This window comes from Cervus elaphus, chromosome 11, assembly GCF_910594005.1.
Source record: "Cervus elaphus chromosome 11, mCerEla1.1, whole genome shotgun sequence".
Classification (NCBI taxonomy): Eukaryota; Metazoa; Chordata; class Mammalia; order Artiodactyla; family Cervidae; genus Cervus; species Cervus elaphus.
Window position 1 is genome coordinate 37,072,400 of NC_057825.1, and position 55,079 is coordinate 37,127,478.

The 55,079-nt window shown below is 44.7% G+C and overlaps 1 protein-coding gene across 1 annotated transcript; it reads right to left on the bottom strand.

The window, feature by feature from the left end:
- Nucleotides 1-1,115: 1,115 nt before the first annotated feature.
- CAPN14 (calpain 14) lies at nucleotides 1,116-39,278 on the bottom strand. The gene is made up of 22 exons (XM_043916321.1): nucleotides 39,258-39,278; nucleotides 29,997-30,268; nucleotides 28,724-28,793; nucleotides 27,745-27,863; nucleotides 27,494-27,630; nucleotides 26,904-27,078; nucleotides 26,230-26,295; nucleotides 24,222-24,307; nucleotides 20,620-20,694; nucleotides 19,252-19,415; nucleotides 17,783-17,946; nucleotides 17,269-17,277; nucleotides 14,826-15,031; nucleotides 13,390-13,426; nucleotides 12,613-12,669; nucleotides 11,221-11,278; nucleotides 8,530-8,594; nucleotides 6,928-6,996; nucleotides 5,681-5,759; nucleotides 4,759-4,875; nucleotides 4,351-4,406; nucleotides 1,116-2,480 (listed from the first exon to the last, which is right to left on the bottom strand). Exons 2-22 carry the CDS (start codon nucleotides 30,219-30,221, stop codon nucleotides 2,454-2,456), a joined length of 2,061 nt encoding a protein of 686 aa, XP_043772256.1. The 5' UTR covers nucleotides 30,222-30,268; nucleotides 39,258-39,278; the 3' UTR covers nucleotides 1,116-2,453.
- Nucleotides 39,279-55,079: the final 15,801 nt, after the last annotated feature.

Sequence of the window (55,079 nt, forward strand, 5' to 3'; positions counted from 1 at the left end):
CTTATATTTCATTGGGAAAACATCAGCTTGGAAATCCTAGAGGCTAAAATCATTTCTCTAATCCAGAGAAACAACAGTAGGAAAGTAGTGCTCTGTACAGTTGGCAACTGACTGCCCTGCCCTGGGCCTTAACTGGAATCTGGAAGTTTCTCTGTGGTGACTGAACTTTTTTTTAATTTTTTATTAGAGGATAATTGCTTTATAATATTATGCTGATTTCTGCCATGCGTCAACATGAATCAGCCACAGTATACATATATCTCCTCCCTCTTGGACCTCCCTCCCATCTCCCACCCATCCCATCCCTCTAGGTTGTCACAGAGCATTGGGTTGAGCTCCCAGTCAGCGGCTGAACTTTTATACAAACCATGAGAGAAAGGAGAAAAGAAAAACCAGAATAAAGAAATAAACAGGGCAGGTACTTTAGTCCCTTTTCTTTTATCAGTAAGAATCCTTTTTTTTCCTCCTGAGATGTGAAAGCTTAGGACAGGCTCCCTTGGCATGCTCTGCCTACTTGGGCTGGTCTTCTGGACAACCCAACCCTTTGGACGCCTGCCCTCACCTAACACCTGAGGGCTGGCTCCTTGCTCCTTCGTTGCTGGACTTCTGGATTGCACACTTTGCACCTGTCATGACAAGCTTGGGCTTATGACTTCTGGAAGTCACTGACGTCCAGCACTCAGGCCTTCAGCGTGACTTCATCCTGACCTTCAACAGTCTATCCTGCTCTAGAGCTTTACTTGCTCCCATGCCCTGGGTGACAGCAGATGGGAAGGGGTTATATGGGTAGGGACGTGGCTTTGCCCCTCATTTCCAGTCCTCAGCTTTGGGGGGCATAGAGGGAATCATCGGGGGTGGAGGTCAGCAGGGCCCAGGGCATCTATGAGTCACCACACCACACAGTGATACATAACTTCAGGGGAGTGGAGGTTATACATGAGTGACAGGAGGCCATCTCAGATCATCACCAAGAAGCTGAAAGAGGGACTCTATCAGAATTCATTTCAGTGTTGATTCCATCTGCACCAGCAAAACCATCACTCTGCAAATCCACATGTCATGAAAGGAATAATGGTACCACCTTCCCCAAAAATCTGCAAAATTGCCTTCATGGTGCAAAGCAATAAAAATTTAATTAAACCAAATATTTACAATGGCAGAATCTAAAGATAGAAATATTGATAAATAAATAGACATAAAACTCTTTAAAAGAATATAAATACAGGATTACTATTTATAAAATCAGTAATACCTCATGTAGTAGTATAGATGGCACTTTATGACAAACTGTGATATTTTTCATCATTTGGAATAAATAAAGGTTTTTCTAAATAAGATGCTTTTCTACTCCCTGCGCCATGCTTTGAAAGCGCTCCCTCCTCCTCCTGTGCTGCCCGTCTACCAGGCTGTCAGATTTCCTTTAGTTCTGCCAAAAGACACCCTTTGATCCCCCCCTTTTCAGCCTCCTCCTTTAGTCTGCTATGGGCCTGGAAACCAGGCAGTCACGTTGGTTAGAACAGTTTGTAAGTGAATAATAAATAGAATTTTAACGAATGGCTCTAGGTTGCTAACTTATAAATAGAATGTATGGCCTTGGAAAATAGCCAATGCTCTGGTTTTCCATCTGGGTTCTGGGTTGGTAGGGATCCCATGAAAATGAGGTGTGAACGTAGTTTAAAAAAAAAAAAAACACAGATATACTGACTGTTTACTGATTAACTCTATGATGTAGCATGGATTTGCTGTTTTTCTTTGAAGTAGACCTGATAGCCCCTAGGTCAGGTAAGCAGACTGACACCCATCACATGCAGGAAGCCCTTTAAGAAGCTGGGTGTTTCAAATCTACCCGTACATACCAAATCCAACTATCTGGAGATACTGTTAGCAGAAGATCACTCAGTGACCTCAAAGGCCAGAGCCAGCCCATCCCCACCCCCAAACCTTGCCAGTTCTATTATTTTCTGTACTCTTGAAAGTGCAATATAGGTCTACTCCACCCCCAGACAGTTAAAACTTAGCCTATGCTGCTACCAGCTTATAGATGCCAATTTACATATGTCTATAAACATATCATTCCCTCTTCAGATCTTGAAACCTAGATAGACTCTTACCCCAAATATGATGACACAGCATGTCTAAGGTCATTTAAGTTGGACACCCATAGAGGCAGTATCATACAAAGGTAAGCACACCAACCCAGAGTCAATCAAGCCATGTCTCTGCTTATGGTTGTGGTCACTGGGGAAAAGAGCTGCTCTTGACAACCCCAAGGCAATCTTTACTTCCTCACTTCTCTTTTTGTATGCTGCCCATTCTCCCAGATGAGAACGTGATGACTGGAGACACGGTCCTGAAGAATTGTAGGTGGGTTGAATGTGGGTTGGTCTCAGCTAAAGGCCACTCTTGGTCCATATGCAGAGTCCTCAGTGAGGATCAGTGAGCTTCCAGCCTTCTCAGCAGTACAGAGCCATCATTAGCCACTGGAATAACGGGGAAGCAAGTTACAGTCCATTCAGACCCATCTCTGACATTCAGTTAAGGATGCTTCATCTCTCAGTCACCTGGTGACTGGACTTGGGGCCTCCTCCCCCTCATTCCTGGGAAGCCATGGAGACAGGACATTAATGGATGGCTTAGCCAGAGGGACCACACCATCTGGTGGTAAGTATAAATCAACCTGAAATATAATCAACCTTGACTTCTCCTGGTGCCTGTGAATGATGATAGCCAGAGATGCAGGTTGATTCTATATTCAATTCACAATGCAATTTTCCCCCACGAATTCAATTTGGCATGCTCTTGATAGCAGTGCGCAGGTGTGTGGACCAACTGGGCAGCAGAGATCCATTAGAGCATATTCTACATGTTTACATTTATGAACCCATTTGTCTGACAGCTTTATATGCGTGTGATGAATGGTCACTCTAACTCACACAGTGGGGATCTCTGGGAGGCCACACCCCGGGCCAATTACATAAAAAGGGTGATGCTGATGCTGGTGATGATGAAGGTGATAATGGTGACGTTACCAAAGGGACTAGAGAAAACCCCAGAGTGAAATCCCAACAAGTTGGCTGCTACTCCCTTCAGACCACCTTGAATGACCTTCAGATCTCCTTAGGGAACCAGAGATGGTCAGGGCTGCAGACACTCTTAGAGACCACCTCACTCAGCCAGCTCATCTCACATATTGGGAAGCTGAGGCCCAGAGTTGTAACATGATTTGCCCACAGATGGTTACAAGGGGTACTGTGGCTTGTAACTGTCTATTCTGTTGTTGATAGCACATTGTTTTTTAGAAGCCTCCTCAAGCTGTGGGCTATCCTGTGTCGATTGCCACACTGACATTGTCCTGCTCTCTCAGTGCTGAGTCTGCTATGGAAGGACTGCTTGAGATCAGGAGGTGGTCTTGGGGACCTTTGCTTGGGGATGGGCTCAGAAGTTCTAAAACCATTGCCTCTCTAGCTGCATCCCACCTTCACACTCAAACATGGGAGTGATTGAGGGTAGACACACACTGTGGGTCCCTATATCTTAGAAAGTGAAAGTCAATCATGTTCAGCTCTTTGCGACCCCATGGACTATACAGTCCATGGAATTCTCCAGGCCAGAACACTAGAGTGGGTAGCCTTTCCCTTCTCCAGGGGATCTTCCCAACCCAGGAATCCAACCCAGGTCTCCCACCTTGCAGGCAGATTCTTCACCAGCTGAGCCACAAGGGAAGCCCACCAGGGAACCTTCTATATCTTAGAAGGTTATTCCATAAAATGGACATCTTGGATCAAGAGAGAAACCCCAGCTTTTATCAATCCCTTCCTAAGCAGCTCAAACAGAGAATGTGTTTTATTTTTTGGCCACCCTGCATGTGGTATCTTAGTTCTCTGACCGGGGATCGAACCTGCACCCCCTGTAGTAGAAGCACAGAGTCTTATCCACTGGCTTTCTAGGGAAGTCCCAGAGAATGTTTGAGACAGAAAGGGCAAATGATTCAACTCCAGACACCAACGTCTATGCAGCAAATACCATCTAACACCACATCTGGCCCATAGAAGGTGCTCAGTAAATCCATACAACCTGAGTCATCGGGGAAGATAATCAGTGTCAGACACAGTGTTGTTTTCCCCTCAGCATATCACTTCAATCATTCAACAAACACTTGTACCTTCCCGTGTGCCTGGCACACAGCGGGTGCCCCATCAGAACAATGCCTGAATGAATGAATGCAGTGCTGCCTCCTGAACTCAGCAGAACGAAGGGTCCCCAGCACCCTTCTCCTTCACAAGACCCTGGACCCACACTGACCACCACTCTTTAAAATGACGAGACTCAATCCCGTGGAGAAGGTCTTACCTCTGGCTTCTGGAGGTATATCCCTTTGCCATCTTGGGTCAAGTTTTGGAAGACATCTGTGAAAATGTAGCAGAAAGGAACACAGTTAATGTGTGTGTGTGTGTGTGTGTTTGTGTGTTGGAAACATAAGGGACCATGCATCCCCTCACCCGGGAACCCAATTTTGGCCTTAGTGCAACCACACACGCCACACTTGTTCTAAGCAAGCCACCCCACACCTCTGCCCTGGAACAGACAAGGCATCCGTGAGTTTGGGGAGATGCAGCCAGGTTTCACAGAAACAGAGCCAGCATCCCCAGAGTTCCCTGAACTGGCAGCCGTCCTCTTTTTGCTTGAGCTGGGGACAGGTGGGCAATCCACGGGGAGAGCAGAGGAAGCCCGGGTCCACCCTCCTTCCTACCAGCTCACCCTCCATGTTCTCCACACGCAGCATCAAGTGGACAAAGTTGACGAAGTCCATCTGGAGGTCGGGGCGGCCGTAGCGGATAAGCATCAGTTGGCAGACATCATCACTGAGCACGATTCCTGTAGGGAACATAGGCTCCAGCCGTGGGTGCTGGGACCACACACCTAGCTCCCCTCCCACCTGATGCCCCTAAATTGTCCCTCCATCTCCAGGACCTGATTCCTAATAGCCCGGGGTCTTCTTTGACAGGGTTCATTGTGAATTAATTACTTATCTTACTAATCTTATTTTCTCTCCTTTCTCTGTCCCTGTCCCCTAGGCAACCAGGAGGATCTCTTGATCACCCGGGTTACTGGCCTTCCAGGCAGGAGACAGTCTGCTTAGTGGTCAAGAGAATCTGTTTTGGAGTCTGGGAGTCCTGGAGGTAAGCCCCAGGTAACTTAACTTATCTGAGCTGCTATTTCTTCCTCTGCCAAGTGGGGATTATGTCTAGGTGCTGGCAAAGACTAAAGTGTGGGTGTGCCAGACCTCAGCAAATGTTAGCTGTGAGCATACTGGTAATAACCCATGTTTTAGTTAATCACAGATACTCATCTTTGGGCCTCTGAACTCAGGGAGTAACCCTGCTCTTTAGAATGACTGCAGGCTTCCCTAGTGGTTCAGTCAGTAAAGAATCTGCCTGCAATGCAGGTAGACCCAGGTTTGATTCTTGGGTCAGGAAGATCCTCTGGGGAAGGAAACAGCAACCTACTCCAGTATGCTTGTCTGGAAAATCCCATGGACAGAGGAGCTTGGCAGGCTGCAGTCCACAGGGTCACAAGAGTCGGACACAACTTTGTGACTAAACCACCACCAGGACGTCACGCACCCCTGCCCCACCCCTGTCCCACCCTCAGCCCCACTCCCCGCCTGCTGTGTGCCTACCTGCCTCCCTCATGGCAGCCCTCAGTTGGGCCCAATTCAGGGATCCTGACCGGTTAGTGTCTTGCTTGTGGAAAACCTCCTGGGAAGAACACAAAGCAAAGGCTGAGGAAGCCAGCCATCTCCAAGCACCCCCTGAGAGCCCCTTGCACCCCAGTATCAAGCCTGCAGGACTGCTAGTAAGCATGAGGCTCCATCTTCACCAGCTGCCCAGACAAGAACAGGCTGGGGTCTCCTGGCCGGGATCCCACCCCCTGTCCCAGTTGTCCTTTAGGCTGTAAGAGGGGGCAGTCTTTTGTCATGAAGGATGGAGAGACAGGATACAAATAAACATGCTTAATCTAAGCGAATTATCCAAATTTTGAAGGGCTTCCAACCTGATGACTCAGGAGACAGGAGGAGAGTTGTGAGCACTGACTGGAAAAGTAGGCAGGAGCCAATTTATGAAGGACTCTAAAGGCCATGCTAAGGGGTGTGAACTTGATCTGAAGGCCACAGAGAGTCTCTTCCTTTTAGTTAGGTAAGGAAGGAGGCAACGTGATCAGATGTCACTTTCAAAATTCAGAAGATGATTGCAGCAGGCTCTCTGGGTTTGGGAGGGAGAGGAAGAAACACTCAAAGGACACTTGGGAAGACTGGGTGAGTGGTTGGGTGGTGTCAGGCGAGTGTATTCTCGGTTCTGTCTCATCTCAACAAAAATTTGAAGTGACGGACATTAGAGCCCTCGGCATATCATAGCTCTCAGACAGACCGTGCTATATAGCTCTCAGGTCTTGGACAGACCATGTTATAGCTCTCAGGTCTCGAACAGACCCTGTTATAGCTCTCAGACAGATCAGTGTTACAGCTCAATTTTATTTAGAAAATAGCAAGAAAATACACCCTAGAGGTGTGAGGGCATGCCGACCCAAAGATGCAAAGAGAAGAGAAGGGGAGACCCAGCCCTTTGGCTCCTCTTTTTATATGTTTTTTTCCTCCCCCCCTGGGCCTGCCCTATGTAAATTGGGCTAGCCAGGAGTGCTGTTTGTTCTACCTGAGGTCCTCACTCCAGTCCTTGGACCTTTCTTTGTTCTATTTTTGCGGACTTTTCCCTTCCTTGTCTTTTAGCCATCACCATTCTGGACTCTTGTTTCCTATTCTAACTACCTAACAGTAGAAAGGGCTGAAAGGGAGAGGAGTCTTTTACAAGTTTTGCAGAATTGCCATTTATGCACCATCCTGCGGGAGGCAGGCTAAACACTTGTTCTCACCTGATAGAACATCAGCTGCTTCCACAGGTCCCTGAATTCCTGGATACTCACAGTGCCGGATGCGTTAAGCTGATAGCAGGGTTAAGGTCAAAGCCCCCACGGAAGTTTCATGCCCACTTCTGGAGGCAGTGATGGGCCCTCCACAGAGCCGCGGGCAATTTGGGACGCCACAGTCAATGTTGGACAACCCTAGCTGGCCTCCCCTGGCTGGTCTGTCCAGCCCAGGGCTCCCTGGCCCTTGCTAGGAAAGGACAGAAAGAGCTGGAACACGGCAATGCTGGGAGGAGAGGTGGGGATGATGGTGGTGACAACAGCTTCCATTTAGTGAAACAGGGTGTTCTGATGTGGCCGATTTGATACAGTTTAAATAAAACATGTAAATATTTTATCACTGTTGTTAAAACTAACTTATGGATGGATTCAGGCACAAGGGTGGATGAGGAGGCCTTTTATATCTAGACATTTTGTGACAAGTTAACAGCTGAATGGTTGGCTCTGCAGACCATGTCCAAGTCCCCCCACATCAGAGAGACTGGGTTAAAAATCCCACCACACACCAGCTCTATTGAAGCCCTGACTAGCACTAGGTGGGCCTAGCGCTGAGCTACACACTTGACCAATGGAACTTCATTTTCACCTAGCAGTTGGGGTAAGTACTAACTGCCCCCTGCTATGGATGATGAAATGCGAGCTCAGCGACTATGATCTGGTCCAAGTCCATACATCTGGTGACAAGGCTGGGACCTGCCCCAAAGCCTGCACACCTGACCACCATCCCCCATCGCCCCTGGCCTCTGCAAAGTTGCTAACAAGATTCTTTGTATTTGCAACCCTCTTCACACTATCCATTCTACATGCCTCTCTATAGTGTGGGTAATTAAACTCCAGTTAACTTGTCCACTTAGAAAAGCAGAAGGTTTGCTAGAAAGATCACAGGGTTGAGAATAAGGAAAACTGAGTTCTCGGCAGGTCACTGAACTCCAAGCTCTGGTTTCCTGATCTATAAATGGGGGCAGCTGCTGCCCCATCAGCAAAAGGAAAACTCAGAACCCTGAGGCTCCTTTAAAAGCTTCTTGTCATCCAGAGAAGTGTTACTATCCACCACCCTGCAGCTGCCTCATCCTCACTCTTAGGAAATAAACTTACTGTTATTAATAACAATGCATGCATGCTAAGTCATTTCAGTCATGTCCGACTCTGTGAGACGCTATGGCCTATAGCCTGCCAGGCTCCTCTGTCCATGGGATTCTCCAGGAAAGAATCCTAGATTGCATTGCCATGCCCTCTCCCGGGGATCTTCCTGACCCAGGGATCGAACCTGGGTGTCTTGCATTACAGGCAGATTCTTTATGTCTGAGCCACTAGGATATTGATCATTTATTCAATGACTCAGTGACAGTTCTGTCCTTAGCACTTTATCTTATTTGCATACCAATCCTACAGAATAGGCTTTAACACCACCCCCAGGCTACACATGAGGACTTTGTCACTCATCAGAGCCCTAGTTTAGTGCTAGGGCTGGGTATCAACCCCAGGCAGTCTGGCTCCAGGGCAAAGCTCTCCAACAGCAGAATGCATCTACCCACAAACCTGGAAGGATACATCCAGCAGAGCCAGTATACCCTGACAGGCCTCAAGGCTGAAGAAAGGCTGTTTGCTTCCTAGACCTGTGAAGGAACAGAAAGAGTCTGCATGGGAGTGGCCCTGGGACTGCGTGGCCCTTTTTCCAAACAGGAAGAGGCAGTGCTGTCTAGACCCTCCATGGGTTCCAAGGAGCATCATTTATGTTGGGGGTGGGGAGAATAAGAGCAGTGGAGACAGAGAGAGAAGGCTTGGTGGGTGGGGGTGCAGGGGGTGATTCCTACCCCCAAGGAAAGCAGTAAAACCCTGCAGAGAACATTCTGGCTTACACAGTGGGACAGATGAACATGGCCCTTTGTACCTGGTGGAGTGGCAGAGGGGTGACATTTTGTAACTGGGGGAGTGGCAGAGGCAGGTAGCCAGCTAGTCACAGACTACCCAGCCTGAAAGGGCAACTTGTTCAAGCTCCCACCCAAACTGGGAGACAGCCTCAGACATCTTGACAGTGCTCCTATCAGCGATGGGACCTCTCTTTTTCACTTGAACCCATAGCTCCAAGTCAGGAGAAATTTCTCATTTAACTCCAAAGGAACCTCTTTTCTCATTCATTCACTAGTCCTAGTTCTACCTCCAGAAAAGCATAAATAACTATCTGTCCTCTCCTCGACATCTCCCCTCCATTCTAAATATCTAAACATTTCTCCAACGCTTCCCCAGATGACATGGTTTCTAAACCCTCACCTCCCTCTTCCATGAGCTATGCTTTGCCAGCTTCTTCCTAAAATGTGATACCAAGACTGGAACACACTCCTGCAGCTGCAATTGGATTAAGCAGAGTACAGTGGGTCTATCACTTCCAAAATTTTCAGTCTGCATTTCCCAAATTAGGTTCCAAGGAAGATGTTTTGCAGAGAAAGGGTTTTGAGTTCAAATACATTTGAAATATTTTGTATCTACAAGCCTTTTCTCCATTATCATGTACCTTAGCACGTGACTGGTATAGAGGAGTCAACACTGAAATTTTGTTTAATGCAGAATTACCTAAGCTCAATTGACCATAGAACGTAACCCCTTATATTTCATGGAACACTCACTAAAGCCTAATTTCCTAAGCACAGTTGACCATAGAACCTAACCCTTTTTATTTCATGGAACACTCACTAAAACCTTTTGGTTTCTAACATTTCTTGGAACATGATTTCAAAAACACACATCTAAAGCTTCCATTAAATACCGCCTGAATTTGGATTAGCTTATTTAGCAGCAACTTAAAACTATTAGCACATGTTAAGCCCAAGGTCAACTAAATTAACCAGATATCTTTCAAATAAACTGCCACAAAGATGAGGTCTCTTCTGTTATGAACTTGTGCAACCAATTTTTTAAAAATTACAAAATGGCAGTTTTTAATTATCACCCTGACTGCATTTCATCTTTTTGGCTTGGGCACAGCTTGTGGTGAACACTCTGAATTTCAATTCTGTTGTCTGTTAATGATTCCTCCCAGCTCTGTGCCATCTGCAGATCTGATAAGCCTTCTTGTCCTGTCTTATTCCAAGCCATTGATAAAAGCTGAGGATGTGTAGGGGGACCAAGGGCAGAATACAGCGCTTCATCTAAGTATCTAAACATGTAGACTCTGATCCATAACATAGAATTATCCCTCTGGTTTCATATTTATATAACTCTTGGGATTGATGCTAAAATTTTGAATCATATTGCTACTTTCCAACCCCCACTTCATCACTTGTTATGGTAGACTTTACCAACTATTTTGCCAAAATCTATAGTAGCTCTTTGATCTGTCCACCAGAAACACTCTCATAGGAATAAATGAAAGCAATGTGTCCATCCATTCTTTTAAAAATTTAAATGTGCTGAAGCCATCTCTTTTAGATAATTTCCATAGAATTTTTTTTTTTTTTTTTTTGATGAGGAGTAGGGAGGGGGTGCATCTCATATTCTATCATTTCTAGAGCCTCGCCTTCTGGCTCTTTTATGATATTTGAGTGTGGTTTTGAGAAACCATCTGGAAATTATACAATTTCAGAGTTTGTTTGGGTTTGAAGTCTTGGCTTCATACAAAAGAGAAGCAATCAAATACCCTTCAACTGTTTGGTTTACTTTTTTCATTTTAAGGTTCATTCTCTTGCCTGGAGAAAGTATGTTCTTCTCATTCAAAATCTACATATAAAATACTTTTAGATGGGCTTTAAGCTTTCCTGATGATTTATGCCAGGCTTCACACAAAGGCATCCACATGGAATTTCTCCTGTGTGATGTGCTCCCTTCTATCAGATTTTTCTAGGTTAATCAATTTAAATATGAGCTCATCAGAGATCTCCCTGGTAAGCTACCAATACTTATTTATTCGCTGAGTTGAAGAAATGAGTGCTATTCTTCCACATGGACTTTCTAAGCCAAGAAAGGAATACTCAGCTATTCTTCTCAAACTAGCAAACTAGCAGAAATCTTTATTTTCTCTACCATGTATCTCTACACACCCAACTAAGAAAAAAAAAAAAAGAACTATTTCCCCAAGCTGCATAAATTCCTCTACCTCTGTCTGAACACACGACCCACCTGGTGTAGGACACAGCTGCTGGGGAGACCAGTGGGCATTCACATGGCCCACCAGGAGAAAGAGAAGCAGACCCAGAATTCAGAAAAGTTGTGTCCCCTGAGTCCAACAGGAATGACTGAAATACTCACCTGACCAGGGCATATGGTTCAGGATATTCTGCAGTTGGATCGCATTTATTTCTGGATACTGAAGTGGAAGCAGAGGGTCGGGAGAAAATCATCATTCCTGAAGGCTCATTAGATGAACCCACAGATAAACAAGGCTGGGAAAAGCCTCTCCCACATCTGCTTAGCACAGCACATATGCCATTTCTGGGCAGAATAAGTGACACTGTTTTCTTATACATAAGGACGTGACTAGACATATAATTAAATCCAAAATTTCATAAGAACTTCAACAACAGTTTAACTGAGTGTCAAATTCAGAGTGCCCCAGCAGGGCAGGACTCTTAAGAGGTAGACAAATAGAAGTGTTTCTCAAACTGGGTTCTATAGAGATGCTGCAAAAGTTTAGCAATTGAGTTTCAATTTTATTCTTATTTAACTATCCTTAGCCAAGAATCCAGATTTCCATTCTAGACTTCATCAGAAGCCACTCTTTACATGGACATTTGACTTTAAAATATGTTAATGAAATGTAAGTACCATAAATTTGAACTTATAAAATGGTTATGATACCTGTTTATATTTATCTGTTTTATATATCTTAGGATTCTCTATGAGATTCCCTTTGATAAAAGGACTGCAGCAGAAAATGTTTGGAAACCCCTGGCATGGAGGAAAATTCTTAAAAACATTACACAGATTTTGATGTAGCCTCTATGACTACACTAAGCAAATGCCAGTGTGAAAATGAGAAAAGATAGGAAGGCAGGCAACTTGTGAATTAAATCAGGAGTGTTACTGATGCAGGAAGTTCATGTTCTTCCAGTTTTAAATGACATCTCTCAGATGTCAGACCCAGATTTCTTGCCCTGTTCCTAACTGGGTTTACTGTCCTACAAGTTAAGAATGGGGTGGCTTTCTGCTGGTGCTCAGACCTGGGTCAGCCCAAGGAAAGAACTTGAAAGGCTACCAGGTGGGTAGCATTCCTCTTCCCCAGTCCTCTTACCAGTCCCATCCTCTACAGGGGACCACCCACGGGGTCTTTCTCCCTGGGTTTCCCTCCTCCAGACACCCCAGGGTTCGTCATGGCCACACCCCACCCTCCCCTCCCAACACTGCGTCTCACCCCTGCCATGTTCCATTTTTTCAGGGTTTAAAAATTGAAGTTGTTTCTCCCACAGCAAATCAAGGTAGCTTCCAAGAGCAGATATGCATTTTATCAGAGGCTTCTGAAAACAATGGCTCTATTCATTTGTCTAAAAACTTGAGGGCTTTCCTGGAAAGTGGCAATTTGGGGACTAGGAAGCCTTAAATCACAACTTAAACACAGGATCAAACAGAGACAAACCCATTCTTCATGAAATTAGAAGCTCCACAGTGTCCCCTGCTCCTCGTTACCTCCCCTGGTCAACTTACCTTTTCAAAGAGTTTGGTGAAGAATTCATCCTTCCCTTCACTTTGGTCTACAATTTCCTATAGAAACAGACATACAGAAGGACAAGGTCATTCCCTGAACAAATGGACTCTCATGCATACACTAATGGGTCATGGCCCCCAGGCCTCTGAAATCTATAAACTTGACCTTGAGCACTGCTTTAAATTTTCTACCATAGCCTTCACACACATCCCTTGTTTCTCTAACCCTCAGTGGCTTGGGAGAAGTAGCAAACCATGAAAGGGGCAGAAGAAACACCAGGTAGAGAGAAATAAGAGCATGGATGTGTAACTCATGCACAAGGGCTCTGGGCCTTCAAGACCAAGGACCTGATCAGAAGGGCAGTTCTCCTGGTACAAAAACAGCAGAATCTGAGGACTTTCAGGGCATGATAGATAACACAATATATGTGCCATAGAGGGCTTCCCCAGTGGCTCAGCAGTAAAGAATCTGCCTGCAACGCAGGAGACAAGGAGATTCCAGTTCGATCCCTGGGTTGGGAAGATCCCCTGGAGGAGGAAATGGCAACCCACTACAGTATTCCTGCCTGGAGAATTCCATGGACAGAGGCTGCAGTCCATAGGGTCGCAAAGAGTCAGACACAACTGAAGCGACTGAGCATGCACATGTGTGCCACAGAGTAGGGCCTGCAGGATCTGTGGACCTCTTCCCTCTAAACCCTAAACGTGAGGGGAGAAACCTGCCCCCCCAGCTTTGTGAACAGATCCAGTCATGTGGAAATCCACCTGAAAACTCACCTTAGAGAAGATGACACTGGAATTGCTGCCAATTTCACTGAGAGGGGAGAAAAGACAGACTTACTTCTTGGGGATAGCCTTGGGAATCTTTTGGCCAATACCCTCCCTCATCTTCCCAGTTCCTTAGCTAATGCGCCACGCGGGCCTTGCCCGGCTCCACCTCATGCCCCACTTGCCCTTGAAGTGTGCAGTCTGGCACACAGCTCAGCACTTGGCTGTACTTCTCCACCTGCCCTGCATTCTCAACCCCTGCATTTGCTCAAGATGAGCCCCCCACCCCGACCCCATGTGCCCTTTCCTCCCCCCTGCCCCCGCACCCTCATCTAACTACACCCAGTCACACATTAAGGCTCAGAGGTCTCATAAGGCAGTGAGACCCAGGACCAAGTTAAACTACCTACACCCAAAACATGAAGGAAAAAGAACTGGGTCCTAAGTACTAAAAGGCAGTCATGTCAAAACAATCCTTGGCAAAATACAGGCCTACCTCCTTTCACTGTGCTTCGCTTTATTGTATTTTTCACAGATTAAAGGTTGGCGGCAACCCGGTGTTGAGCAAGTCTATGGGCGCCATTTTTCCAACAGTATTCACTCACTGTGTGTCTCTGTCACATTTTGGTAATTCTCACAATACTTCAAACTTTTCATTATTGTTTTATTTGTTATGGTGATCTGTGATCAGTTTTGTTATTATTGCAAAAGATTCTAACTCCTTGAATGCTCAGACAATAGTTGCCATTTTTTAGCAATCAAGTATTTTTTACTTAAGGTATGCACATTGGATTTTTTTTTTTTTGGACACAATGCTATTGCACAATACTACAATACAGTATAAACATAACTTTTATATGCACTGGAAAACCAAAAACCCCTGTGACTCTCCTTAATGAAGTATTTGCTTTATTGCAGTGGTCTGGAACTAAACCTAAGGTAGGCCTGTTATAAGTTTGGCTGGGGTGTAAGTATATTGAATTGTCTGAGCCCAATAGTTGATGACAGCCTCCCTCATCTGAACAATCCCAGTGCCTCCTGTAGGAATCACCACCTCCATGAAGCAACCCCTGCTTCCCCCAGTACCATGGAAAGTTAGCTCAGATGCTCCTCCTTGATGTTCTCCTAACACCCTGGGCAAATAAACACTTGCCCCAGACAAAGTGCCACATAAATAACTGCTCACATATCTATGTCCTTTCCAGACTTTGAGCTCCTGGAGGGCAGGGCCCAGGCCTTTCTAGCTTTTTCTCTAGCAGACTGTTCATTTGTTAGGAGAGCAGGGAGGAAAAAGTGAAGGTGTCTCCATGCAGAGAGCTGCCCTGCTCTCGGGCTCACCCTGTCTCTCTTCTGAGTGGTCACAGAGACCCCTCCACCATTTTCCACTTACTTGCCCTCCCTTGGCCCAAGTGGACCCCAATGTCCGGGAGAGGATTGGCCCTTACTGAAAGATGTGCTTCCTGGAGAAGACTCTGAGGACGAACTCAGACTCCTGCCGGGCCTCAGATGTGCAGGGCACGATCACGTACATCCCTGGCTCCAGCCACAGTTCCTGGCTCACTTCCTTCTCTGTGAGAAACGTCACAGGGAGACTCAGGGAAGCATTTTTCCAGAAGAACTCAGAGGGCAGTTTCTTCTGGGCATCAAAGCTCTGTAAATGGAGGACAGAGGGCAATAGATGAGGTGATCACCCAGGGCTTGTGGTCAGGCCTGGGCACCTTGTCCAAGAGCCAGGACTAAAGTGACCTCTGATTTGCCAAATGCTACCTGCCCCAGTGGAGGGGTGAGGAGTGGAGAGAAAACACCAGAACATGTCCTGAGTGGGCACCTCTGCTGGAAACTTACATGAGGCTGAATACACTGGCCGTTTGATTTGACTTTGTGTTAAAACAACATCATGCATAGAATGAGGTGAGGAATGTCACTGCGTCTACACATACACGTTACATTTGAGGCTCAGATAAGGTAGGTTGTCTGCACAGAGTTACCCAGCAGGTAAGAGTCTCTGCCAGTACTGGAATTCAGGGCAGCTAAGCCCCAGTGCCCATGTTCTAGATCCTTCCTGATGCTGCCTCCAGGTATGCACTACAGTTTCAAGGTTGATTATGACATGATTGTGGTCACAGGTACACACATACTGAAAGGTCGGGCATGTTGAGGCATGCCCCAGAAAAAGTGCCACAGACGAGTTCCGGAGGCTGGCTAAACTTCCGGGGACCAACCCCCTGCAGCCTGGTCCAATCAGGTACCGACCTGGAGCCCTTGGACACCAACTGCCGCTGTAGCCCGCGCTTTCTTCCTTATGTGAAAAGACCTGGCTTGGACGCCGGCCCTGGCTATAAAACCTCTCCCCACCCCTCATACCTCGCAGACTCCTTTTGTCTCCTCGCTCACCCGCCCCCTGGAGTTCTGCCCGAGAGCGACCGCCCAATAAAGGCCTTCATCAACGGTCCTTAGAGGTGGCTCTTTCTTCCCGCGCGTTTTCTAACATCTGTGTGGCTCTTTCTCCCCGCGGCATTTTCTAACACATACCACCAGCCATCTCCCTCCATACAGATCACCTGGACATTCCACACCATCTCAGGGAATATAGCCTCATTAAAGGGAAAGAGGACTGGCCAAAATCCAGAAGACCCAATCAGAGGTCTGGTTTGTGTTTTGTTTTTACATCATATTTTTATTCTCTCTTCCTCTCTCCCTCCCTCTTTTATTTCCCCCTCTGGCCCTATTTCTCTCTCTCACTTCCTCTTCCCTTGGCTCTCGTGCAGGCTATGGTGGTCCATAGGGGGATGCACACCTTTGCTGATAAAGACACTACACCACATAAAGACATTTCCCCCATTCCACTCAGGGCTGGGGAAACAAAATGTATGTCCTAGTCCTGCTTGCTTCCTTATTGAGAAAATGAGAACTAGAGAATCAGTCCATTGCTGTCTTTGCCCTGGTTTCCAGGAATCTCAGAATTCACTTATACAATCAGCTGTAGCAGCTGTCCTATGTGTAATGTTCCTGGTAGAATCAATTGCTTCCTTCTCCGTTGTCCATTTATAACTTTTTTCTCTCCAGTTGAATTCTATAACTGGTTCATGGTTTTGCTCTGTTTACACTTTTTATTGTAGGTTGACCTAAATTCTATTTAGGAATAGGCTTGATATAAATAACTTTTTCTTTTTAAATTAATAGGTAACTTTGGAAGCACTCAGTATTCCCTCAGGAGAGAAGGAAAAAAAAAAAAGCCCAAACCGAACTAAGACACCCAATGCAAAATGGTTTCTTTATAAAAATCCTTTTACTCTAATCAGTCTAATCTGAGAAAATTAAGTTTTTTACTCCTGTTTTCTTTGGGAAACAAAATAATAGCTACCACCCTTCAGAGGCCGGGATAGCTCAGGCCTTCTTAACTGATCCCTCTAGGCTGCCACTGCAGCTGAAACAGCTATCCTTGTCCCCTGCCTGTGTTTTCTGTTTTGTTTTCCCAAGCCTTTGTCCCTGTTTCCTAGGCGGTGGGCTGTATGGTCTCCTGTTGTCCCCTCTGTTATAGATCTATTTTATTATGGGCTTCATAACTCAGGCAAGATTGTAATTTATCATTCTTCCTCTGCTGTGACAGTCTGCAATATTTGCCCTAGGTATTTATGTAGAGATTTAATAAATTCTAAAATTTATTGGTTCTGCATCAGGCTCAGACGTCTCTACAGAGGCACAGGGACATTCAGGGGTCCTTGGATAAAAAAGAACAGCTGATGTTCTTTGCTTGCACACACAGGCAGTTGGCATTATTGCCAGCCCTTTCCAGAGCTCCTTACATAAGGCTCCTGCAGTCGCAGTGACACCAGCCACAGGGGACATCACTCCCAACCAGGGCCAGAGGGCAAATGTGAGACTCACCTGGTTCACCTGAAAAACAAACCAAAAAAAGAGGCCTCATTAGGCGGTGATCCAGCTCTTTCACAAGCACAGATTCTAACAGAGGCTGATTTACAAGAAGACTCTACCCAGAGGCCACCGCCCCTCCCAGAAGACTTGTTGTTCTAGTCAGTGACATTTTAACCCATCATTAGAAATTCTGGAAAGGGGTGAGGCAAGGTAAGGTTGGCTTGGGGGGAGGGGCAAAGGGAACCAGAATTAACTGTACTAACTGTGTGCCAGGTACAATGATAATCACTATCCACAGGATCTTCTTCTGCTCCACCCTTTGCATAATTATCACTGTCCCCATTTTACAGATGGAGAAACTGATGTTCAAATGCAAGGAGGAGGCTTGTTTTAGATCATGTATTCCCAAGGGACAGAGACAGGATTTGCACCCATGGTGGACAAAGGAGGTGGGCAGACAGAGACAGGTGGTAAAGAGGACAGGGAATGGGAAGAAAGGATAAGACCCCACGAGAGGCCTACTGACCCTGAAGAGGTAGAAGCCAATGGCGAGGTGAGGCTTCCGGTTGCGGTGCCGGTGTCTGGGCTTCTGGAGCAGGGACACCAGCACGCTGCAGAGCATCTGGGACCTCCTGCCCTCCTGGGGCCTCCAGACCGACAGCAGGAACTGCGGGTTCTTCCAAAATGTGTCTAGGGCAAAACACAGCAAGGTGAGACAGGTTTCCCTAGCATCCTGCTCGCCAAACCACAGGGAGGGGCACAGATCCAGGGTGCCTGCCTGGGATTCCCACTCCAGGGCCACCTGGACAGAGCTGGCGCCTCTTCCACCATAGCTCTGTCCCTCTCCCACCCACCTCCTCCACCTCGGGTTCTTTTGTGGACACACAGGCCAAAGGTTACTCTCCCTGTATTAATAGTTTTGGCCCAGCACACTGCCTGGCACAGACTTTGTGTCCTGTATATTCATTGCCTGGGTTGGTGACTGTGTTAACTAACTGGAGAGTAGATGCCCCTGGTGCCAGGGCAGCTCCATGTTAATGGAGACCAAGCCTTAGCTTATGGGCAGCTTCAGCCTTTGCGGGGGACATTGCTGCTACTGCTAAGTCACTTCAGTCATGTCCGACTCTGTGCGACCCCATAGATGGCAGCCCACCAGGCTCCTCTGTCCCTGGATTCTCCAGGCAAGAACACTGGAGTGGGTTACCATGTCCTTCTCCAATGCATGCATGCATGCTAAGACGCTTCAGTCGTGTCCGACTCTGTGCGACCCCATGGACAGCAGCCCACCAGTTTCCTCTGTCCATAGATTTCTTTAGGCAAGAATACTGGAGTGGGTTGCCATTTCATTCTCCGGGGGGGACATTGAGGGGGAGAGAAAGTCAGAACTAAGACCACTGTGACCTTGCTGAGATCCTACCCCTCTAATCTTTCCTACCATGGAGATGGCTCAGTACCTCCACTGTGGAGAAAGGGATGCAGTCCCCAAACCATTGCACTTGGAGAATGTATATGTGTTCATCTCTTGTACTTGATGACCTGGGAATCCTTGACTTTGTTTTCCTATCAAACTCTAAGTAAAGAGGGCCTGATACATACAATATAAATACTAATCTCAATCCTGCCTGTTACCCCGTTGTTACTTCAGCATATCAAAGGCCTTGTCCGAAAACCGCAGAAAGATGTAACTTTTCTATTATGCACATGCACCTGTGGACTCCTGGTGCTGGTTGGGAAAGAGAACCCACCCTCTACAAAGTTGCAACCCCAACAGATGGGCAGCTTGACAGCATTCTATGCCTCTTTGCAAATTAGGGCAAAGGTGTCCCATCTTCCCGCTTGACACAGCCCAGGGCCAGCACACACAGTTCGGCCAGCAAAGCCCCCTACCTCCTCAGCCAGGTGCCCTGGGCAATGGCTCTGCCCACAGTCCCACCTTTGCCTGGAGAAGCTGCCACATTAGACACGAAAGCCTCTGGCTTCCATATACAGACTCACCTCGGGGCGACTTCATCCGGCCCCCAGCAGTGCTCCCATTCTTCCATCTCCCCTCCAGCAGGGTGTATGACCACTTTTGGCCCACCTCCTGAGTCAGCAGGCCTGGGCTCAGTTTACAGATGACCAGAAGCATGAAATGTGCTTTAAAGTCCCGCAGTGACATCCTGTGTAGAGGATGAAAGAAAGAAAAGAAAGTGTAGTCGCTCAGTCGTGTCCGACTCTTTGCGACCCTGTGGACTGTAGCCCACCTGGCTCCTCTGTCCATGGGATTCTCCAAGCAAGAATACTGGAGTGGGTTGCCATTTCCTTCTCCAAGGGATCTTCCCGACCCAGGGATCGAACCTGGGTCTCCCATATCACAGGCAGATGCTTTACCCTCTGAGCCACCAGGGAAGCCCATGGAGATGACATTCAGTCATCAGGACCAGAGGGAAGCTGTAACTAAGGACTGGGCACCTAGCCCTCTCTAGACCCAGAGCCCCATCCTCCATGCCCTCAAGCAGACCCAGGAGAGTGCGGCTGGCTGGAGCAACATGAGGGTCCATCACCAGCAAGTGGTGCTATGGAGAACTCTCTGTGGCTGAAAGCAGCCTCCAACAATGGCTGCCTGAGGGCAATGATCCTGTGCCACTGACGGTGGTGATAAAGCAGAATTGGGGTATTCATAGCTGTCCATTGATTTATACATGTTCAATGAGAATCACAAAGATCTGTTCCTAGTCATCTATTGATAAAAAAATCTTTGCCCCTGCAGGCTAACGTTATGGCCCAAGGCATGCCACCTGAAGCAGCAGATACTCCATTTACTCTCTGTAACAGGAAAGTAATAGTATTTTCAGGGCTCTTGAGTTCAATGACCTCTTTAAGAATAAGTCTGAAAAGGATTGGTAAGGGGAAAAGAGGGCCCCATGGGACAGGTTGGAAGTTAATAGTAAGGGTGAAATGCGGAGGAAACCAGGAACAGGTGGGTCTCATGTCAGACACCCAGAAGCAGCATCAGCTCAGGGCGTCTGGTGGTCTTTCATAAAAAGAGGTGAGAGGCTTTGGGGTGGGTGGGATAGTACTGCTTTGCTCTGGAGGGCACAGGTGCAGTAGCTTATAGTTTGGCAAGAAACAGCAGTCAGAGAGGAGGTGGTGGCCACCCCCACGCTCTGCTCTGAGCACCCACTGAGCTCCATGTCACAGGTCTCTGCTCTGATCACAGAGACTGTGGATGTTGGATTGCCCTGCTAGGCTGTGAGCCCCTCAAGGGCCTTCTTGGTCTCCTAAAAGAAATGCCTGGCATATATGAGGCACCCCATAAATGTCTGCTGAATGGATGTCCTAATGTAAGCCAGGGCGTGTGTTCTGAGTCCCTGCATCAAATACCAGAATTCTCCGTCATCATCTTTTCTCAGCAGGATAATCTTCTCCTTGGGGCTCAGTAGATCCCACATACTCGAGCTGAAAACAGAAAAGAAATGTTTTCATGGGGGAGGAATGGATTACAAAGGATATGCAAGAAATTCTTCTTGCATTATAGAGCAGAAATTATTTTGCTCTATAACGGGCTTAGTCGCTCAGTCTAGGCACATCACTTACTCTGAGCCAAGCTCTGGACTAGGCTCTTGACATGTTTTATTTTATTTTTTTGACATGTTTTATTTTATTTAAGGATAACAACAACTTTACAAACTGGGGGTTTTTATTGTCATTTTTGTGTGCATGCGTGCTAAGTTGCTTCAGTTGTGACTGACTCTTTTGTGTCTCTGTGAACCATGCCCCTCGAGGCTCCTCTGTCCATGGGATTCTCCAGGCAAGAATACTGGAATGGGTTGCCATGCCCTCCTCCAGGGCATTTTCCCAACCCAGAATCAAACCCGTGTTTCTTATGTCTCCTGCACTGGCCAATGGGTTCTTTACCACTAGCGCAACCTGAGAAGCCCCACTGTCATTTTTAGAGATAAGGAAATTGAGGTTAAAAGAGATCAGGTCACTTGCTTGAAGCCACAAAGTTATTAAATGTCAGAACTACCACTGGAATCTATATTGCTATTTCTTTTTTTCACAACCCGTCATTTTGGACTTTATTTCTGGCCATAGAAGAGTAAGGCTTTCATGTATCACTTCCCCACTATAAACAGCTAAAAATGGGACAAAATACAGGAAATAATTGTTTTTGGACACAGACAGCAGGCAGCACAGAACTGTGACCCCAAGAGGAGGGAGACAAATGAAGTGAGCCCTAACACTGACTAGACTCCTGCCTGAAACTAATTCCCCAGACACTGATGCAGGGACAGGGACCCCAAAAGAGCCTGGCAGTCTTGCTAAGTGTAGGAGACAGTCTGAAGTTCAGGGAGGACAAGGAAGCTAGAATTTGCTGGAAACAGTGCCCAAGAGAAGAGGGCTACTTAAGGAAGGAGCTCCAGAGAACTTCATAGGGGGTCCCTTGAGTCTTTGACTAAAATAAAATCTGTGCATACATGAAATGAAACCCCACAAGACTGAATTATACTGAGAACAATTCCCAGAGTTGACACTAGGTTGGAAATCATTTGAATTCCCACCAGCCAGGGTTAAAAGACCTTATAGAATACGTGGGGTCTTTTATAAAGAACCCAAAGATTCTACACCTTAGTAGTGAGGTCAAATTATCCCCTCAATAAAGTTTTTCCTAGATCTGTCCTAAAAGAAAACTTCAGAGTATCATTTTAATCCCTAAGCAACTAAATTTACAATGTCCAGCATCTAATAAAAAATTACTAGGTGTATGGAGAAGCAGAAAATGTGATCCATGACCAGGAATAAAAACTGACCTAGAAATAAGAGAAATATGATTGAACTAGTCGATAAGGACATTAAAACACCTATTATAAATATGCTCCATGTTCCCAAAGATGTAAAGGGAACTATGGACATAATGAAAAGAGAAGTGAAAGATATTCTCAAATGGTATCTCTAGATTTAAAAAATATTTATTTAAAATGAAAACTACTTTGGATGAGACTAACTGCAGATTAGACACTATGGAATAAAGTCCATCATTTTATTTAATCCTTATCACACTTCTGGCTCAAAGAAGGTTGCTTAAGATCACACAGCTAACAAAGTCAATTTAACTCATTTTTTCCTCAAAACAAGCACTTGTTTTCCTAAACAAACTACTAGCAACAGCATTATGATGCTATATTTCTGTAACACTTTAAAATTTATGTATATCTTTGGATGCCATTTTTCCACATAGACCCAGTCCCTCTGACAATTCTCTTTATTAAAACATAATAAATAGAGTGCAGTGCAACCTATCAGGAGTAAAATTCCACTTATTTTTCTGAGCCTTCAATTTTTCATCCATAAAAATGATTCAGTGATGATGCACTTGTGAAAATGTTTCTGTACTCTTAAGTGATATGTGAAAGTGAAAGTCACTCAGTTGTGTCTGACTCTTTACTATCCCATGGACTATACAGTCCATGGAATTCTCCAGGCCAGAATACTGGAGTGGGTAGCCTTTCCCTTCTCCAGGGGATCTTCCCAACCCAGGGATCCAACCCAAGTCTCCTGCATTGCAGGCAGATTCTTAACCAGCTGAGCCACGATGAAAGCCCAAGAATACTGGAGTAGATAGCCTATTCCTTCTCAAGCAGATCTTCCCAACCCAGGAATTGAACCAGGGTCTCCTGAAGGCAGATTCTTTACCAACTGAGCTATCAAGAAAGCCCCCAAGTGATATGTAGAGTTAAGTATTACAAATCTTCATTGCCAGAGGGGAAAGGGCTATAACACTTGGTCTGCCTTTCTGCCTGTGCCCTATGCCAGCCTGTAGCCTGTAAAGCCCACATTCCTTTAGGGTTGATTTTAGGCAGAAACAATCCAAAAGTAGGTATCTAATCAGAATGTCCAGAGGTCATTAAATGTAATTAGAGTGTAGGGGCCAATCCTGATCTGTCTGACCCTGACTCAACAAGCCCAAGTGTACACTGATTAGAAAGAGCAGTGGACTAGATGCCAAAGCTTGCTTGAGTCATGCTGCGAGACCTTAAAGAGTTCACTTAATCCAACCAGTCCATCCTAAAGGAGATCAGTCCTGAATATTCACTGGAAGGACTGATGCTGAAGCTGCAGCTCCAACACTTTGGCCACCTGATGCAAAGAACTGATTCATTGGAAAAGACCCTGATGCTGGGAAAGATTGAAGGCAAGAGGAGAGGGGACGACAGAGGATGAGATGGTTGGATGGCATCACCGACTCGATGGACGTGAGTTTGAGCAAGCTCCAGGAGTTGGTGATGGACAGGGAAGCCTGGCTGCTGCAGTCCACGGGGTCGCAAAGAGTCAGACACGACTGAGCAACTGAACTGAACTGAAGCATCAGTTTCTTCATAAGTAAATGGGGATGAAATCACCTACCTTATAATAGTGTTGTTTGGAGGACTCAGTGAAATGATAAAAATTCAAAAGGTTTAGCACAATGCTGGCAAGCTCTCAATAAATATTAACTTTAATTATTATAATGAATGAAGTGAAAGTGAAAGTGTTAGTCGTTAAGTTGTGTCTGACTCTTTGCAACCCTATGGACTGTAGCCCGCCAGGCTCCTTTGTCCATGGGATTCTCCAGGCAAGAATACTGGAGCGGGTAGCCATGTCCTTCTCCAGAGGATCTTCTCCACCCAGAGATCAAACCTGGGTCTCCTGCATTTACAAGCAGATTGGTCTGCATATTTAAGCATTGTATATGCATGTGTGTGTGTCTGTGTAAATCACTTTGCTGGACACCTGAAACTAACACAACATTGTAAATCAACTATTATTCAAATTTAAAATAATAATAATTATAAACATGAGGGATTGAACCACACAGTCTAAAAGCTTTCCTGATTCAACCTGAGACCAAAAGCATGCACTGGAATTCGTGTGCCAACAACAAACTTCTTTGCCGCCTTCACCTACCCGGTCCTCACCCCTCCCAGCCAGTCTCAGACGTTCACCTGTCACTCCAGTCTCCTCTCCACTCTATCTTCCCCCAGGGGTTCCGCAGCTTCACGAGATACTCAGGTCCATGTCTGGTGGTCACCTGCACAAAATGAGAACCAGTTCAGGTGGCTGGGCTAGAGGGCCAACAGCAAATGCTGCAGATATCTGGGTGAGATTCATGCCTGCAGCTGAGACCTTGAAATGAACCATCAGAGGCCCTGGGAGTTGGCAGAGGAGAAAATGGCTCTGCTGTTTTGCTTGCTGTGAGACCTAAGGCAAGTTACTTAACCTCTTTGTGTCTGTTTCCTCATCTGTGAGAAGAAGTTAATGGTCACATCTATTGCATGAGTTGAACATTCAAAGATATGTCTACTGAGAATCTGTCAATGTGATCTAATTTGTAAAAAGGGTCTTTTCAGGTATAATTAAGTTAAGGATTTTGAGATGAAATCACCCTGGATTAGTGTGGGTCCTAAATTCAATGACAAATGTCATTACAGGAAAGGGAAAGACAGAGGAGAAGGGCATGTGAAGATGGAGGCAAAGACGGGAGCTATGTGTCTGAAGTTAGGGAAAGCTTGAGCCACCCTGAGTGGGAGGAGGTACAGAAGGATTCTCCCCAAGCCATCAGAGGGAAGATGGGACTAAGGACACCTGAATTTCAGACATCTGGCTTTGGAAAACACTGTGAAAAACACATTTCTCTTGCTTTACATCTCCCAATTTCTTACTAATGTACCTACTCATAGGACTGTCGTGAGCATTGAGTTAACACTGGTAAAGCAGTTAAGACAGTATCACACACTAAGTGCCACATTTTGTTAAATAAATATAAAATCATAAAAATAAATATTTTAAAGTATAAATTTTGTTATCTAAATGTGAAAAATTTCTTGACACACCAAATATGATTGATGGAGATCTAGGAGATAGAAGTCAGGTATGAATGGAGTTGAAAAAAATCTGAACCAGAGTTAAAGGGAATTGGAGGACTTTGGGGAAGACGCATCCTCTATAGAGTAGCAGAAATTCTCGAAGATTCAACCTGCTGATTCCTTATCTCCATGCTCTGCTCCTGCTGCTCCCTCCATTAGGAAGGCCCTTCTCCCCTGACACAAATCTACCCATCTTTTAGGGCCAACTCAAGGCCACCTACCCTATAAAGCCTTTTCTGACTTCCCTCCAGCCCAACCAGATAAATGTTTTCTCTCCTACCTCTAAACCCCAGAAGATTTTCTTCATTGCTTCCTTCTTTCAGCTTCTACTTTGCTTCCCTATAGATTTCAAATATGATTTGTCTCCATACTTGATGGTAAACTCTTTGTAGGCAGGGTCCCTATCTGGTTCATCTTCCTCTCAATGTTTAGTAAAGTTCAAAAGGTAGAGAGCAATGGAAGGAAACTGGAAGATGGTTGAAAAGGAGCATGTGAGAAAGAAGCATGAATTTGAAGGGAAACCCCATTCCCATTTAGCATATCATTTAGCAGCCCAGGGCAAAGCAAAGCTCAAGAAATGGTTATGAGACACAAGAGGGCTGTGAGTATGCTTGGTCACTCACTCATATCCAACTCTTTGCAATCCCATGGACTGTAGCCCATGAGGCTCCTCTGTCCATGGGATTTTCCAGACAAGAATACTGGAGTGGGTTGCCATTTCCTTCTCCAGGGGATCTTCCCAACACAGGGATTGAACCCACAGCTCCTATGTCTTCTGCATTGCAGGCAGATTCTTTTACCCACTGAGCCATCAGGGCTAGACGGCCGATTGGCCAGGGCCACCCCATGGCAAGAGAGGCTGGGATGATACTTGGAGGCAGCAAAGCCTGAACCCACCATTTCACCCGAGAAGAGTGGCACAGAGGTCTGGGGAGCCCACCACCTGCTTCAGCAGGCCCACCAGAGAATTCACCCCTAGACAGGGCACAGATAGTTAACAGTCACCAAGACGAGGTAAGGCATTGGGAAAAAGCCCTGGAGAGAAGGGAGAGGTGGAAGGGAGACAGAGGGGCGCGGTTCAACTCACCTTCCAGATGCCTGTGAGTGTATAGGCGTGGCCGTCCACCAGCCCATTCTCCAGCACCCGCTGCTTCTGCAGAGACGGAGAACTCCTGTCAGTGCTGTGTGGGGCACAGCTAACCTGCAAGTCGGGGGACCTGCTGGCTGGAGCAAGGGTTTATGGGGAGGGTTGGGAGAGACCTATGCGGTGTTTCCCTACAGTTTTCAAAGCCCTTCAGCACCCACAGTCTCATTTGAGCCTTTGAAGAAGTCAAGGGGCCATTCTGCAGTGATTATCACCCTGCTTTCCGGAGGGCAACTCAACTCAGAGCTGCTAGGCCATGTGAGGTGACACGATGGTCATTAGCGGAGGCAGGGCTAAACTGAGGACTGCCTACTCCAGTTCCGGGTTCTTGTTTGTTATGAAACTAGACAGTGATAGCTAGCAGAGCCGGTAAACTGCCTTGCATGGAGTTGACACTCCAGAAATGTTAGCTCCCTTCTCGGCACACCATCTGTCTTCTACGGGGTTCTTGCCTGCCCCGGGGGCTCAGCTCTGCTCATTTAGTTTGAACATCAGGACTCTGGGTGCGGGAGTTGGGGGAGTCCGGGGCATACACTGAGGCAAGAGAAGCAGCTGGTGGGTGGAGGGAAGGGGAGCAGGGGAGGAGGCTGTCCTGCCTGGGCACGGCCCAGTCTCACCCCACAGTGGGTCTGGCAGCCAATCAGGGTTCTGCTGCAGGCGGCTCGGGTTAGGACATCCCAGAGGTTGTCAGGGGCTTCTGCCAGGTTGATGGTCATTGTCACCCCTCCGGTGAAGTCCACAAGGGCTTCAGACACCTGTCCACGCTGCAGGTCTTCATAGGAGCCAGAGAGCCTGCCCAGGGAAGGAACAGATGTGAGGGAAGGAAGGGTGTTTCTACTGTACACAGCACAATCCAAACAAGACTAAAGAACCCCCTGCTTGGTTATTCCCAGGGCGTGTGTCTGCTATCCCTTCCTCCCATCCCAGGGGCAAAAAAGAAATACATACTCAGTTTCTATCCCTACTACACAAGTCCATCCATCAGGGAAAGGTAAGACTCCAGAAATGTTGTTCCAATGGGGTGACCCTTACATAAGAGACCCTGGATGTGTCACTTCTATATTTGCTGAGCTATGCCTCAGTGTCTCACTTGATAAACTTCCTCTGCCTCTTCTTGCCTCCCTCAATGTTGATGAGAGAGAGACAGAGACAGAGGAGGAGGGAAGGGCCAGGAAGGAAAGGGGAAAGGTTTGTGCAGTTGTCTTACTTAGCATAGGCCTTTTCCAGAAGAGCTCCCCAGAACAAGTTCTTGTAGGTGGAAGAGACAAAAACCAGCTGGCCAGCTTCATTCACAGGTAGTCGGTCATCCACCACGACCGGAACCCACTTTCCAAAGTGCCAGAACTGGAAGGAGAGAAGGTCATGGAGGATGGTTAGCCCAGGGAGCAGAGACATGACTCTTGCAGAACCCTCTTTCCTATGGCCTCCTCCAGGCTGGGGCACCCAGGGGACACTCACCCAGAATTGGAAGATGCCAGCATACTGCTCCGTGAAACTCTGATTCAGGGGAACAACGCGACTCAGGATGTCCTGGTGCAAACTCAGAGCTTGCAAAGCCGCCAAGAACCAGCAGTCACCTAAACCAGAGAACACAAGGTATCCACATGAATCTGCCGGACACACATGCGAAGACCGCAAGTGTCTGCACGGATGTACTGTACAGGCCTGCACAAGCTACCAGTGTCCACGTGAATCTACTGAGGACTAACTGCAGGCAAGAAGTGCCTAGTCCCAGTTGCTATCCTCTCTGGACTTGTGGACTAGTTTAAGAGGAAGGAATTCTGTATCAGAGAGAAAGATGGTGAGTGAGCAGAGCAGGGGGCAGGGAACATTGTCTGGAAATCAGACTTGACACCAAGAACTGAACCATATTCCTAGACTAGTTTTTAGCTTCCCATATGCCCCGACATCAGGAACTGGGACCCAAATCCAACCAAACTTTTCTAAATCCTGCTTCTGTAACTGATTTATGCACTTCTGAGAAAACGTCAACCCTTCTGGACTCCATTTCTCTGTCTGTGAAATGTGTATGACTACACATGTGCCTTCCCTCATGGCCAAGGGTTTTTCCTCTTCCCTCTAAAAAGAAGTTGGGTTGAGGATAGATCTGCTCAGATCCTAAAGCATCTAGTAACTGGTATGCCAAGAAGGACTCATTACAGGAACTATGGTAGGGTGAGTCCATTTTCCCAAGATGAAACCCAGACCTGGAAACTGGTTAGGGAGGAGGATCGTTAGGCAAGGTGTGGCGTTCCCATGCATCCTCAGAGGACCAGTTGTGATCGTTCTCCCAGAAAATGACAGCATGTCAAGATGGAGCTCAGGGTGGCCATTTCCTCTCTTGGGATCTCTCAAGCCCCCTCCTCCCCACCCCACTCTGCCTTGGCTGGGCTGGGCTGGCAGGTGCCAGGTGTGTCTCGGGGCTGTGCAGACTTACCTACCAATCCCTGGCACAGATCCAGCCGTTTGGCCTTGGCAGAATAGAAAAGAGGGTTGCTGTGCAGCTCCTGCAGGAACAGACAGAAAAGTCCTTCTGATGGAGAGCAAAGAAGCCCCTGGAGCTACAGTGACCATAGTTTCTCACATCCCTGAACTAGACTTCTGGGCACATGGACACAGAACATATGTGAAATCAGGGCTATTTCGGGATTCTGCCCACTGTATTTCTCATTCCTTCTTGCTGCTCGTGTTAAGTCAGAGTGCTAGAAAACCCTGGGTAGATAGTGAGAAGTAGCACTTGTCCCTAACATGCCTTTTCTTGGAGTATCTGTGACAAACGGAAGCATCTGTTTTCCGGGGTGTTCTCATTTTTCCTAGAGATCTTCTCATCCCCACTATTCTCCCTGCTACTCCTCCTTCCCACCCGCAACCCCCGGTCTAACGGGTCTCTTTGGCTTCCATGCTGAGATGCAGGTGGGGGTGGCGTCAAGGGGAGAGTGTGGGCTGGTCTCTGCTCCACGGCACACCCTAAATCCCTCCATCTTTGCCTGGGCTCCCTTCCACAGGTCTCGCAGCAAACGGGAGAGCTGGGCACCACACCACAAGGTCAGGTTCGTGACAGACTTGCTACCTCAGCAGTTCCCCAGATTCTCTGGGAGAAGGAGAGTCTTGGCTGTCATCTAGTATAGGAGGCTTACTGGGGAATTTACACAGAGGGACTTGGTAAGTCTGGGGTTGCAGGTTCTGATGGGGTTGGCTGATAGAGGACAGAAAAGGGGAGGATTTGTAGCCCGGAGTGACTTCATTCTGTTCACCAGCCATCTTCAACTTGTAAACCAAATTTGGGGGAGCTGGGTTGCCTTTCAACACATTAAGAAGTTGCCTGTGAAAGGAATTGTTGGTGCAATTCACAAAGAGAAGAAGACTTTTGTAAAGTGATTAGTAGCTTCTTCACCTAGGTGTTTCATGAGCCAGATTTGGGGAGGGGAGTATTAAACTTCCTCTCTGATAGATGGTATTGGTCAGTCACATGGAGCCAAGCGGTACATTGAGATATATTTCTGGCTGCAACTGTTCCGTGTACTTCAGGGCAGGGGGTAAAGGAGTGCTTAGACCCCTTTCAGGATCACCCTGGATTTTCTCTGGAAAATGGGAATGTGGGGACTTCCCTGGAGCCCTTCACGTGGGGATCAACAACAGTGAGTAAGCCCTGAGCCCTGGGCAGACGGTCTGGTGCCACACTGCCCGCGTGGGGTCTGGAGGCCCCTTACCGGAGGCCGCTTCCACTGCAGGCGGCTCGGCAGCTTCCGCAGCAGAGGACCGCTGCCGATGGAGCGCAGGGAGGCCGGGAAGCTCTTGTCCTCAAAGAGACTGCCATCGCTCAGGCACCTTTCCTTCAGGGCCTCGTAGTCCTGTCTGGGGAGCTGCGAAAAATGCCCCATTGAGTCCTCGCGCCTCAGCTTCCAGTTTCTGCAGACAGGAAACCACATGGCCATGGCTGGGACCACACAGACCACAGGGCCCTGTGGACGGTCTCCGGCGCCTGAAACAGACAGCAGAGGGTGCCCAGTGTCCTCACGTTCTGTTGAGGCTTTGCCAGGCCTCCGGGGAGGAAGAGGAAGATGGAGGGATGGGCTGGTGGTGCAGGCGAGGTGGGGGTAGGGGGAGAGGCCATGAGAACAGGACTGAAGCACCTGGTTTATTCTCATTCCAGATAGTGGGGGACCTGGAGCACTGTTTGTTTAAGTGTTGGGGTTTCTGGTGGGAGGTCCAGGCTCCCACAGGGAGTCCTGTGGGAAAGGAGGGTCTCCCCAGTCTCAGGGCTGAGTCCTGGGCCCCTGACTGTGCCAGGGCCACAGGGCTACTCCTGCTTAGTGGGGACACAGGGAAGGGAGGAGTAGGAGTGAAAGCTCTGTTCATGGACTTGGGGGTCCATGTGCTACACCTGGAAGCGGCGGTGGCTGCCCCTTCTCTGCCCCTCCAGGGAGTCGGAGAGCTCTCACTCAGCCCTCCGCCTGGTCCCATGGCCTCCTTCATCTTCCCTGAAAAACCATGTCTCTTGCTTTCCCCCTTTTATATGTTCTTCAAAACAACTTCCTTGAAGACATTTTTGGCAATGTGAAAAAAAAGTCACACATGTAGTGGCAAAGGCCAAGAGTTGCCTGAACCTCGCCTTTCACTCTTTTTTCTTATTGGTAGAATTCCAGTTTTGGCTGTCCAGCTGCCAGACTTGATTTCCCTGGGCTTCTTGGCAGACAAGACGGCCACCATAGCACCTGGTTCACAAGGTGGCAGTGGACATCTATTAGGTGGGGCTTTTGGAAAAGCTATAACTTCACCAATAAAAAAGATAGTCTCGGGACTTCCCTGGTGGTTCAGTGGTTAAGAGTCTGCCTTCCAACACGGGCTTTGATCCCTGGTCCTGAAACTAGGATTCCATATGCTACAACTGAGCCTACGCACTGCAACTACTTACTGAGCCCAGGCCCTCTGGAGCCCACGGGTAATGAGGAGCCCATGCACCACAACGAAAGATCCCACATGCTGCAACTAAGACCCAGTGCAGCCAAAAATAAATAAATATTTTTTTTAAAAAGGCTCAATGGTCACTATTTTTTATTTCCTCCCTCTCCCTTTTCTGGAAAGTGGATGTGATGCCTAGAGACGGAGCAGCTGTCTTGCAACCATTAGGGAACAGCTGCACGCTAGAAGGAGTCTGGATCTCAGGGACTGCTTTGAACAAAGGCACCAGCTTTGGGTGGTTTGCCTCTAAATGTCTTCTTACATGAGAAGGATAAAACTTTGGCTTACTTAAGCCATGGTAGTATCCGGACTCTGTAAGGTTCTTTATGTCAGCCACTATCCAGATGCCTGCTTCATGCATTTGGTTGAATGCTATGCTTCAACCAAAGCATTCTCAACTGGTACTCAATGGCATATTAAATTTTACATGTATTTTTTAGGGGGTCAGTGGGTCCCTTCTTTGAAGCTAATCAATGAGTTTCATATTAAGAGGTGTGCAAGCCATAGGCCCTACCAATCTAAATATTCTAGCACATCCAAAAAAATAAATAAATATTCTAGCACATCCTTGAATCTCCTGCATTTTTGTGCAGTTGTGATTGGTTAAGTCATTGATTTTGAGGCCTCTATTATTTGCATTCTTATCCACTTAGAGAAAGAAAATGTCAGAACCAGAATATGCCTTGAAAAACATGTTGTCTAGTATTTCCCCAAATTACTTTAGCAGTGGGGTTCTTTCTTCATATGAAAGAAACCCCACAGAAACTCAAGGGTGGAGACTTGAGGTTGCAGCTTGGACCCCAGTGCATATTTGCAAAGTTTCTCATTGTATGGTTTGAAAATCACCAGCCTTTTCTAGTCTGCCTCATTTTTCAGGTGTTCACCTGAAACCTGTTCACCCATTCACTCATCAAAAATTTTGTTGGAAACTTGTCATCTGCCAGGCTTGAGCCAGGCACCATTCTCCAGAGATGGTCCCCATCTTCATGACTCTGACAGTCTAGTGGGGGTTTAAATGACCTTTCCAGTTGCATGAGGAAATTGAATCAAAGCCCAACCCAGAACTCAGGACCCAGGACTCTGGTTCCCATTACAGTGCTCAGCCCTCGATGCTAGGAACTCACATTTGTGTGAAGTAAAGCCCTTGGGACAGAATGTATTTGCACTAAAAGTCACCTACACACAGTCAAATGAAGTTTGAGTATTCCCTCACAGCTATAGAAGCAACCTAAGGGCCCTCTTCACTTGTCAAGATCTTACCCATCCTCCAAAATCCAACTTGATGCCTTCTCCAGGAAGCCTTCTTTGAATGTGTAGCCATCACTGAGCTTCCCTCATCCTGACTACCTTCCGGCCCCCTACTGTAGAGGAATCCCTACTGCCCTCTACTTGGTGCTTCTCAAATTATCATTCATGAAAGACCTGTATTCTTTTCTTTCAAATTTGTCACAGAAATCTAATTAAAATAAATTAATAGAAACAGAAAATTTTAAAGGATAATACAAAATGCAAGCCCTCCTTTTAAAAAGAAAATTCAGATTCAACAGAAATAATTTTTTTGGGGGGGAGTGTCAATTGCTATGAAAATTTCTAAACACTGACCTTTGTTTTACACTTAGCTCGTCATGCGTTGATAGTGACCTGTTTGCAGAATGACCTTGTCCTTGGACCCCACTGTGGGCTCTGCAGTGAGTGATTCATGCACTGAAACTTCTCCTGCCTGATACCAGTCTTTTATCCCTCAAGGGGTTAATGCTGGTGCAATTCTGTTAACCTCACACCCTCACCTCTCTCTGAGGTTAGGACACTGATTCCTGAAAATTCTTATTTGTCACAGTTGCTGGCACACCTTCTGGGGGAAGACTCAATCCTCTCCTGAACCTGGGTTAGAGGGATCCAAAAGCGGTTAGTCTGGTCTTGTGTTTCCCCACGCTTTTTCCTTCCTGGTATGGACTATCAGGCAAAGCTTCCTCCAGCCCACCTCCTTCCCAACAAGTTTCTTCCAACATTTACATTTGTAAACATCAGGCACCTAAAGGCAAGCTCTTACTTTTTTGTCCTTCACTGCTTGTGACATGACAAACGGGGTCCCTTGGCTTCAGAACCCAGCCCAGGGTCATGACCTCCTGACCAAGTGCTGACTCACACTCAGTTTCCAGTCTGGGCCTGAAAACATGGCATCTCAACACAAGCATCGGTGTCTTGTGGGGCTCAGAGAACAACATGCCCTTCACAAGATACTCCTGCTCTAAATTTTAGGATGAGGCAACATACAAACATATCTTTAAAGAAGTATTCCTAAGTCACCTTCAGGAAAGTCTAGACCCACATGCGGCTTGCTGGAAATTCTTGCGTGTCTTCCATGTATAACAAGCTGTTCAAGAAATTGGCTTATTCCCAAATCGCCACAGCTCTCCACAAAGGGCCAAATGGGTCTCGGTCATATTTGGAAATGCACTTTGACCATTGTGAGTGAGCAGTGTTGGAGCAGGCCAGTAAAACAAGATAATGCAAATGAACAGAGGCTTGCTAATCAGGGCACAGATATTAGCCAGCGAAGCCTAAAGACATGCTGTCTGACCTGAGTGCTTCCTTGGCTCCCCAGAGGCAGTTGGACTTCTCCATCACATTCTGCAGGTCAGGATCCATTTGAACTCAGCAAATCAATAGTCAGAACCTCAATCTTCACCTTGCCCTATTGGCTATACCTGCCTTCTCTGTAGATGTTGGGGGTAAGAGACAGCTTTATGATGGGGAGGGGGATCCCTGGTGCCAATGATCCCAAAGAGGCCTTAGAACATTAACTGGAAGAGCAGCACCAGGTGAGACTCTGATCTCTTCCATGCCTCGGGTCCCTGCCCTGATGTTCATTCAGATGTTCACTGAGGACCTACTGTGTGCAGGCACAGCACCGTGTCACATACAACATGTGGTTGTTGACCCACCAGTAAGGGTAGAGTCACGGCTCTGAAAAGGAAATGAAATCAGTACATCCCTGCTCACAGGTACTGTGGACCTGTAGAATCCTCCTACAGGATGACTGATTCCCGGAGAGCTCTGGCATCTCGCCACAGCCCACTGAGTTGTCTGAGTAAAACTGGAATAGAAACCTAGGCTCCTTGCACAATGGCTCTGTCTACATGATAAAAAGCATCGGATTGAAAAAATCATCAATTCCATTCTCTTGACAGTTGGAACAAAAGAACAAGACTAAGAATCAGCCTTGCCTGATTTATCTTGGGCAAAGCTATCTTTCTTTTGCGTAACGGGCATTGTACAGTGTTCATGGTATGTCAGATTTGGAATTAGAAAACCCAGAGGTGGCTGGGTTTGCTACCTCTTACCGTGTGGCCATGGGCAGACACTTTACCATTTCCCAGCTATCTGGATTACCTGTAAAATGGAGATGGCATATCCTGTGCCCACTCTCAGGACTCAAAGAGACAACGATGTGAAGTGACTTGAAGAAACTCTAAAGCAGGGGATGGCATTCTGTGATCCATGGGTCAAACCTGGCCCACCATTGGTTTTTGTAAACAAAGCTTTATTGAAACACAGCCATGCTTACCCATTTATGTATTCATGACTGCTTTTGCAACATACAACAGTGCAGTTGAATAGTTGGAACAGAGATCATATGACCCGTAAGTAAAAATATTTAAGGCCTAGCCCTTTCCCTCATAGCTCAGTCGGTAAATAATCTGCCTGCAATGCAGGAGACCTGGGTTTGATTCCTAGGTCAGGAAGATCCCCTGGAGAGGGAAATGGCAACCCAACTCCAGTATTCTTGCCTGGAGAATTCCATGGACAGAGGAGCCTGCCAGGCTACAGTCCATGGGGTCACAAGAGTCGGACACAACTTAGCGACTAAACCACCACAGTCCTTTACAGAGAAGTCTGCTTTAAAGCACTATCTAACCCAGATGTATTGTTGCTACATGGCAGTAGGCACAGGGGTAAGCTCCAAGGAGGAATCCACAGAGTAAAATGTGGTTAATTTAATTCATCACTGAGAATTTATCTTAATGCAACAGAATTTTATCTCTAATTGATTCATTGTTATTTTTTTTAACAGACTCTTAACATTTTGAGTTTCATTTGTGCCTCAAAAAGACTTAAAGATATGGCTTGCCATTTCTCTCTGCTAAAGTCAGGTCTCTAATGCATTTTTTACAGGTGTTGACATCAGGCATTCCTGAGAAGATTTCAGGTGGCTTTGTGGGTACTGATGACGAATAGGAAAACCCATATCTCCATGTACAGATCATGACTGGTTCATGAAAGGGGAAATGATTTTACAAAATTAATGGTTGGAAAGGATCTTGAAAGTTTTTACCATTTAGACATCTGTCTGCATTTAGATTGCATTTTTAATAGAAAATCCCAAGACTTTGTCTTTCAGGAAACAATAAAGAACACAGTCCAACTATGAACTATTTTGAAGGCAAGAATAAGATTTGTTTCCTGGATTTGCAGAAGCCAGTCATGAATAAAGAAATGGTTGATATGTGTTTGCTGACTAGCTGACTGAATGAATGAATTGATGTTTCATTTGTAAAATGTAAAGAATCATAAAACCTGCCCTCCCCACCCCTCCTAATATGAAGCTGAAGGAGAAAAGGACAGGAAAACTTTTTGTGAGATATCGACCATGTGACTGCTCTTCTGTTTTTCTGATCACATCCCTGGGACTGGTTTAGGCTGAGACTTGGTTTCAGTGGCCTCCCTAACAGCACCGCTTCTCACAGGCTGGCTGTAGGGGGTGGTATGCAGGATCTAAAGCAAAGTGCCCTGAGGCACAACGTAAAATCAAGGGCGGCTTCAAAAAGCAAAGGAGTCTCCATAGCAACCAGGTACCTAGAGAGGATGCTGGGTTTGGGGTTGGTGGGGAGAAATGGCAGGAAGCTCCCTGCCTTCACTGGTAATGCTGGGGTGATTACATGACTATGTGAAGATATAAGAACTTGGCTGATGGAGTTCCCTGCCCACTCTCAGCTGCCTCATCTTCCACCTGACTCTGTGAGACACTACACAGCCACAGATCTTTGTAGAAGTGCAGACACCCCCAGAACAGGAGTGTACACCCTAAGTTGCCATGTAACTTTCCATGGGCTTAAGAACCTTCACTGGGCCCCTGCAGAAGGCAGACCCTGATATCAGTCACTCTTTGCAGCTGAACTGAACATCAGGCTAGAAGGAATTTGGTGTCCTGCCTTTCAGTGCTCCTGAGCAGCAGTTCCAGCAGATCTAGCTGCCCAGACACACTAGGGTGAGCCCTGGGGCATCTTTTTCGCACATCTTCTTTTTTTACTTTCTTACAGGCTCTTCGACTGGAACCTCAGTGGGGTCACGCTCTTGCCCTCTCGCCTGCTTCTGCTCTTAGAGTTCCCACCCCAGGAGACAGCAGCACCCTGGTCTTAGAGCCATTCCCTACTCTGATTTCTCTACCACCTCCCACACTTTTGAAGAACCAACCTTTTTGATCTTTCTCCCTTCTGGACATTTCAAAACACATCTCAATAGGAAGGAGTTTTAAAACAGATGTAAATGAGTTCTTTTTTTTTTTTTTTTCAGAAGTATTTGCATCTTAAGAGAGTCACAGGCTTTGAACTGCATTATTTGATTAAATAAAAATAGATTTCCTTCCCCTCCTCCAAACAGAGGGTGGCCTCAAACCCACATGGTCAGGTTCTCAGGGTTTGGGCCTCTTTCTGGGTAAACAACACACAGCACACACCCTCTGCTCTATCCCAACACACCTTTCAGTCGCACACAAACACAAGATGTGTCTTGCCCTCTCTGGTTCAAATTGCATCTATTCTTCAAAGCTCAGCTCATTTCCCCTTATCCACAAAAGCCTTCTCTGGCCCTCTGGCACATTTTTGTTTCTCCTCACAGCTGAGTTACTTGACAGATGCACAGATTTGATACACCTCAGGAAAGGTATTCTCAGGACATCTGAGCTTGTGTGACTGTATGAGAAGGAGACTGTTGTAAAAGGAGCAGCAATGAAAAAACAACCCTGAATCTGCTATGACCTGGGAGGGGAGGACGATGCTGGGTAACAGCACTTCCTGCCCCAAAAAAACCTTGGTCCTGAACTCGAGAAATGGATGGCCTCCCATCTCAGGCTATGATTAGCACTACTCCAGAAAACCAAGCTATGCAATTAGACACCCAGGCAACACTTTGGAAAAAGGAAGACAATCAAAAACATCTTTGGGGGGACTCCCCTGGCTGTCCAGTGGTTAAGAACCTGCACAGGGGCACGGGTTTAATCCCCAGTTAGGGAACTAAGATCCCACATGCTGCACGGTGTAGCCAAAAATAAACAAATAAAAATAAATTTTAAAAAAAATCTTTTTGGGAAAACTATCTGGTAGTCAGTACTAAAGGTAAACATACATACATCCTCTGACACAGCAATCCCTGGGTATTACCTAACAGAAATGCTTGGACTTGTATACCATGAAACATGTACAAGGAAATTCATAACAGCATTATTCAAGATAGCCCTGAACTGAGAACTCCCCACAAGGCCATAAACATGGATAAATAATACTGGGGAACATTCACACAATCGAATGCTACAGAGCATGAGAGTGAACAGCCATGAACTACACCCAACCCTACAGGTGAAAGTTACAAACTCAGTACAGAGCAAAAACATCCAGACACGGAAATCCAATGATTCCGTTTACATAACTTCCCAAAAAAGGCAAAACCAGTCTATGTGTTAGAAATCAGCTTAGTGGTTACCCTCAAGGTGGAGAGATTTGTCCCCAAAACAGTTGTGCAGCTAAGAGTTATATCAATTCTATCCCTTCCTACTGATTGTTGCGATGGTCAGTAGAGAGATTTACAGTGGAAATTAAAAAGCGATAGATTCAACTTGTTAACCAAGTCTTTATTAGACTCCTCTCCATGGGCCTTTGATGGCAGGGGTGCAGGATGAATCAGAATTTCCGCCCTCAACTACGTCACAGGCCTAGAGAGAGGGCTATCTTCTCTTCCCTGTGATGCTCACTCTGTGTAATGTTCAGTATCCAGCCCACCCAAGAATCCTCACTCTCCAAAGTTAGAGGTACCCTCCCACCCTGCCAGGTCCAGAAGATCACCTCAGACTGAGACACTTAGGTCCACTCCACTAGCTCAAAGTTAGAATCACAGTTCTAGCCCCGAGCTCCTATAGATTGGACCTGACAAGTCTGGAACAAAACTGTTTAACCAGTATCCAGTCTGTGTCTCACTCATGCAGGCAGTATCTCCCTCTGCCTTCACGGCACAGACTTACACGCTGAGCCGAGAGCTAACCACCTCCCTCCACAGCCATCGCCAGCCTCCGATGCCCAGAGGCCAGCAAAATGCTTCAGCATTGTGATTTCCAGATTTCTCGTATAAGCCAAGGCCCCCCTTTAGCACCACACTGATACCTATCACGTGAGGGACCATTTCACTCTCGCAGAAGGTGAGCATTGTCATCAGTGTTTCTTCGCATCTGATTTCACAGAGGACATCAAACCAACCTCACTTTATATTAGCACCCAGAGAGCAGCCTGCCTCCCGGAACATCAGACCCCACGGGGTCCCAGGCCCCTTCCAGCTCCCTCCTCAAATAGAGCAGGCTCAGAAGATCCCTGGAAGGGCCTGAGCCCTGGGAAATGACAGCAACTCGCAGCATTGCTAACTCTACCAAATCACCATGGATGGAAATCAGAGCTGGAGGGACCCCAGGAATCACCCAGGTCCAAAGACCCCCTGATCTGAATGAGGAGACAGAGCTCAAAGGGCTGAAGTCTACTGTTCTCGGTTACACAGGTGAGCAGACGCAAAGCTGAGAACACAATTCAGATCTCCAGATGCCAAGGCTCTGCCTATATAGACACTCAGACCTGCAAAGTTCATATCTGGAAAAGCCACTACCTCTCCTTTTCCGAACCCAGACCTCACAGAGGACCCGAGGGGCTCTAGGCTAAATTGGACCCACCTTTGAAGCCACAGAAATTTACCTGCACAGGAGATCTTGCTTCTTTAAGAAACTGGACAGGCTCTAATCCCAATGCAGATAGAACCCAGCTGCCAGAGATAGCTCCTTATATAAGGTCCTTTCTAGGCACAGGTGTTGGGCTGAGTCTGAGTTCCCGCCTCCCGGAGCCTTGGCTCCTCCCCACCCTGCTCCTTCCCCCTCCCCCCCCAACTTCTCTGAAAGGGCGGGGAATGCCTGGGGCTTTGTGATGTTATCATACAAATCCAATTATTTTCTTGAGCTAACAGAAGAACAGAACATGTTCCAGTAACACCAAGAGAAGGGTTAGTCATCTTCTCACTTCCAGTCTCAGGAGGTTGTGTGACGATATGGCTTAGAGCATTATTTCATTGCAGGAAATAACACAATTCTTATTTTCTTTTTCGGTCTTCAGAGTTTGATGCCGCAACAAGGGATATTCCCCGCTGAGCAGGAACTTTGTGACTCCTTTTTGCTATTGAAAGAGCCCCCTTCCCTTCCCAAATCTACTCCCAAGTCCCACTAGTCTGCCAATTTGGTCTTCATGGTTTTGACTACTCAACGCTAGAAACAGTGACCCCTATCGACTGTTTCCTTCCGTTTCACACTGGCTATTCCTCCAAACAATTCCTGTCACTCATGTGGCTGCTCTTTTATGAAGACATCTCCTGGGTTCCCATCATGACTTGCACAGATTTTCATCAGAGTGTTTAAGTCAGTTCTAGCTTGTCTGACTCCATGTTTGCACATCTTGGATCCCAAGGCCCCAGAGCAATGGCTGGCACCCAGTGGGTGCTCAATACATGGCAATGGAATTAGAGTCCCTTACCTCTAGAACTGCTCCCTCCTCTCCCTTCCTACCTGCTTCTCTGCAATGGCCTTTTGCCCTGACTCTAATCTCTCACACCTTGCTCCTTCTGTACAACTACCACCGTACTCACTTTAGTAATGTATGTTGTTGTTTTTAGCCCCTCAGCTGTGTCCAACTCTTTCATGACCCCATGGACTGGAGCCTGCCAGGTTCCTTCTGTCCATGGGATTTCCCAGGCATGAATACTGGAGTGGGTTGCAATCTTCCTGATTCAGGGATTGAACTCATATCTTCTGCATTGGCAAGTGGGTTCTTTACCACTGAGCCACCAGGGAAGACCCATTTCAGTAATACTGATAAAGAAAAGAATACTGATGATATTAGCTGTTGTGGGCTTGACATTTGTATCTTCCTGAAAATTCACATGTGTGCATGTGAAGCCACTTCAGTCATGTCTGACTGTTTGCAATCCTATGGACTGTAGCCCTACAGGCTCCTCTGTCTGTGGGACTCTCCAGGCTAGAATACTGGAGTATTTGGAATAAGGAAAGAAATGAGTCTGTAGTGATGTGGCCCTAATTTGATAGGATTAGTGTCCCTATAAGAAGAGACACGAGAGGGCCCACACTCACTCACTCACATGCTCTCTCTCTCTCTCTCTCTGTGCCCTGAGGAGAGGCCATCTGAGGATTCACTGAGAAAGCAGCCATCTATGAGCCAAGAAGAGTGTTCTCATCAGAAGCTGACCCTGCCAGACTTCATCTGGGATCTCTATCTTCCAGAACCACAAGAAAACATATTTCTGTTGTTTAAGTTACCAAATCTAGAGCATATTAGTATGGCCGCCTGAGCACGCTGAAATAATAACCAGCATTTACTGGCACATCTGACATCCCAGGTACAACGCCAGGCACACTGCATATAGAATCTCTGAATCTTCACAACTTTTATCATCTCCCTTTTACAAAGGCGAAACTGAGGCCCGGAGCAGTAACTTGATCAAGATATCCATAACTAGTAAATAGCAGAGAGGTGACAAAGTCCCAGGGATGTCATATTCCACTAACTTTTCATCATGTTGATCAAGAAAGTGTGTCTCCATTACTCCCAAGTCAAATCCAAAGCTTCGAACCTTTGGCCAGAACTCATGTTTACAGAGCCATCTCCTCCTCATGCTATTTGGTCTGAAAGTGGTGTGGGGTTAACAGGAGCAATGGTTTGGGGGAGTCAAAAGACTAGGGAGTAAAATTCTGCTGGTTTAGCTAAGGAAAGTTCAATTTTCTTTTCTGAAAAATCAGTTCATCGCCAATTTAAGACTCCCATTAAGGCATGAATTCAAACATGTTTTATAAAATATACAGAGTTCATTATTAGAGAAATGCAAATCAAAATTACAATGAGATACCACCTCACACTGTTCAAAATGGCCACTGTCAAAAAATCTACGAACAATAAATTCTGGAGAGAGTGGGGAGAAAAGGGAACCCTCTTGCACTGTTGGTGAGAATGTAAATTGTGTACTGCCAGTATGGAGATAGATTCCTTAAAAAACTAAGACTAAAACTACCATATGATCCAAGAGTTCCATTACTGGGCATGTACTCTGAGAAAACCATAATTCAAAAAAACACATGTGCCCCAGCGTTCAAGGCATCACCAGGACATGGAAGCAACCTCGATGACAATTGACAGATAAACAGATTAAGAAGTTGTGGTAAGTATTTACAATGGAATATTACTCAGTCATAAAAAGGAGTGGGTTTGAGTTAGTTCTAGTGAGGTAGATGAACCTAGAGCCTGTTATACAGAGTGAAGTAAGTCAGAAAGAGAAAAACAAATATCATATTACTGCATATATATGGACTCAAGAAAAATGCTACTGATGAACCTATTCACAGGAATCTAACCATTCTCTGCATTGATTCCTTTTTTGTGGTTGTAAGAGTAAAACAAGAAAATCAGGAACTGTTATACTAAGTGTTACTTCTGGCAGCACTATAGATAGGGATTTAAAGTCCTGGTGTTTATGGCAACACCAAAGCTTCATAAAATAAATTGACAAGTGCTCCAATGTTTCTTGCTGCTTGATCTTTATTCAGTTGGTTGTAGGTCTTTAAAACTAGGATCCAACAAAGGAAAGAGAAGGGATTTGATTTGTGAGTAGAAGAAAGGAAAAGGAAAAATTGGTGGTTCCATATATAACTTTTAAGCATTAGAAATTTTTCCAAAAACCAAGATAATAAAAAGAGGCTTTGTGGGCTAGCTCATAAATTAAAAGTCATCTCCAAGGTTCCAAAGTAAATTCTAAGACCTAAGTTATTAATTTCTTCACACTGAAAATATATTCAGAATGTCATATGAAAATATTCTTGAAAAAACTCACCGGGAAGTTTGGAAATAAAAACAGACAAGGTATTTTTTCAGCAGGAGGGTGTTTCCTTACATTGTCAGAGACTTAGTTAGAATTTGAAGGACATTGATTTCTAACCCATAGCCCAAGTGAACTTGAATTGTCAAGGTGTGCTGTATCTGGGAAGGGCTTGGGGAGGCCCCAGGAGCCATTCAGATCAGGGAGGTAGGGCAGGCATCAGCACAGAATGGTCTGGAATGGTCGAGGGTAAAAGATGCAGAAATACACTGAGGTCCAAGTCTAGGCAGGCAACATCAGAGAGGGTCGAAAACAGCTTGGCGACCTGGCCACAGGGCACACCTGGATTCCTAGGAAAGTAACGGATGTATGGCTGACCTCTGTCTCTCAGGGCAGAGGGTCTGAGGCAGGGAGCTCTTCATGGTTTAGTGTGTGTGTGTGTTAGTCGCTCAGCCCTGTCTGACTCTTTGTGACCCCAAGGACTATAGCTGCCCGGCTTCTCTGTCCATGGGATTCTCCAGGCAAGTTTACTGCGGTGGATTGCCATTCCCTTCTCCAGAGGATCTTCCCAACTCAGGGATCCAATCCTGGTCTCCTGCACTGAAGGCAGATTCTTTAGCATTTGAGCTATAGGGAAGTCATGGTTTAGAATGTAAGGCAATTGCTTATCAGAAAACCAAACAAGAGCAGAATTATTGAACCAGATGTCAAGAGCACATAAAATATCCAGATTAGGCCCTGGTTATTTCCCCAGTCTTGGGGCAGAATTGGTGGCTAAACGATGGATGGATGGAGGTGAAATAGGAGCAGAAGCAAGAGAACCCTCCGTCACCCTCCATTCAGGTTACTGTCTTCTTTACCTTACCTTCTCTGACCTAATATTGACCCAGGGGAGCAGGTCTGTGTAGCACGTGGGATCATACTGGGCAATGCCTAGGACACATGTATTTATGACATATATATCACATATGGTACATAACATTTCAGTTAGATAGGAAGTACATTTTCGCATTTCTCTAGCAAGTTCACACAACATCTGTTAATCTAGCATGCTGACCTCTTTTTTTTTTAACATGCTTTCCCCCATGACCTTTGGAAAGAATTTGATAACCTAACTCATGAAAAGATAGGCATGATTAATGACAGTTAAATTGTCAAATGCCAATGATTCAATGACAAAACATAGGCCTTGAAACCTAGAACTTCTATTAACAATAAGCCTAGGGGAGAACTTGTTCACATGATGGGCCTTCCTGGTATCCCACTCAGATCATATAATTATGAAGTTATGAATTATTCTTCCAAACAAAGACTGATCAAAGAGAGAAAATAAATAAACAAAAAAGTCTACTTTATGATTTGTTTTTTCATTTCTTTTTTAGCTTCTAGTCTGGTTCCCTGACAAATAAAAACGTTGTCTAGACTTTTTCCTTTCAGCGCCTCACAGGGTACATTTATTGTTTTCTGCTTCTATTCTTAATTGTGATAGGAACTATTAAACTTGTCCAAATTGATAGGCAACTACAGAACATACTACCACTCTTCTTCTCGACCTTTATTTTGTTCCTGACACCACTTTCCTCTGAGTGTCTCACAATTTTACCTCTACTTATCTGTCAGTATGGGTTTGTTTATTTTCCATTTGACTTGTAACCTCGACTATAGCTATTGGCAGTACATTTGTCTGCCATTATATGCTCGTGGCAGGGAAAATTGGTTGCTAAGGAGAACAGTGTGGTTTCTATATTTCCTTCCAAGAGGTAGTGCCAAGGTTTCTGTCAAGAAAGAAGCTCTGATGGTAAATAAACCATGACTAATCTCAGGGGTACCAAATGAGTAAGACATGGTGCCGAATGCCCAGAAAATCCAAGAAAGGAAGGGGAAAAAGTCCCAAGGCCAGTAGCATCTCACCCAGGGTGATGACTCCATAGAACTGCTGATAGAGTAGCTCCAATTCTTGAGAGTTCTGCATACAAGACCCTCTAAAAGTGGTGTCTCTAGCTTGCAGGTTTCCAGGTCACCAATCAAAGGAAACCCTCACCTTAACAATTGTGTCTACTAGCTATCCTCAATCTTGCATTTTCTTAAAATAAAGATTTTTCTCTACATCAAAAAAACAACAGGCTTTTATGAAATATATGGACTCAGGTTTTCAACAGGACACTGGCAGAGGTTTACATTGAAATATATTTTTCTCCTATGGTCTTCTTAGGGCTTCCCTGTTGACTCAGATGGTAAAGAATCCACCTACAACGCGGGAGACTTGGATTTGATCCCTGGGTTGGGAAGATCCTCTGGTGATGACATGACAACCTACTCCAGTATTCTTGCATGGAGAATCTCCATGAACAGAGGAGCCTGTAGGGCTACAGTCCATGGGGTTGCAAAGAGTCAGACATGGCTGAGCACTCACACACCAGGCACCACAGTTCCATGGAAGGGTTTTTATGTGCCTTTCAAAACATAGAAGATAAAATATCCTTTTACCCGAGAACCTTATCTCTGAAGCCTGACTGTCTGGACTTTCAGAGATGAGGCAACAGCTCTGGAAACATTAGTCACTCAGTCATCCTCAGGTCTGAACCTCCTGAGTACCTGGCATGTTTTACCTTGATCTGCCCTTTCTAAGATTTTGGAGTCTGTGTCCTAGAGAGAGGTTGTGCTCAGAGCCAGAGAAACCTGGGGTTTGAACCCAGCTCCAACCACTTACTGGCACAGCTTTAACATCTGTTTTATCTACAAAATAGGGATAATATATACCTTGTAACATAAGTGGGAAAATTCAACTATTCATTTCATAATAAATACAAAACATTTAGTCCAGTGGCCAGTCCATAATAATAAGTAAATTGTGTTAAAATAATAATTATGATTATTCTTTAATGATTGGATTTAATGGTTACAGAGAGCTTTAGGAAACCCTTAACCCCTGGGCCTGAGTGTGAGCTGCCTACAGCATATCCAGAGGAAGCTCAGACAGGAGACAGGAATATTTAAGATTACTGGCATACAGACGGTAACCAAAATCTTGCAAGTGGGTAATATCACAGTAGTAGATTAATTCTTTCTGGCTCATCCTATATTCATATTTTTGGCCCTCGCAGGGAATAGCCCTCCAAATACAACTTTTAAAATCTCAGTTCCTTAAATTATTTTTTAATGCAACAGAGTGACTGCTTCCCTTTCTATTAACCATACCACATCAGACCACATCTGAGTGTATCAATTGGTTTACCTACTCTTCATAAAAACTGTGGCACGTGCCCTGCCCAGCTTCGTTCTAGGTACTAAGTTTCTGCTCCGCTCTCTGGGAGAATCATGAGGCTGAATTGTCATGAAAATGAAGTAAGCCATCTGTATAAGAACAACTATCATGGTGCCCACCATTATAGCAGGCTTTCAGGCAGCATTGATAGTCCTCATCTCCTGTGTTTTTGTTCATGCAGCTCAATCTTATAATTATTTTTGGCAGCTACATTTTAGTGTTGACTCACACTGAGTTTGCTGTCAATGTAATCTCATGTCACATGTTAAGACATGTGAGTTCTGTCTCATCCTACAAAAGGAAAACCCACTGAGAAGATCCTAGACTGATCTTCAGTATCCTTATGGCTATCATAGATATCACTCCCCAAATCTATTGCTCATCTGTGCTCTCAGTTCCTATTCACAGCACCACCATCCACCCAGGCTTCTAAGAAAGAACACTCAGAGCACATAACACAAATACGTAATTATGTATATAAAATTCTCTATATACAAAACACATAAAAAAAAAAAAAAAGAAAAAACAAAACACATGTATCTGTCAAATCTAAGAGGATGCTATGTGCCTGATGCCAAGAATATTTTTTATCTGACCAAGAAAAAAGCATAAGTGTTGAAAGAGAACACAATTCCAAAGCTAAGGGGATGAAAGAAAGAAGAATCCAGATAGTTATCAGAATAGCACTGCCATCAGGAACAAAACAAGAAGTCTCTTTTTAAAATTCTCGACTGTTTTAAAATTTATGGCAAAATATGAAATATAATTATAAACCTAAATAGTATTAATAAAGAAGAAGAACACTAGTTGATCCTCACTTAACTTGAAAACAGAATGAACTAAAAAGTACTGTATAACTGAGCATTTAGTAAAAAAAAAAAAAAATACATAAGATACTTTCTAAAGTAATGGCATTCCTATATATAGCAGTAAGTGTGTGTGTAAGTTGCTCAATCATGTCTGATTCTTTGCAACCCCATGGACCGTAGCCTGCAAGATTCCTTTGTCCACGAAATTCTGCAGGCAAGAATACTGGAGTGGGTTGCCATTCCCTTCTCCAGGGGATCTTCCTGATCCAGAGATTGAACCGAGGTCTCCTACATTGCAAGTGTACTCTTTACCATCTAAGCCACCAAGGAAGCCCACATAGCAGTAAGCATTTTGAAATTATCACACTAGAGATAACTTTTATAGTAACAATAAAAATATAAAATAACTGAGAATAATCTTAAGGGGAACTTTTTTTATTTATTTGAGGTCAACTACAAAAAGTTTACACAGATGTAAAAGAGTAAGTGGAAACTCGTATCATATTCTTGGATTGAAATTTCAAATATTAAGATGTTCATTCTCCAAAAATTAATATAGTTTTATTGAGACTCTGATAAAAAAAATACCCCAATAACCTTGTTTTGTGGGGGAGGGCAGAGACGAGGAGAAGGTAATTGACAAGACATCTTTAAATTTAGTCTGGAGGAATAAACACAGAGACAGAAGATGAATGTCCTTATTGTGAAAACAAGGAACAATTTTCAAAACAATGAGAAAAACACTAAATATTTTTAGAAAAGTGAAGGAAAAACAAAAGTAGACAATCATAGAAGAAATATAAATGGCTCATAAAAGAAGAAAAATTTCAAACTTTTTTGTAATAATATATACACTCCTTTTTTAAAATCAGCTAGAGATTGGTGAATTCATTTAAATGATAACATACAGTGTTAGAGGGGGAAAAAACCATAGGATCTCTAACATCATTGCAATCGAGATACAAACTGTTGTACCTCTTTTGAAAAGCAATTTGGTGTAAGTATCGAAAGAATTAATAATGTTCCCAACGGTTCCATCTATAAAATATATTTTAAATAAATAAAACTGTAGATGAAGAACTATGTACAAAGGTGTGCGTCTTTCAGTGAAACACAATAGATAACTCTAAAACAGAGCTTTCATAAATGCTGGCAATATTTCTGCCAATGACTTACATGTTCACAATTTAAGTATGGTTAATTAAATTATGGAATCTCCATACTGTTGATTATAAGCCTTCATCCCAATTTAATTATTCAAATAGTTTCCCGGGATATGTGAAATACGCATGGTATAATGTTGACTGGGGAAAAAGTAGAGGATAAGTAAATATCTATCAACATAAATGAGATGGAAACTAAGTTATCCCCAAATTTCATAATTACTTTTTAATTAGAAGGAACAAAAGAATGAGAGAAAGAGGAGGGGGAAGACAGCAAAGACAGGGCAAGAAGAAAGTGAAACTCAGAAACTGTTAAAACGAATTAGTAAGGGAGAGTGCCTAGTCATACCAGGTATTAAGATGTATCATATGATCACAGTAATTTAGGTGGCATGTTACTAAAAATAGACACATAGCTCACTGTAACAGGATAACTCTGAAATAAGGCTTTAATTATCCAATAATTTATAATGATATATCTTTAGGAAGACTTGGCAAACCAAAAGAGAACAGAAGACTATTTAACAAAGAACTGTAAAGAATCTGGAAATAATTTTGAATACATCACCATCCCACAACTTTATACCAAAACAAAAAAAAAACTGATAATGAATTTTAAAGTTACATATAAAAATGTCAAACTACAGAATAATTTTGAGAAAAATTCAAATTCCTGAGCAGGAGAACTCTAAGTTTAATGTAGTAATAGAAGAAATCATAAAGAATAAAACCAATAACTTTTCCTAGAAAACAATTTTCAAATTCAATAAGTAAAAAAAAATTAATTTTATAAGCAAAACACAAACTAAAATAAAAATATATACAATTTTTAAATAGAGAAAAATTGAGACAGCAATTGCTGAGTAGCAGATTTTTTAAGACTGGAGCAGGCTCTAACATCCACTACTGTCTGCTTTTGTATTTTTAAATAATGCCCACTCCTATCTACTGCCTTTATCAGATTCCTTCTGCTGGTTCCTTTTGTGACAGTCATAGCCTTATTGTTTTACATTCATGGGCCAACTGCAGGCAATTCACATTTCCAGTCTCTGTGCTTATCAAGAGCCACTTCCCCAATGAGTTAAGTTTGGAGCCTGAATCAGCCCTGATTTAGATTTTAAGAGAGATGAGAACTCAGCCTTCCTCCTCAAGGAGCTTCCTCTTCCTCCCCTCGTGGGGAGACAGGCAAAGTTTACCACTTAGAAAGATGCTCAGGACTTGTACTGGTTCCAAGGTCCCTCTGAATTCCTGTACTTTTGTCATTTCACTGCTTTGTCACTTTTATGACCCAAGGAGGGTTGTTTGGTGGGATGGTGCAATCAAGATACTACCTGCAGGGACAGATTAATATGTCTGGACTTGGAACCGAGAACTGGGTTCTGGTTTTGCTTTCATCAAGAAGCTCAGAGCTGCACGTGCCGCTTGCCTCTAAGGAGTACTGAATGAGTTCATCTCCACCCAACATGATCCCTGCACCTGCTACTTGCCCTTCCCCCTTCCATCTAATGCCTCAAATGTTGAATTACTTTTCAGAATTCAGGAGACTTGGGTAGGCTGCCTCACATCTTTTGTGGATCAAGGAGAAAGGAAGTAGGATGTTAGATAGCTCCACAGAGGATGCCTGCGTGGGCAATGCTTTCAGCCTCTCTGTCCATGAGCGTGCCTCTCTAGGAAACATTCCTATCTTCACTTTCAGCACTGCTGTGAGGGCCAGCTGCTACGAGGGCAATGCTCACCCTCTAGAAACACAAGTGCTATGAAAACAGAGACTGATGATGAAGGTGAAGAGGTTTTCTAATTACAGCTCATACCTCGTAAGTTACAAATGTCTTGCCTTTGGGAGACAAGGTTCTCAGAGAGAAAACTGAGCTGTATTGGCTGTATTATAGGGGCTCATCAAGCAGACATTTTAATAAAGCCAGACATCCACTGCCTCCCACAGTGTGAGCTTTCCTCCTTGTGATGTTGGACTTTGCAGGTGAGCTCCTGCCTGGTACACCTAGGGATGAAACTATCTTTCTGCCCGTGAGAGCTGCTGTATATGACAGTCTCAGCAATTAACTACATGTGGCAATAAAGGTACGAATGGGGCAGGCTGCTGAGGAGCAACTGGACAACTGGACTCAGCCTGTTACTTCATCTCCTTTTCTGTTTATAAATTTCCTAAGTACAATTCCTCATCTCCTTATTTTTATTCTAGACTTCCCTTTCTTTGTATGCAGCCGGTTTTCATTCATTCAAGGGGAAAGTGAACTACTGTTCACTGAGTATAAACTACTGTTTATTTATATTTATATATGTTTTTATATATAATTGTGCCATATATAATTATGTCTATAGATAGATATTTATAGAGAGATTATAAAACTGTATTAGGTCTTTAACCCACATTGTGTCAATTTTTCCCCACAATAGCATTGTGCAGTCCTTCTTAGATCTGGTTTCACACATGAGGATACTGTCATAAAAAGAAGTGAAACAGCTTAGCCTAATTCTCAATAAGAGGAATTGGCTGAGCTGATACACTTTCCTCTTCAAACGAGTGCAACAAAATGAGTAAACTAAGGTATACACACCTGGGAGGGGCCAGGCTGTTCGAGGCTCAGGTTCTAGGGTTGTGGACACTGGTCTCCACTTGGACTGTCACTCTGATTTCTCTAACATCCCCAAGTTAGAGCCAGGGCACACTTTTTTTTTTTTTTTTTTTTTAATTCCAGGTTGCCAATGCAGTTTCCATACTCTCATCCCTCTACTTCTAACGCAACTTTGGTGGTCCTGGTGAGAAAGGGAAGAAAAGGGAAAAAAGGCAAAAGCCCAGTTTCATAGTGCCACCCTCAGGGCCTATAACAAATGCCACACATTCCACTATTAGCAATTGTATTTCTTGGACCCCATGAGTCACCCTCAGTTACAATACAAATGAACCAAAAAAAGTTACTCACTGATGATGAAATTAAATTGGCTTATTAAATAGGTCTAGAACACAAAGCAGTACCCACAAAATGAATAAAAATAACAGATTATTATATTAAGAGTCAACAACATACCCTGAGCACTGTCAATGGATCAGGCAGTCACTGAGCAGTAGACATGCATTGTCTCCATTCACCCTAAAAATATACTCTTACTCATAAAGGAGCTGAAACTGGAAGAGTGAAGCCACTTTCCTGAGGTCAGTGAGGATGTGGGGGAAAGAGACTGTAGGTTGACTGCCTGGGAACCTCAGGCTAATAGAATATAGGAGCCAGGTGGTGTGTTTAGGAGCAGCACGCAGTAGGAGGGAGGCAGCTAGGAGCCAGATGGGGCTGAAAGCAAATGCTGATAAAATATTGAGTAGGAAAATAATAGTTTCAGGGGATTATGTGCTGCAGGATATGCTTTTTACAAAGTCCTAAAGCATGAAACCTCAACAATATGCTATTATCAATGATAATATTAATTTAAAAACCAAGGGAATAAATTCCACATAGTGTCTAGCTCTGGGGGTAGCTAGGAGACAGGGACAGAATAATGGAGGAACACATAGATACATGCAAATTACTGCTAATTTTTCCAGTTCTTAGGCTGGATGCTGGGTACACCAGGGGTTTATTGTGTTATTTAAAAAGTGTGTTCAACAAAAAAAGGAAAAATGTAACCAAAAAGCCAGGTATAAGGAGTTTGTCTTCAATCACAATTATGAAAAAAATCTAACTTTGTGTACCCAGGGAATTTTTTTAAAGAATGGGGGAATGATAAATAAACAGCCAAATACTCATTTTCAAATTTAAGAAATAAAACACTGCAAATAGAGTAGAAGACACCTGTGTACCCATCCCCGATTTCTCTTCCATTCTTGGTACATGGATTCTTTACCACTTGCACCACCTGGAAAGCCACATATATATTCCCTTACATTTAAAAAAACTTCTGAGCATCATGAACAACAAGAAATGCTTTTTGCATGATTTAAAATTTAAGAGACATGGTGTTTCATATGCTTCGCATCATAAGACTACCTCGGGTTTTCTTTACTCAACGCTATGTTTTGGCATCAGACCCAGTCCCCGCATTTTCTCGTTTGTATACTATTTTTTTTATTATGGGCTTCCCTGGTGACTCAAATGGTAAAGAATCAATATGAAATTAATTTTATCATATAAACATGGCATAATTTATCCACTTTCTTGGTGAAGAAAATTTCATTGTTTATCATATTTATCTGTTAAAAACAATGCTGCCCTCAACATAATTCTCTCCCCATGCACCTGCACACGGACAAGAGTCTCTCTAGATAAAGTGTAGGTGTGGGATTGCAGAGCAATGGAGGACACACACACCGTGAGCTTCGCCAGGCAACGCCAAATCATTTCCTAAGGCATTTATGCCAGTCTACACATCCACCAGTGATGAGCGAGAGTGCCCTTCGCTCTACATTCTCACCAGCACTCAGTATCATCCAATGTGTGTTTTTTGTCCATTTTGGTGGGTGTGAAGTGCTGTCCAATTGTGGTTTGGCATTTTTCTAACTACTAATAAGGTTCAACATCTTTTCTTACTTTTATAGGGTAGGAGTCTTTTTTGGAAAAGAAAACTTTGTGTCTTTTGTTAATATATTTTTTCTGTTGGAATGTTTGTCTTTTTCTTATAGATGCACAAGCATTAACTGTATACTTTGAATGTTCTTTGGTTGGTTTCATGTATTGCAAATATCTTCACATTCTGTTTTGTATCGTCAGTTGAATAATAGTGACTTAAGTTTACTACTACCAAATATATTAATCTCATTTGCAATATGTACTTTGGTGTCTTCAGTTCAGTTCAGTCGTTCAGTCGTGTCTGACTCTTTGCAACCCCATGGACTGCAGCACGCCAGGCCTCCCTGTCCATCACCAACTCCCGGAGCTCGCTCAAACTCATGTCCATTGAGTCGGTGATGCCATCCAACCATCTCATCCTCTGTTGTCCCCTTATCCTCTTGCCTTCAATCTTTCCCAACATCAGGGTCTTTTCAAATGAGTCAGTTCTTCACGTCAGGTGGCCAAAGTATTGGAGGTCCAGTTATAGCATCAGTCCCTCCAATGAATATTCAGGACTGATTTCCTTTCAGATTGACTGGTTGGATCTCCTTGCAGTCCAAGGGACTCTCAAGAGTCTTCTCCAACACCATAAATCAAAAGCATCAATTCTTCTGAGCTCAGCTTTCTTTATGGTCCAACTCTCACATCCATACATGACTATTGGAAAAACCATAGCTTTGACTAGACGGACCTTTGTCAGCAAAGTAATGTCTCTGCTTTTTAATATGCTGTCTAGGTTGGTCATAGCTTTTCTTCCAAAGAGCAAGTGTCTTTTAATTTCATGGCTGCAATCAGCATGTGCAGTGATTTTGGTGTCTCAATAAGAATTCTTCTTGACTTTATAAATGTGTTCTCTACTGCAACTTCTATATATATAGCAAATTTCCACGTTTGCCGGCTATTTTACTGGGTCACTCTTCTCTTGGTCTATCTCTGTGCTAAAACCTCAGCACCTTAACCACTGCAACTTGATAATGACACCTACTAGGGCAAGTTCCCTCCTCTAACTGTTGCTATTGCTGCTGTGTTCCTCCTCTTTCTCCCCTCCTCCTCCTTCTACCCTTATACTCGCCTCTCTTCCTCATTCTTCTTCTGGAATACCTTAGTTATTCTTGGACTACTTACTGTCTCATATACATTTTAGAATCACCTTGTTAATTTCCATGAAAAGCCCTGTTCAGATTTTAATTTAAATTCTATCAATTATTGCATCTAGCAATTATGCTGTAAAGAATTCACATCTTTCTTATATGAAATCTTTTCATAATTGAACATAGTACATCTCTCCCATTTATTTAGAGCTTCTTTCTTGTCTTCCCATTGATTTTTATCATTTTTCATTTAACGTGTCTTGCACATCTTTTGTCAGATTTATCCCTAGTGTTTGGTTTTTTTTTTTTTGTAGTTTTTAAAAAAGCTCTCCTTTGTAACTCTTTATTGCTAGTATATAGGCATGCTGCATTATTACTTGGTTCTTTTTTAAAAAGATATATTTCCCAATTCTTCGGGCTTCCCAGGTAGTGCTAGCGGTAAAGAGCCCACCAATGCAAGAGACGTAAGAGATGTAGGTTCAATCCCTGGGTCAGGAAGATCACTTGAAGGTGGGCACAGCAATCCACTCCAATACTCTTGCCTAGAGACTCCTATGGACATAGGAACCTGGCGGGCTAAAGTCCGTAGTGTCCCAAAGACCTTCACCAACTCATCACCACCAAGAGCTGGAGTTACATGTATCAACGTGTACTGAGTAAATTAGATAGTCAGGCTGATGTTGAGTTGTACACAATATCATGGCTGTATTAGTTACTAAAATATTGAAATATTTCCAATAAAGGACCCCCCTGACTTCCCTGCTGGCACCCTGGCCATCCTGGCCTCTCTCCATGGACAGACCCAGACTTCCCAAACTCCCAAACATTACTAATGTGGTTTAACATCTTATATTTATAGGATAGTATAGTTGTAGTCTCTTTTTATAAAAGGAATTTTGGAGTCTTCTGCTAATTTTTTCTATTGGAATTTTTTCTTATTAAGACAGGCATTAATTGTATCTTTTGAATGCTCTTTATGGCTTTTATTATTGCAACATACTTTCACTCTTTTTTGTATCTCTATCCAAAAGGGGTGGGGGGCCAATGTAGATGAGTGTTCTGATTGCTCCATTCCTATGCCATGTGAGTTGTTAAAAATTTTGAAAGTTGCCTTGTACGCTCACATGCCAGTGCTAACATAACACCAAGGGTGAAATATTCATCTGAGTCATTTCTCAATCAAGGTGCAGAGAGCTCAGAGGAGATCAGCTCTGGGGATCAAGGAGGGGGTCAAGAGATCTGAACTATAACCAAGGAGATGCAAGTCAGCACCCACCTCTGGGGATCCCCACCTGAATCTCTGCACCGTGCCTCGCTCCTCCCTTTGGAGTTCCCACAGGCACCTTGATCATATTTCAGACTTTAAATGCCAAGTCTGCTCTCTTCCTGACTCCATACTGGTGGAACAGTGTCTCCAACCACCTTGCCCCCAACAGTAGGAAATTCAGAATTATCCTAGACTCTGCCTTACCCATAGTACTACTTACCAAGATCTGTCAGTTCTAGGCCATTAAAAACAAAATCTCCTAAATATGATCTTTTCTCTATCCCAATTACTCTGACTCCTGAGTTTTTTAACAGTTTCTTAATCAGTCTCTTGGCCTCCAGCCTCTTGTTTCTCCAGCCCGTCCCCTGCACCGCTACCCACATTCGCAGTCCCACCTGGCCCATGAGCCTACTCTGTTTCCTCATCTGTGGAGAGGAGTATGTGGAAGCCATCTGCCCTGGCAGCAGGGAGTGTTTTGTCACTGGTGCAAATA

Bases quoted from the DNA above. Each gene is read 5' to 3' on its own strand.
- CAPN14 (XM_043916321.1), bottom strand. From the start codon at position 30,221: ATGGCCATGTGGTTTCCTGTCTGCAGAAACTGGAAGCTGAGGCGCGAG. The intron at 4,876-5,680 runs GTAGGCACACAG...TGTTCCCTACAG, and splicing joins GGCTGCCATGAGGGAGGCAG to GAATCGTGCTCAGTGATGAT. The intron at 2,481-4,350 runs GTAAGACCTTCT...CCGTTATTCCAG, and splicing joins TATACCTCCAGAAGCCAGAG to TGGCTAATGATGGCTCTGTA.